This window comes from Sinohyriopsis cumingii, chromosome 17 (assembly GCF_028554795.1).
Source record: "Sinohyriopsis cumingii isolate HCF-2022 chromosome 17, ASM2855479v2, whole genome shotgun sequence".
Taxonomy (NCBI): domain Eukaryota; kingdom Metazoa; phylum Mollusca; class Bivalvia; order Unionida; family Unionidae; genus Sinohyriopsis; species Sinohyriopsis cumingii.
The window spans coordinates 122,077,856-122,130,161 of NC_142977.1; the positions used below are offsets into that span (position 1 = coordinate 122,077,856).

At 33.3% G+C, this 52,306-nt stretch overlaps 1 protein-coding gene across 1 annotated transcript; it reads right to left on the reverse strand.

The window, feature by feature from the left end:
* Positions 1-1,653: 1,653 nt before the first annotated feature.
* LOC149779787 (amyloid protein-binding protein 2-like) lies at positions 1,654-38,025 on the reverse strand. Its single transcript, XM_089938465.1, has 14 exons — positions 37,879-38,025; positions 29,758-29,846; positions 25,697-25,848; positions 24,890-25,013; positions 18,237-18,405; positions 17,722-17,778; positions 14,847-14,879; positions 14,221-14,288; positions 13,676-13,781; positions 12,566-12,690; positions 10,833-10,918; positions 9,471-9,661; positions 5,107-5,272; positions 1,654-2,296 (listed from the first exon to the last, which is right to left on the reverse strand). Exons 1-14 carry the CDS (start codon positions 38,023-38,025, stop codon positions 2,076-2,078), a joined length of 1,734 nt encoding a protein of 577 aa, XP_089794591.1. The 3' UTR covers positions 1,654-2,075.
* Between the last annotated feature and the right edge of the window lie 14,281 nt (positions 38,026-52,306).

Genomic DNA, 52,306 nt, shown 5'->3' on the forward strand with positions numbered 1-52,306 from the left:
TATTCACCTGAAACTTTTAACAACTCATTATATAATTAATATACATAATGACATATTGAGGCATCCAATAAAATTTGAAAATCATTTCACAATAATATTGCCACTCTGGTGGCCTAGTGGTTAGAGCATCTGTTTTTGATGCAGAAGGTTGTGGGTTTGATCCCTGGCTGAGTCATACCAAAGTCTTACAAAAATGGTACTAACAGCTGCCTCACTTGGTACTTGGCATTAAGAGGTTTGTGTTAGGACTGGTTGGCCTGGTGTCAGGATAATGTGACTGGGTGGGACATCATGCTACATGTCTGTGGCATGATGCCCCAGTGCTAGACATCACTATAAACTGTCACACAGCAGACATCGATATGGTATGACTGAAAAATTGTTAAAGCTACGTTAAAAATCCAAATCACACACACATACATGAGCACTCGAAATAATATTCCGTAGTTTTGTAAAATAAAATTAAGATTTTATATCGTGCTATAAATAATCTTAAATTTCTGCTCTATCCAAAAGAAGCAGTTTCAACCTTCTCCTCGCCCAGGATCACTAGAGATCAAAATTATTTGCTAAGGTTCAAAACATTTACCTGAGCCTCTACATCTTGTCTATTATCCTAGATTTTAGATGCCCAAGACAGAAACAGTATACATCAGGGTCCTCACAGCCCTTCAGAATTTTTCTAAGAGTTTTCAAAGACTTCCAAAAGTTTTCAGGGTGCATTTTGTCTTTCAGACCATAATGTTCTCCAGATGTTACTTTGTTAACTTACAGTGCTTTCTTTATGGCATTTGATCAACCAACTTTTATGAAATATCATTTATTCATTGGTTTGAGAAAATATGTGAATACTCAAAAATTTGTCATACAAAAAGTGGTATTTTGTCTGAATTGTATTCATTCAGATAAATTCAAGGAATTTTTAAACATTTAAAAAAAAACCAGATTTAAGACTAAAACCAACTGCCATGAAATCCAAGGGGTTTTCAAGGCAATGATGCCACAAATTCAGATTATTCATCAATATACAAAACATGTAAATGATCACAGCCATGTAAATGACCACAACCATGTAAATGATCACAGCAATGTACATAATCACAACCATGTAAATGATCACAGCAATGTAAATGACCACAGCCGTGTAAATGATCACAACCATGTAAATGATCACAACCATGTAAATGATTACAACCATGTAAATGATCACAAACATGTAAATAATCACAACAATGTAAATGACCACAACCATGTAAATGATTACAACCATGTATATGATCACAACCATATAAATGATTACAACCATGTATATGATCACAACCATAAACAAGATTACAACCATGTATATGATCACAACCAATTGTAAATGATCACAACCATGTAAATGATTACAACCATGTAAATGATCACAAACATGTAAATGATCACAACAATGTAAATGACCACAACCATGTAAATGATTACAACCATGTATATGATCGCAACCATATAAATGATTACAACAATGTATATGATTACAACCAAACCTATACACAATTTAACTACACATGCAGGATATTTTCTTGATAACCAAGTTGAGATACCCACATACAGGTAGATCCAACAATACAAAAGCTTTAGAATTCTTTTTTTATATAGCTCCAAAAGGGGGCATATTTTTGATGTTTTCAGGATCTGTCAGATGCCCATGAAAATAAAACAAACAGATGTTTTATAACAAATAACATATTTATGCTAATCTTGGGGAATAATTTATTATGTACAGCAGCATCCAGTTAAAAGGCAGCAAAAATGTTTGTTGACTACAGTCTGGGGCATACAATTTTATCATCACAGACTTAAACCTCTATGCAGTCCTATGCACAACAAGTACTACTACTAGACTAGCTAACTCCTTTGTTGTTGGTATCATTTGAGCATCGCTTCTGGACATTTCACTTTCCAAAGATAACATGAAACTCACATGTCATGAACATTCAAGCAGAATGCACTAGTATGACAGGGCACCAACATTAAGATGGGAAGTGTAAGCCTTGCTTGAGATCAGCTGTTCAACTTTAGGTGTCAAACGTGGGTCAGAAATACCGTTTGATTGTTTCTTCCAGTGAACACTCCAACACAAATTTCAGTGGGTTCACCTGCATGTCATTGTTTCTGTCTCTTATCTGGTTCCATTGCTGTAAAATTCTTGCATATTTGTTGGCCTTTTCTTGATTATTGACACGTTGATACAGGTTTAACAAACCATGATAATTAACTCCTAAAGCACTGAAGCCATCACCAAAGAGCTTCTTTCCTGTATAGAAAAAATATTACAGTAATCCACAACAAAACAAAAAGAAAAACCTGCAAAATTTATGTATAGACAGGAAAGTCTAAGCAAATGATAGACAGTCATGTTTGTTTATCTGTACAAGCTGCAGGTAGGTTAATCATATATTCCAGTAGTCTGTGAGATTAAACAAATATAGCAGTGACCAAGATTATTAATGCTCAGGATTTAGACAGTCATCTTCCATTATATATTGTTTCCTTATATTCAATTTTACACAAAGAGCTAAAATAAACTTTCAGGTTAAATTTTAAGCTGATCATATAATCAATTTGATCAAAATTAGACCTTAAGACTAGGCCATTCTATTGTGCAAAGATACAGACTATGCCATTCTATTCTGCAAAGATACAGACTATGCCATTATATTATGCAAAGATACAGACTATGCCATTCTATTATGTGAAGATACAGACTATGCCATTCTATTATGCGAAGATACAGACTACGCCATTCTATTCTGCAAAGATACAATACAGTTACATTGAAGTCATACATGTAATAATAGGAGAATAGGTAATAGGATGAGGCAATGCCAACCATCCTATGTGTACCATGATTGCCCTGGAAGGAATAAGGATTTTTCCCTGTAAGAAGGTAAACTGCACTCCTAATAAGAGAACTGAATCATTGGCAGTTGCTATTCAGTGACTCCATTACCCACATAAGAAAAAGGAAAACAATGACATTCTTATCCTGGAAATCCCTGGGCAAATCCAATGAAAGCAGACCTGCCATCTTGAGTGAAATGAAAACTGGGATGCCAAAGTTAAAAAAATCAGGAGAAAAACAAAAGGATCAGTGTTTATGACCAAATATTTTTAAAAATTTACAAAAGAATTGAAATCTCCATTGCCTTATGCTATTTACTTAGCGTGAAAAGTGTATGCTACAGCTATATGGTGACAATCTAATTTTTCCATTTTCACGTTTCAATTTTATGCGGATATTCACCGATAATTACGTATAAGTGTAAAAGATTAACATGGAAAATTATAGATGATTGTGGTGTATTTATTGTGGAATTTTTGCATTACTTTTGCTCTCTTTGAAGGAAACACAGCTATCATGAATCAAAATGTTTTTCCTGATCACTGAAAAAATCTGTGTGTGCGTGATTTCGATTTTTAACGTAACTTTAACAATTTTTCAGTCATATCGCTACGATGTCTACAGTGTGACAGTTTAAAGTGATGTCTAGCACTGGGTCATCATGCCACAGACATGTAGCATGAATCTAAATTTTGGGTAAAAATTTGGAAAATCAATTTTTGGATAATTGTAATATTTAGATATTTAAACAAATTTTCAGGATGATCCCAGGTAAATTGGGATAAGTGGCAAGTCTACGAAAGTGCTGTTCTATGCCTCACAAATGCATATCAATAATTTACTAAAGGCCTGTAATTTTAGCCACCTAGTTGTAATTCACTTGTCATTCTAACATGGACAGCTGGAGAAACCAACATAAACAGTTTCTACCACCTTACTATGAATGCATGCGACTACATTTACCCTAGTTGATTATCTTGCCCTTTCTATACCAACCATTAGCTAATGCAAGGTCAAAATTATTGGTACATATCATGTTATCCAGACTGATATTTAATGCATTATTTGTCAACAATTCATAACAAAGTCAAACTTGTTGGCTTAATCTCACACACAATTTTGTGCAATACAGCATTGTCAATCATTTCAGTTTAAGTGTTACAAAAACCTAATAAATGAACAGAATTTGGGCATGCCATACTGTTGCAGATAAAGTCTGAAAAATTGATACTTTAAACCATAATCTGTGTGTTTTTAAAACTGTTTTGAAAACAACAATAAAATCACACCCGTGAATAGCTATGATATACCATTTTGATCTGTCCAGTATCGAGACTTCTTCTCTAAGGCTAGAGATGGTAATCGGTCAGAATTTCATAATCGATAATCGGTTCCACTAAACCAACTGATAATCAATTCTAATTGGTTACTAAGAGTAAATTTTAATTTTTGTTTATTTTACGGTTATACCTTCGCTCAAGAGTTTAAAATGTTAAAAAAATGTGCAGGAATAATCTCTTTTAACAACATGTTTACTTGAACTTGATAAAAACATTACACATTTTTTCTATTGTGTCATGTTATTTTTTTTTCTACAACTTTGTTAAAAAAAGCAACATTTTATGGATGATCAGTCTTACATACTGTTTCAGACCCCCTTTATCCTTTTGTTCATATGTGATGTTTCTGTAATTTAAAGTATAGAAGGTCATGGTTTTCTTGTTTGTCATTGTTTACAAATACTACAAAGGTTTTTTACATTTAAACTGAAACAAACCACGAAAATGTGTTTAAATTTAACATTAACTTAATCATGTAATAAATTTGACTCTATGTTCCTAATTGTGAAAGTCTGAAAAAACGGAATATGGTATGGTTTATATTTGTAAGTTGTGAAGGGAATAAATAATTCAATTGATTGAAAGCCCTATTTATACAGGAGTTTTACTTACCTTTGTGTATTGCATGCACCTAAAAAGAAGTAGTCTCCCTTTACACACAATCAATTATGGAGTTTCACAATAGATTAGCTTATTGGTTTGCTCAACCAACTGATATTCAGTTATAATACAATAGGCAAAACTATTTGAATTTTCACGGATGAATTTCAGTTTCAACTCAAGTGGTCATTCAGGTATGACATTCCATGTCATATTAGATCTAAACAGTAGAGATCGAAAGTGATGGAATCAGATTTTAAACCAGTTCCTTATCTAACTTACCTACTGCAATAGACCTAAGGTACAATTTTTCTGCCTCCACAAACTTTTGCATGTCATAATTGTAAAGTGAAGCTAAGTGACCAACAGATAGTGCCACTTCATAATCGTCCAAGCCTAAAAGCCGTTCCTTGATTTCAATTGCTTTCAAGTGCATTTCTTCTGCTTCCTGTCAAACATAAATAAAAATATTTAAAAATAAATCATGCACTATTGAATGATAAAGGTAAAAAATACTGTTCATGCAGGAATAAAATGCAGTAAAATGGTAATACTGGACACATAAAATTCTGAAGCCAATTTTAAATAATCATATTGCACTGTTCATGTAACCCCACCCCACCCACGATGTTATTTCCATGAAAAGCCAAATAAGTAACCATCTCTACTTAGGAATCTCCTCTTAATGCTTCTAATCATACTCCTATGGCATGGAAGTCTATAACTGTATAATGTCCCTCCAGTAGCACTAGTTTATGAGTAGCAATAACAAACCTTAGTTTAAACATGCTAGATGCTGAAATTTGCAAAAACCAACCGTAGCTAACATGCCAGATGCTGAAATTAGCAATAACAAACTTTAGCTAACATGCCAGTTGCTGAAATTAGCAATAACAAACCTTAGCTAACATGCCAGATGCTGAAATTAGCAATAACAAACCTTAGCTAACTGAATGAAAGGCTGTAGCTTATGCACACCTTGTCCAATATGAATTTCTTTAGCTCCACTTGTCACAAACCAAAGGAGATAACAAAATATCTCAAAGGGTTAAAGAAACACAAAGTCTATAAAAAATTTGTATGACCAAATCCTTGATGTAAATCTCTGTACCTACTTAAAGTTTTATGCTAAATATCAAGAAAACCATCTTAGAGAGTACAAACATTTTGCAGCATCAGAGGTCCTACTTCATAAAGATTCATTCCTAGATGAAAATCTATTAACTCATTCAGCAGCATCAAGGTCATTTAAGATACACGACAGTGGGTGGTACTACAAAAAAGCAGACAGATATAGCTCTTACACTGATACCAAATAATCTGGACATAATCTGGACATTCTAGTTTTACTACGAAATACAGAGGGAAAAACCTAATTTTTTGGACCAGTTTTTTTTCTCACCCAAAATTTGCTCGTGGTTGGAATCTGATTTTGTCAGGATTTTAGACCTTTTGAACTCAGATCTAAGGCAGACTGGTCTGAACTGCACAGACAGGTGAACCTTTGCAAAAACTAGAACAAGGTGGGCATTTGGAATAAGAGTGGTCTCCATAAAAAAATGCTGGGTCCATTAAGCAAAAAAAAAAAAAAAACTACAAATTTTAGCCTTCTGCTCATGCACAAGCAAAATAACCAATGGAAAATGATGTTTCTAATACAACTAGGCATTATTCTCATGGATAATTTGTTGAAAGTCAATGTATTAGGATGTATTCAGAAATTATAAGCCCCCAAAACGTCTTTCCTACTCACATTTCAGGCAAAAACTACAAAAACCTCCAGGGCCAAATGAGTTAAGAGGTTAAATATGAGCAAACAAAAAAACTTTAAACAAAACCCTTAATGCAAACTTTTAAAGACCATATTCATAACCCTTATGCTAAAAAGTGGAAAGCAGGTAATTCGCAGAACAAACTATCTAAGCATGATAATGGCTAAGGCCCAGCATGATGAAGGGTTCAGAAATATGCAATGTAACATTTTAAAGACAACCTTAAAAAATTGGTGATACCAAAGTTACTGTCACAAAAAACAGTAACTTTTAAATTTTACTTTCCCAGTAATATGGGCATAGCAATCAAAAGCAACACTCAGTAATGGCTGCCATTTCTATGGCATGATATGACAAGTTCCTTTCAAACCAACAAAACAATGATTTAAGTTTCCACACATTAACTCTCACTTCTATCTATCACATGATCAATTTTTAATGCAGTGCATTAGCTCTCACTTCTATCTATCACATGATCAATTTTGAATGCAGTGCATTAGCTCTCACTTCTATCTATCACATGATCAATTTTTAATGCAGTGCATTAGCTCTCACTTCTATCTATCACATAATCAATTTTTTAATGTTGTGCATTAACTCTCACTTCTATGTATCATTGCAGGATCAAATTTTTCATGTTGTGCATTAACTTCCACTTCAATCTATCATCACAGGATCAAAGTTTCCAAGATATGCAGACCTACCAACCCTGACAAGGCAGTTGCATTTCTATCCATATGTTTGACCAGTTGCAGTAAAGTGTAACAAAAGATCATAAACTGCTATTGTAAAGCTGGAAAACATATTCAAAAGTTCTGTATTTGAAACATGCAGTGATGGTAAACATTATGATCAATAGAGAAGTTGGTAAAGTACACGTAGACCTTATTTACCACTAGTACAGTAACTTCAGTTACAACCTGGTGCAGCTCAACAGCTTGTTGCTGTCTCTCAACTTGTAATTCTTGGAATAATTTTCCATTTCACATGAAGATGGCAATCTTCCACAACGAGACATGCTCATTAACACAATATCCAATAAATCCAATTGTATCCCTTTCTGCCTTTTATTCGCATTAATCTGAATAGTCTTTTTTATTCTTCTGTGCTACATAATAACATTTTTAAGAACTTATTTTCATCTCGTCTTCAACATGCATCGCTTAATCGATGCCATTTAATAAAAATCTATACTCAACAGTTTGATCATGCAACATGAAAAAATGAGCAGTTTAAAGTGTCTGAGTTACTGCTCTAAAGTTAGTCTGATTCCCTGACAAATTCCACAAATTCTGATATGAAACCCAGATCCAAATCAAACACAGATAAACCAATTACACACTGTTTTGGCAATAATCATTTTTCCATGTTTTTGCTTTAATTCTTAAGTCCATATTTTAAGGGTCATTTTATATGACTTAAGGAAAAATCATAAGGGTTTGCAGGTCTGGCTATGCATTAACTCTCACTTCAATCTAGTATCAAAAGTTTCCATGCTATGCATTAACATCCACTTCAATCTAGTATCAAAAGTTCCCATGCTATGCATTAACTCTCACTTCAATCTAGTATCAAACGTTCCCATGCTATTTATTAACTCTCACTTCAGTCTAGTATCAAAAGTTCCCATGCTATGCATTAACTCTCACTTCAATCTAGTATCAAAAGTTCCCATGATATGCATTAACTTCCACTTCAATCTAGTATCAAAAGTTCCCATGCTATGCATTAACTCTCACTTCAATCTAGTATCAAAAGTTCCCATGCTATGCATTAACTCTCACTTCAATCTAGTATCAAAAGTTCCCATGCTATGCATTAACTCTCACTTCAATCTAGTATCAAACGTTCCCATGCTTCACATTAACTCTCACTTCAGTCTAGTATCAAAAGTTCCCATGCTTCACATTAACTCTCACTTCAATCTAGTATCAAAAGTTCCCATGCTTCACATTAACTCTCACTTCAATCTAGTATCAAAAGTTCCCATGCTTCACATTAACTCTCACTCCAGTCTAGTATCAAAAGTTCCCATGCTATGCATTAACTCTCACTTCAGTCTAGTATCAAAAGTTCCCATGCTTCACATTAACTCTCACTTCAATCTAGTATCAAAAGTTCCCATGCTATGCATTAACTCTCACTTCAGTCTAGTATCAAAAGTTCCCATGCTTCACATTAACTCTCACTTCAGTCTAGTATCAAATGTTCCCATGCTTCACATTAACTCTCACTTCAATCTAGTATCAAAAGTTCCCATGCTTCACATTAACTCTCACTTCAATCTAGTATCAAAAGTTCCCATGCTATGCATTAACTCTCACTTCAATCTAGTATCAAAAGTTCCCATGCTTCACATTAACTCTCACTTCAATCTAGTATCAAAAGTTCCCATGCTATGCATTAACTCTCACTTCAATCTAGTATCAAAAGTTCCCATGCTTCACATTAACTCTCACTTCAATCTAGTATCAAAAGTTCCCATGCTATGCATTAACTCTCACTTCAATCTAGTATCAAAAGTTCCCATGCTTCACATTAACTCTCACTTCAATCTAGTATCAAAAGTTCCCATGCTATGCATTAACTCTCACTTCAATCTAGTATCAAAAGTTCCCATGCTTCACATTAACTCTCACTTCAATCAAGTATCACAGGATCAAAATTTTCATGCCAAGCATTAACTTCCACTTTAATCTAGCAAATGTTCAAGATTACCGTATACTGCATTAAGTTACTCATGTACAATATAATGTAATTTAGCTGTGAATAAAAAGTATATAAAAACTAGATGTCCTTGCAACCAAGCTGAAGGAAAAATTAGCCTCATTTAAATAAGTAAACAAGAGGAAGAAAACAAACACTCATGAATACCTCAAACTGGTGCATGGACTGATACAGTCTGCCTAAGTTTCCATAATGTTTGGCTATCAGGACATTGTTTTCTCCAAGGACTCTTTTGGTCGATGCAAGGGACTGGAGATGAAGTTCTTTAGCTTCATTCAACATCAGATCCTCAAGCGGTTTCCTCAGAATATCAATGGCAATTTCTTCTATTACTAATGCTGTAAATGAGAAAGAAAGGATTATCAACTTTGCTACCTTTTCAAATCTTACTAATAAACCTTAATGATTTCAATCATTATTTTTCATGGTTTTGTCTCATGGACTCCATTTAGTTGTTTTGATCCATGCAAGACAGTTTGCTAAAGTATTACATACTTTAATAACATGAATTCCTTCTCTGAAATTACTTCAAAAAATGCCATGATGGAATCAAAAAATAATTTCTTCTCACCTCAAAGAGTTGAAAAAATAAAGCAATCTTATATTGGACCCCCTTGACTTGAATTTTCTTCTCCTGGTGTGGTAACCTCAACATATATTCTATAATGCCTTCCTCATTTGAATACACAATCAAAATACTGATGATGTTATTATGCTGATAATGTCGATGATTTTAATAATTTTAATTATCAAAAGACAAATTGTTCTTCTTTAGAAACAGAAATTCTTGTTTACAGAAAGGAAATTAACCTTTTATGCTCTAATCCAATTGTGTACTCATTCCTTCTATGGCAGGGTTCGGCAACCTATTTTACATAGCATGCCACTTTTTTCTGGAATAATTACAAAATGAACAAGCATGTGCCACCAGTAAGAGAATAACACTGTTAAAATCGAGATTTTGGGATGTCCTTTGCATGCCACACAAAACATCTTGATGTGCCACCTTGTGGCACACATGCTGTAGGTTGCAGACAAGTTTTATGGCTACATCCCTATTATCGATCAACCATCTTCTTTTCACGATTTTTTTTATATATATATTATCAATGGGAGAAAACTAAAGCTGGATGGTGTGGTATGGCCTGCAACACAATTTTAATGTTCCACAAAGAAATTTGAATGACCAACATAGAATCTTGTTGTTTAATACATACCATTAATCCTAACATCAACATTGACATAAAATGTGAATGTTTAACATGGAATCTAGCTAAATATTTGGGTAGATGACTGCTCTAAGGCACTAGATTTTACAGATCACTGATATTACACCTCCATGTGGATTTATGTCTCTGGCTTTGCCAACATGAATATGTTACAAAGCTTGCAAATAGCTTCCCAGGGTTCTCCCTCCACCAGATATAATAGCCATAATTGCCTATCATGTGCTGAAAATTGAAAATTGGCATTCAACCCACAACAACAATGCAGGCAAACACTACTGACCTTTTAACCTTTTGGATGAACATAAGAGAAGATGTTCATCATCTAAGATGTGTCCCAATATCTTTATTGCCTTTTCTGCAAGGTCTCTGGAATAAAAGAGCAGAAAGGAATTTTTCTTAAGAATTAAACTTCTTCAAAAATACACACCCAATCACATTAACATTAGGAAAATTAATATCTGCTACTTCATATCTGGCTCTCCTTGAATGACATAAAAACATTTATCCATCTATAAATAAAAATATACAGAAAGAGAAGTAAGTTACACATATTACCTCCCTGCTCCCAGTAGGTGGCCAGCCATATTCAATGTTGCCAGTTGCTAGCATTTGTAGTATTGATATTATTGTGATTAGTTAATGAAGAAACAATATAAAAAAATACATTAACCAGTTGCAATAAGTTTTGGAGAGAATGTAAGAAGGAAACTAATGCTTAAACATCCAACCTGTCCCCCAGTTGGACTCACAAAACCAAAACATATTTATATGCCATTCCAAACAACCACTTTCCCACTGACTTGGAACAAAAAAAATACAGTCTTGTAGTGTATGATGAAAAGTGTGTAATAAAAAATTATGCTTCAAACTGAGAACGATACTTATGTGATACCAATCAGCTACAAGAGTTTTAAAATCTTTACATTTCATCTTCTTTGATACATGTTAACATTTCATTGTTTTTTTTCCATTAAAGTTCTTTTGTAATTCTTCATCAACTTTTGTAGAATTTACCTTTTAATCTGAACCATAAAACACGCTAAAAATAAGTCACTAAACCAAGAGAACCCAGAATGGCACATTATATGCCCATGTTTAATAGTCATGTACATTAAGGCATGGTTGACTCTCAAAATTATCAACAAATAAACTGGACCATTGATTCAAGTGTATGAATTTGAACTCAGAATATTGTGCAGAACGCATGATTTTCTTATCAGACTTACTGACCCGTAGATCCTGGAATCTACTGCTTTCTTTATGAACCTGAGTAAAAGAAATCCATGTTTTGTGAAGGAACTTGCTTATAAATAAGTAGTTCTGCATAACCCATATCTTTTGGGACCAGATTCAACAACTTTGACCATTGCATCCCAAATTAAAATGCCTCCACCATACCAGAAGTGCAAGCCATCCACAAACTTTAGTCCAGCCAAGCAGTCTAGAACTGAAGTAATTACAGTGACCTCTGACCCTCACATTAGCTTCTGCTTAACCCATGTGCAAGCTATTCACAAAGTTTGGTCCAAGCCTGTCACGTAGTTACTGTAGAGAAACCATTTTTGTCACAGTAACCTTGATCATTGACCTTTTGACCTCCAAATCAATAGCTGTCTTATGTAATTCAATCAATGCTGTCCAAAGTTTGTTCCAGGTCAGAAGCCATACTTCTTCCTGTTCGTGACATTGACCTTTAACGTCTTGAGATCAGAGTCAAAGATATTGGTTCAGGTATGTGATGCAGAAATGGTACAATTACAAGGGGAATTGTTCTTCTTTCACTCAGTGACCTTGACCTTTAACCCAGAAACCAAGAGGCTTCTTTACCAAATGCATGCTTTCCCTGAAGTCTGGTGAACAAGAAAAGTTAAGACAGATTTACAGACGCACAGAGTCATAGCATAAGATCTTCCACCAAAAGATGGGTGTTTAAAAGGAGGAAAAAATGTAAAGAAAACAAGCAGAACATTCAGCCCAGATTATGGTAAGTAACAGACTAAAAAATGTACGTACCTTGCATCATAAAACCCCCAAGAACTGTGCTGCTGAACATAAGAGGCATATGCTAAACCCTCATAAGCAACTGCAACATGCAAGTTATAGCCACCAAATACTGACTTCCGAATGTCCAGGGCATTCTGTAACAAAGAAAAAAATTAAAGTTTTGATTGTTATTTTTACAGTGTAGCAACATATTACTGTTATACAATGCTGAGCCAAACAGTAATGTTTTTTATCCTTGGACACAACAGGACAACCAGCTTGGGCTGATGATAAGACTTGAACCCACATCCTTTTAATCCCTATGTGTTTGGCAGACTAACCACTAAGCCACCATAGCTGACAACAGAAAAGGAAGTCAGTAGTGCACACACACACAAACAGAATTTTAATTATTGACTCAGTCATAAAACAAACTTATTAGCTAAGAGAGGTCATAGAGAACATTGCAAATAAATGTGATCAAACTAAAGAGACAAGGTTATCTATATCACTTCCACTGCAAATATGTCAGTTACACTGAGGAGGTATATGTTGATGACTTCATAAAAATGACAGACATCACAAGTTTTGCTCTTGAAATGAAAGTCTGATTGACGGATGGAAAAATGAAGAGACAAATCAACAAAAGCATTAAAATAATGACACCAAAGAACTGTAATTAGCACATACTTTTTCACTAGTCTAACTGTAAACAGTAAAATCTACTTGCCTAATCTGTGTAAAAAATTAACTAATGTTGATGTTGGGTATAAACATTAAAAATATTCAATTGAAGAGTTAAGGCACATCTTGACCACATGTCTAATAAGTGTACCAAGTTTCTGAAACAACTTAATGGCTTTTGGAGTTTCCTGGAAACTAAAGTGGGACTGATGGATGGATGGATGAACAGAAAGGGATGAAAACATTAAATATTCCAACAGAATTTCAAGTAGCAAAAGGCACATCTACACTAACAGTCTTAATGATCATAGGACATCTCAGGCCAAAACTGACAAACCCTGAAGGAATGATCGCACCAGCTTCTCTGTACATTGAGAAACCAAAGTAGTTGCATGGTAACTTTGCATGTCAAATAGCAAGGATTAAAACTTGGGCAGGAAAATAATGTCTACTCACCTGATAAACTTGTATGGCTGCATTGACAGAGTCCACATTTACAAGGTAGAAGCCATAGTCTAACAGCGCATCTGCGTACTTGGGGTGCTTAGATCCAAAACAGTTCCTACATAAATGATGAAAACTGAATCACTGTCAGTAAATTATACAAATATAATAACCCATAATCCTGTCATTAAATGCATAACAATTCAATTGCACCTTAGTCATACAGACAAGTGATATTAATATTTATTTTGTGTTATGATGTGTATTGGCTCCACTAAATACCAGCCATTATCTCCTGGATGGTGGTCAAGTGAAGTATAAACTACAAGACTTTCAAAATATAAAATTATTCTACATTACAATTACATGACAATGAAGAAATAAAATTCAATTTCCTATTTAACAAAACTTGTATTTACTTAAGCTTTTATTCCCAATCTTGCTTTATTTTCTGAATTCATTAAGGACAAGATGGAAAACAAAACTGGTTATGAAAATCTGTTTAAATTTCATGATCAAAGACTGGATAAATAATGTGAAAAGCATGACAAACTAACCTGGCAAAAGAAACAGCCTGCTTGATAAGGACATCTGCTTTATGGAACTCTCTCTTCACAACACAAGCCTGAAATACAAAACTGTATACTGTACTTCATATTTGCTTACAATACATATTCTGAAATTAGTATGGGGAATGCAGTGTCAAAATCATAAAACCCTCAATTTCTTTTTTTAATATTATTAATATAACAGCGGCTCTGTGGAATTTAACAACCAGTACATATTCAGACAGACACAAATTTAGAATCTGCAAACAAAGCAAACTTGCAGCAAATATGTTTTCCTCCAAACATGATGATAACAGTACTGTATAATTAAATACATACAAATTACACAAAGAAAAATTACTTTCCTGCCAAAGGTTCTATCATTAAGATTTAAACTGACTATATTTGGACTTTTCTGAACAAATGGAAATGGTAATTATTATTTCCAGGAGAAAGAAAACTCCTGGACACAGTTCAATATAAACAGCATTTCTTTTAACCTTTGTACTTCACAATAGTTTATCTTCTAACCTTCTACTCAAATATTAACACGTACACAATTTAAAAATAAAACATTAGGAATTAACTTATTTTGCATTTTGCAAACTCCTGTCTAATTTTTTGATTTTACATACCTTTGAACACTGGCAAAGAACATCAACCAAGTCCTGTCAAAAGAAAAGAAATTAATGATATTTTTTAATTATAGGTTATTGTATTTGGGAGTAATGTGTGACCTTGGCATCATCATCACACACCAGGACCCCTCACATCTAAATACACCAATAGTTAAAACACACATATCAGGACTCCTCACATCTAAATACACCAATAGATAAACCACACATATCAGGACTCCTCACATCTAAATACACCAATAGATAAACCACACATATTGGGACTCCTCACATCTAAATACACCAATAGCTAAACCACAAACATCAGGACTCCTCATATCTAAATACACCAACAGCCAAACCAGACATATCAGGACTCCTCACATTGAAATACACTAATAGCTAAACCACACACACCAGAACTCCTCACATCTAAATACACCAATAGATAAACTACACACACCAGGACTCCTCACATCTAAATACACCAATAGCTAAACCACACATATCAGGACTCCTCACATCTAAATACCCCAATAGCTAAACCACACATATCAGGACTCCTCAAATCTAAATACACCAATAGGTAAACCACATACATCAGGACTCCTCACATCTAAATACACCAATAGCTAAACCACACATATCAGGACTCCTCACATCTAAATACCCCAATAGCTAAACCATACATATCAGGACTCCTCACATCTAAATACACCAATAGCTAAACCACACATATCAGGACTCCTCACATCTAAATACATCACTAACAGCATCAGTGAGACAGAAACTCACTTTGCAAAATCTAGAATTTATCACAGATACTGTGAAAATACAGAAAAAACACAAGAAAAAGGCACTAATATTCATTTTTGGTTCAAATTCAGTTTGAGATTAAATGAGAATATACACTGAGGTTGGTTTCAGGTAACTCGTGAGATGGTAGACAATCCTTAAGTTTTGCTTTGGTAATATACACTCAGTTCACAGATGAGAGAGCAAGTATTGCACATTTGTCATTCCACCAAAGTCATAACTCAATCTTTTATGCTCCTGTAAGGAAAGCTTTGAGTCAGAAGATTGTAGTTTATAGTAAGTACCTATAGTTCCTTCATGGGTAAGGCTGGTATTCTTTATACAGAAAGTGCTTTCCTTCTAAGGGAAGTGTTAATATCAAAAGTGATACTGAAAGTTATCATTTTTGCAGAATATTGCACATTTTGAATATTATGGAAAAAGGACTAATTAGGGAGTAAAATATATTTAATGATACACAATGCATAATAACAACAACAAAAAAAGTGATGAAAGCTAATAAAAAATGAGATTTACCTTTGAGTGATGAGCTAACTAATCACCACTAATTACCAGGCACCCCCACCCCATCTCTATTTTACTTGAAAATATTTTAACATAATAATTTAACTAAGAATCAAAACTTGGCCACTGCCAGAAGTTATGCCCAAATCTCACTATGTTTACACAGGTGGATAATTACATAATTAACTACATGTACATTTGATTTACTTTTCTTTGTAGAGATAAATAGGAAGTTTTAGGAATCAGTAAATCTGTTATATTGATGTAAAGCAAAGGCCAATTAGAACAATTTATTTTTGTTTGTGCGATTAGAAACTTTATAGGTTGGTAGGAATTCATATTCACTAAAATCAATATCAGTAATTTGGTCTTCTTTGCATCATTTAAATTAAACTTGTTTCTTTATGGAAAAAAGGCCATTCCAACTGTACAACATGAAAACAAGTCATCATTACATCAATTCAATGCAATATCATAGACTATTGCAAATCACAGGTTGTCATGTCCACCAATAAAAAACCATCCAGTGCATCCCTTAGGGATGCAAAACTGAGCAAACTATCACATTGGTGTCAGAACTAAGAAAGATAGAGTAAGAAACAAGCAGTAAAAACAGTGGGTCCAAATGAAATTCAGAGGTGTGGGTCTGTAATGCTCAAATAAGGGTGACGGGAAACGCTGAACATCTCTCTCAGAAATCATGTAATAAATTTTACAAAAATTGTGTTAAATTTTTTATATTCTTGATATTCAACTATTCACTTTTGTAATATTCAATGATGCCTCATTGATAACTATTTTTTTAATTTAGAATTTTATGTTATAAGCAGTGACAAAAGTTAATAAAAATAAAGATGATAAACACATTCTTTTTTACTGCTAGTATAAGATAAGAAAACAGCAACTGGAAACTTGATTGTTCAGCATGGTCTGAAAAAGCAAATTTTCTAAGTTGTTTCTCCAAAATACTTACCTGATCACATTAAAATTTGCCTTTACCTCTTTCCGAACCCAGCCCATCAAAAAGGACAAAAAAGTTTTTTCCCATCTATAACATATAGATAAAGGAAAATAACCCAAGTGTCACTAGTTTTAAGCTGAGCAAGTAGTATGCTTACATGGTAGAGATGTGATAAGTAAGTATTTTTTGAGAAACATAATTTACTTAGAAAATTTGTTTTATCCTTCTTATATGTTCCCTAATCATGTTAACGTCTGAAGAGAAATAGAAGTAGAGAATGCAGAGCATCTCACATATAACCTGCCCTTTGTCTTAATAATGGCTGTACAGGCCAATGGGAAATTGGAAAAAATAAATGGCAGACTGATGTGTAGTAGTTTGATATAACTGATGGATGGACAGAAAATGAGAAACTAGACAGAATGAATGGTGGATTGATGGGTAGTTGGACATAGTGATGGATGGACAGAAAATGGGAAACTGGACAGACTGAATAGTGGATTGATGGGTAGTTGGACATACTAATTGGCAGTACTAATTAGTAAATGGACAGACATCATCAATACATTACATACAGTTGCTCTGAGTGTAATAAATTCTCCAGGAACATACCTTCTGTGGTAACGATGTTGAAAGCTCCCTCATGGCAAGCCTACAGTATTTGAAAGCCTGAAAAAGAAGTCAATGGATGAATTACTAAATGCAAGGTAAAATGCATTTTTGAATTGTGAAACATCAGAATCAAATTCCAAACTATATCATCAGGAATGTTTACTCATTGTGGCATGTCACACAGTTCATTGATAATGAACCATATAAAGCAATAATTTTTAATAACAGTTTTACAAAGGTAAGTATCCCATATTCTGCCATGGCATTTAATCCATAAACGTTAATTATGGTGTGCAGTATTGTTCAGTTTACCCACAATGCCTTGCAGATAAGAACCCAAAATGACAGAGGGAAAATAGCTTTTTTATACAGGAATTTCCATGTGTGCTATTATCCGCTATCAGTTGTGACTATAACTCAAAATAACATTCCTGTACAAAGTATTTTTTTCTTCAGAAAAATGAAATGACATAACTATTGACTTTCTTCAAACAGACACCGACACTGTTATTTACCTCATCATACTGACTCTCAGCAAACAGCAGTGCACAGCACTCTGTAAATAACATTGCTTTGTTGACATTTACTCCACATTCACTAAGTTTCTCTAGGAGTTGAAAAGCTGCTTTACGTGTTACATCTGCATCCTTGTATTGACAGTTTGCATTCTGAACATGGAACAGCCTGAAATAACAATAATGTACAAAATTACACAAGTGTCAGATAAACAATTTGATGGTGAGAGGAATTTAAAAATCATTCAAATTTGTATCATGTCATATTCCAAGCAAAACTGGAACAACATAATCTCTGTTTCCAGAAAGATCCTCAGTATAACACAGTCCTTGATATACCACAGTGAAACTCATGCATGTATGTTATGTTTCAGAGTGGGAGGATCAATTACTCACATTACTTCCAATCAATGTTCAAAAACTCCATTTCAAAAAGGAATAAATGATACAAATGTCTTTGCTTGAAATTCATTCATGATGCATTTTAGTGAGCTGCGAATTCAAATCAAAGAGACACTTGCCATATACCTACATGTATATAGCATAATGATGAAATTCATTCATTGCACTTTATTGATCTGCTAATTCAAATCAAAGAGACACTTGCCATATACATACAAGTATATAGCTTAATGATGATGTGCCACCACCATCAGACCCACCAGATGCAGTACTATTTGGACTGGAGCAACACAATACAACACTTTCAAATTTTTGATATGACATAAAAATGATTTGTGTTTGTAGCATTGCAGCATATATTGTAATATTATAGATAATATATCATACCCACCTTACACAACACTCTAATATTATAGATAATATATCATACCCACCTTACACAACACTCTAATATTATAGATCATATATCATACCCACCTTACACAACACTCTAATATCATAGATAATATATCATACCCACCTTACACAACACACTTATATGATAGATCATATATCATACCCACCTTACACAACACATTTATATTATAGATAATATATCATACCCACCTTACACAACACTCTAATATTATAGATAATATATCATACCCACAACACTCTTATATTATAGATAATATATCATACCCACCTTACACAACACTCTAATATTACAGATAATATATCATACCCACCTTACACAACACTCTTATATTATAGATAATATATCATATCCACCTTACACAACACTCTAATATTATAGATAATATATCATACCCACCTTACACAACACTCTAATATTATAGATAATATATCATACCCACCTTACACAACACTCTAATATTATAGATAATATATCATATCCACCTTACACAACACTCTAATATTATAGATAATATATCATACCCACTTTACACAACACTCTAATATTATAGATAATATATCATACCCACCTTACACAACACTCTTATATTATAGATAATATATCATACCCACAACACTCTTATATTATAGATAATATATCATACCCACCTTACACAACACTCTAATATTATAGATAATATATCATACCCACCTTACACAACACTCTTATATTATAGATAATATATCATACCCACCTTACACAACACTCTTATATGATAGATCATATATCATACCCACCTTACACAACACTCTAATATCATAGATAATATATCATACCCACCTTACACAACACACTTATATGATAGATCATATATCATACCCACCTTACACAACACATTTATATTATAGATAATATATCATACCCACCTTACACAACACTCTAATATTATAGATAATATATCATACCCACAACACTCTTATATTATAGATAATATATCATACCCACCTTACACAACACTCTAATATTATAGATAATATATCATACCCACCTTACACAACACTCTTATATTATAGATAATATATCATATCCACCTTACACAACACTCTAATATTATAGATAATATATCATACCCACCTTACACAACACTCTTATATTATAGATAATATATCATACCCACCTTACACAACACTCTAATATTATAGATAATATATCATACCCACCTTACACAACACTCTAATATTATAGATAATATATCATACCCACCTTACACAACACTCTTATATTATAGATAATATATCATACCCACAACACTCTTATATTATAGATAATATATCATACCCACCTTACACAACACTCTAATATTATAGATAATATATCATACCCACCTTACACAACACTCTTATATTATAGATAATATATCATACCCACAACACTCTAATATTATAGATAATATATCATACCCACCTTACACAACACTCTTATATTATAGATAATATATCATACCCACCTTACACAACACTCTTATATGATAGATCATATATCATACCCACCTTACACAACACTCTAATATCATAGATAATATATCATACCCACCTTACACAACACATTTATATTATAGACGATATATCATACCCACCTTACACAACACTCTAATATTATAGACAATATATCATACCCACCTTACACAACACTCTAATATTATAGACGATATATCATACCCACCTTACACAACACTCTAATATTATAGATAATATATCATACCCACCTTACACAACACTCTAATATTATAGATAATATATCATACCCACCTTACACAACACATTTATATTATAGACGATATATCATACCCACCTTACACAACACATTTATATTATAGACGATATATCATACCCACCTTACACAACACTCTAATATTATAGACAATATATCATACCCACCTTACACAACACTAATATTATAGACAATATATCATACCCACCTTACACAACACTCTAATATCATAGATAATATATCATACCCACCTTACACAACACACTTATATGATAGATCATATATCATACCCACCTTACACATTACTCTAATATTATAGATAATATATCATACCCACCTTACACAACACTCTAATATCATAGATAATATATCATACCCACCTTACACAACACACTTATATGATAGATCATATATCATACCCACCTTACACAACACATTTATATTATAGACGATATATCATACCCACCTTACACAACACATTTATATTATAGACGATATATCATACCCACCTTACACAACACTCTAATATTATAGATAAGATATCATACCCACAACACTCTTATATTATAGATAATATATCATACCCACCTTACACAACACTCTAATATTATAGATAATATATCATACCCACCTTACACAACACTCTTATATTATAGATAATATATCATACCCACCTTACACAACACTCTAATATCATAGATAATATATCATACCCACCTTACACAACACTCTAATATTATAGATAATATATCATACCCACCTTACACAACACTCTTATATTATAGATAATATATCATACCCACCTTACACAACACTCTAATATTATAGATAATATATCATACCCACCTTACACAACACTCTTATATTATAGATAATATATCATACCCACAACACTCTTATATTATAGATAATATATCATACCCACCTTACACAACACTCTAATATTATAGATAATATATCATACCCACCTTACACAACACTCTTATATTATAGATAATATATCATACCCACAACACTCTTATATTATAGATAATATATCATACCCACCTTACACAACACTCTAATATTATAGATAATATACCATACCCACCTTACACAACACTCTAATATCATAGATAATATATCATACCCACCTTACACAACACACTTATATGATAGATCATATATCATACCCACCTTACACAACACATTTATATTATAGACGATATATCATACCCACCTTACACAACACATTTATATTATAGACGATATATCATACCCACCTTACACAACACTCTAATATTATAGACAATATATCATACCCACCTTACACAACACTCTAATATTATAGACGATATATCATACCCACCATACACAACACTCTAATATTATAGATAATATATCATACCCACCTTACACAACACTCTAATATTATAGATAATATATCATACCCACCTTACACAACACATTTATATTATAGACGATATATCATACCCACCTTACACAACACATTTATATTATAGATGATATATCATACCCACCTTACACAACACTCTAATATTATAGACAATATATCATACCCACCTTACACAACACTAATATTATAGACAATATATCATACCCACCTTACACAACACTCTAATATCATAGATAATATATCATACCCACCTTACACAACACTCTAATATCATAGATAATATATCATACCCACCTTACACAACACACTTATATGATAGATCATATATCATACCCACCTTACACATTACTCTAATATTATAGATAATATATCATACCCACCTTACACAACACTCTAATATCATAGATAATATATCATACCCACCTTACACAACACACTTATATGATAGATCATATATCATACCCACCTTACACAACACATTTATATTATAGACGATATATCATACCCACCTTACACAACACATTTATATTATAGACGATATATCATACCCACCTTACACAACACTCTAATATTATAGACGATATATCATACCACCTTACACAACACTCTAATATTATAGACGATATATCATTCCCACCTTACACAACACTCTAATATTATAGATAATATATCATACCCACCTTACACAACACTAATTTTATAGACAATATATCATACCCACCTTACACATTACTCTAATATTATAGATAATATATCATACCCACCTTACACAACACTCTAATATCATAGATAATATATCATACCCACCTTACACAACACACTTATATGATAGATCATATATCATACCCACCTTACACAACACATTTATATTACAGACGATATATCATACCCACCTTACACAACACATTTATATTATAGACGATATATCATACCCACCTTACACAACACTCTAATATTATAGACGATATATCATACCCACCTTACACAACACTCTAATATTATAGATAATATATCATACCCACCTTACACAACACTAATATTATAGACAATATATCATACCCACCTTACACATTACTCTAATATTATAGATAATATATCATACCCACCTTACACAACACTCTAATATCATAGATAATATATCATACCCACCTTACACAACACACTTATATGATAGATCATATATCATACCCACCTTACACAACACATTTATATTACAGACGATATATCATACCCACCTTACACAACACATTTATATTATAGACGATATATCATACCCACCTTACACAACACTCTAATATTATAGACGATATATCATACCCACCTTACACAACACTCTAATATTATAGATAATATATCATACCCACCTTACACAACACTAATATTATAGACAATATATCATACCCACCTTACACATTACTCTAATATTATAGATAATATATCATACCCACCTTACACAACACTCTAATATCATAGATAATATATCATACCCACCTTGCACAACACACTTATATGATAGATCATATATCATACCCACCTTACACAACACATTTATATTACAGACGATATATCATACCCACCTTACACAACACATTTATATTATAGACGATATATCATACCCACCTTACACAACACTCTAATATTATAGACGATATATCATACCCACCTTACACAACACTCTAATATTATAGATAATATATCATACCCACCTTACACAACACTAATATTATAGACAATATATCATACCCACCTTACACAACACTCTAATATTATAGATAATATATCATACCCACCTTACACATTACTCTAATATTATAGATAATATATCATACCCACCTTACACATTACTCTAACATTATAGACAATATATTTATCATACCCACCTTACACAACACTCTTATATTATAGATAATATATCATACTCACCTTACACAACACTCTTATATAATAGACAATATATCATACCCACCTTACACAACACTCTAACATTATAGACAATATATCATACCCACCTTCCACAACACTCTTATATTATAGATAATATATCATACTCACCTTACACAACACTCTAATATTACAGATAACATATCATACCCAACTTACACAACACTCTAATATTACAGATAATATATCATGCCCACCTTACACAACACTCTTATATTATAGATAATATATCATACCCACCTTACACAACACTCTAATATTATAGATAATATATCATACCCACCTTACACAACACTCTAATATTATAGATAATATATCATACCCACCTTACACAACACTCTAATATTATAGATAATATATCATACCCACTTTACACAACACTCTAATATTATAGATAATATATCATACCCACCTTACACAACACTAATATTATAGACAATATATCATACCCACAACACTCTTATATTATAGATAATATATCATATCCACCTTACACAACACTCTAATATTATAGATAATATATCATACCCACCTTACACAACACTCTAATATTATAGATAATATATCATACCCACCTTACACAACACTCTAATATTATAGATAATATATCATACCCACCTTACACAACACTCTAATATTATAGATAATATATCATACCCACCTTACACAACACTCTAATATTATAGATAATATATCATACCCACTTTACACAACACTCTTATATTATAGACATTATATCATACCCACCTTACACAACACTCTAGGGCTCTGTGGATACCAGCAGAACTGATGTCCAGTTCACATAATAGTAAACATGCTTTATACACCTTTCCACTGTCAAAAAACCAGCCCGCTTCACAAAGAAAGCCTCCTGAAATCAGGAAATAAGTTTTTGTTTAAATTACATTTTTAAATGCAACAAATATCACAAAAAGGCACAAATTTCAATTAGCATAAAACCTGTTGCTGCCATATTGGACACCAGGTCACCAACATTTTCAATTAGAACCAACAACACATCATTAGTAATCTCTTTGTGAAAACCCCATTCTGATATGACCATCCATTTAAGAGCAGTGGTAACAAGATTTTTCCGATGGCAATTGTGGCAATGCTAACATGTAGGGAAAAATATTTGGATGTCCCCATCATAGAGAGATTATACTTTAGTAACTGAATTACTATATTTCACATGATACAAAAACACTGCAAAAATGAGTTCTTATAGGCTGATGTTAAAAGCAATGTCAACATCATGTGCGACATAATGTACATTCCATTTTAACTAGAGAAGTAAGCATCCACTGCCTACAATGGGAAGTTCTCCACTCTGGAGGTGCATTCTCTCATATTTGGTGAATGGTCATGCAGATTAACATTGTGTGCTACACTACTGTTGCACATGATCTCATCTTTGTCTTAGAAAAGAGAATGAAAATTAAATCAATTAATGCTTATCTTAACCATCCTAATTATGCAAGGTTCTCAGCCTTTGATGAAATTACACTAAGTAAATGTTTGTACAAATGCTAGGACAGTAAGAAAAAAATTTACCCAGAGCAAATCCTACATTAATAGTACTTTCTCTGCAGATTGTATCCAAGCATGTGGATGGTTTATGTTGTTTTGAGAAGGCATCGGCCAAAGTCTTTGAGATACACACTCCATGGTCCATCAATGCCTGAAAACAGTGGTGCAGCAAATGCCTAAAAATGAAAGAATAATATTAATCACATCTCAACAAAAAGGCTAGGGCCTACATGTCAAGCCCAGACTAAAAAAACAACAACTTGAAACAAAACTTAAAAAAATAAAAACTCTGCTTCTGGCAGTCTCTGGTAGAAAAACAATTGAACTCCCACACCTCAAGTGAGTTAAACAAAATATTGGCACTTGTTTGCCCTGCTTTAACAACAATTTTCATTTTTTTTACTTATTAAAATTTGGTTAGATATCAGAGTTGATCTCCAACAAGAGGTAATATCATTGGTAAAGATCTTACCATGCCAAATTAAATGATCCAAATTGACCAATCACCAAGCATCATAGATTCGAAATGGACCAATCACCAAGAATCATAGATTCCAAATGGACCAATCACCAAGCATCATAGATTTAACATCATATATATGCTCTGATGGCAGATGGCAGCCTGTCCAATTTGCTTGAATTAAAAAAAAAACTAAATAGTATAGATCCTAATACCCAACCTTATTAACCCATGACAGATCTGAAAGTAAGCTGTTTATAAGTGGTGCCCATTATAAAGCAGGGTCCTTATTAGGATTTTTTAAGCTGCAGTCAAAGACCCCTTTGGAAAAAGTTGCAGTCCAAGCTCTAGAGCCACAGCTCCCAAAAATGATACTTCATTTTTTCCCCAGAACATTGTGTGTGTATTGCTGTATACCTAGAGTATTGCAACAGATTGCTAGTGGTCACTGATTGTGAAATATTGAGTACACTCCCACACACATTTTATCGACACAATGTCAGCAAAAAGCAATGTCCTGGTGCAGCAGTTTGTTATTGCTACCAAATATGTCAGCATCAAAATAAGAAGTAAATGCAGAAGTCGATAGAAGCCAGAGGATGCAACTTAAATTAGTAAATCCTGTTTCTAATCATTTATGTCAACAATCTGCATGTTCCAACCCATATCTTGTTCTACTATTATCAGATGTGGCTGCCATGTTGTCATTGCATTAATAAACAGCCATTATGTTTAGTCCTCCATTCTTGGCATTTTATAGCAACTTCAATAAAAATGCATCTACCCATCATAGCAAGCAGGCTACAGTCTTCAATAATTGAAATGGAATCTGATATATTCTTGCATTTTGAAAAGTGATCAGTGATTAGAATATATTAATTTTGCTATGAAAGTTTTGTTTCTACATTTGTCTTGTTTTATAGCTATTTCAAGAAAATTCATAAATTGCTGACTGATTTTCATTTCCAGTGAATAGCCTCATGTCTGACGTAACAGTAATACAAGTATGTGTGCTGTCATACCAAAATCTAGGCCAATTAGCATGTAAATAGCTATACAGGTACATGCTAATGGCTGCAATGAAAACAATTACACATGTTGGTTTTAATGGGATAACTAAGATCCAATGAGGACTACCATTTTTTATACATGTTTTCTAGCAGGATGTGACTGATGCATGAGTCTTCTAACATGAGACTATACTGTAATTCATGGATTTTTCAAATACGTGTAACACATGTTATTGATTTTATTACACAGACATTACAAATTTAAGTTGTCAAAATGCAAGTGTATGTCTTGCTTTGTCTTCATTTAATCCAAAAGTTCTATTGTTAAATTTCTCAAAGTGTAAATTCCACTCACAGATGACAGGTCACCCCATAACATTTGAATCATCAATACAAGAGAAAATGTGCTTTTTCCCTACCACCCACCCTCACGGTAAGTTTTCTCCACTCCCACACCTGGACTTGTTCTAGATAAGATTTTCCTTTCATGATTAAACTTCACTATTTCTTCTATGCTGAAGATGAAACCATCATGTCTTTCAAATTTATGCAATGACATAAATTTTATATTTTTAAAGCATTTATACAAAATAAAGGGTGTGGTTACCAAGACAAGTCCAGGTACCAGTCAAGATTTATACAAAATAAAGGGTGTGGTTACCAAGACAAGTCCAGGTACCAATCAAGATTTATACAAAATAAAGGGTGTGGTTACCAAGACAAGTCCAGGTACCAGTCAAGATTTATACAAAATAAAGGGTGTGGTTACCAAGACAAGTCCAGGTACCAGTCAAGATTTATACAAAATAAAGGGTGTGGTTACCAAGACAAGTCCAGGTACCAGTCAAGATTTATACAAAATAAAGGGTGTGGTTACCAAGACAAGTCCAGGTACCAGTCAAGATTTATACAAAATAAAGGGTGTGGTTACCAAGACAAGTCCAGGTACCAGTCAAGATTTATACAAAATAAAGGGTGTGGTTACCAAGACAAGTCCAGGTACCAGTCAAGATTTATACAAAATAAAGGGTGTGGTTACCAAGACAAGTCCAGGTACCAGTCAAGATTTATACAAAATAAAGGGTGTGGTTACCAAGACAAGTCCAGGTACCAGTCAAGAGGAACATGCTTAAATAGCCTAAAACGTTGAATAAAAATCACTGATTACGTGTCATCATGTCAAGAATGAAAATGACATATGTATAGATGCTAAATCTATCTGTAATCTACACACTAGAATTACAACCAAGATGTCAGCATGTTTGAACAATACAACACTACCACTGACAGACCTAAATATGAAAGAACCATGAAAAAGGTTATGTTTATCAATAATGTATCATATAAGCATTTCATCATATTGATATATGGCACAGATGTATCATTTCACCCCCTACCTGCCATCAAAGAAACTATGTAAAATTGCCATCGAAAAAGTATGCATATGATAAATTCACTTCAAAGAATAAGCTTACATGAAACCAAAAAACAGCAATTTTATGCCAATTTGATGATCAACACAAGATTTTTTATTCCTTTAAGAAACAAAACAAGTACATGTATCAAAACTTGTTTGTGTATGTGGGCGATTTTGAATTTTTAATGGAGCATGATGTTGCATCCAGTCACATTATCCTGATACCAGGCCAACCAGTCCTAACACTAACCTCTTAATGTTGAGCGCCTAGCATGGCAGCTGTTAGTACCATTTTTATAAGTCTTTGGTATGACTCGGTCTAGGTTTGAACCCATGACCTTGGAACTATTTTTTCTAAATACAATAAAATGAAAGCGTTTCAAACATTGTGTAAGATTTGGAAATGTGATAAATTGCAAATGATGAATAATGTTATATCCAAGAAAGTTATCAAATCACACACACATGTAATTATGATCATTAGGAACCAATAATCGATTCACATGTGTCTTACTCTCCTTGTCTGCCCAGATCTACCCTATGCCACTTCACTCAATCACATTTAAATCTCAAACTGTGATACCCACTTTGTTGAAATATAATAAAAAAAAGGATTTTATCAACAAAACCTTGTATACCAAGGACTCCGCTGTCTCAATTTTAATGCATTCAGAAATGATGTGTACTTTAACATGGGTTTTGGTATCCTGCAGAACCATGATATAATTTATGCCCTACCAACATCGTGGTCAGGCAAATAAATACAATTAAAGGTGTCCATGAAAAATATTACAAGAAACATTACTTCCTTTCTACATGGACAGGTTTCCTTGCTATGAAGATAGAAAATGCAGGGAAAGGGCACACAAATGCTGCCTTTCATGAGCAGGTGCCCTTTGCAAATGTCCACTAAAGGCAGATCTCAATGCATTTCTTTATCATGCAGAAACTCAACATTTTATTTCTATTTGATAATGAAATTTTCAACAAGAAAAGAAACAACGGCCCAAGTCATCAATGAAAATCACTCTTGAAAGAAAACCATGGACTACGGTGAATACTGAAAAGAACTGTTGTAGGAAACCAATTTTGGTAAAATTCCCAAAGTCACCAACTGATAGTCAACCATAGACAGTTATTTATGGTGTTCTTTCATTAGTGTTCTTCTCTCTTTGCAATTATGATTTAAGTCTCTTACCTTTTGTCTTTGACTCTGAGAACCTTGGAAAATATTTCCAACCTAGAAAATTCCATGCCCAGCTGAGACAACATTCCTGTATGATATAACTGCAAAAGAAAATGACAGTAATAATCAAATCTAATACATGTTAATAAAGGCACTGGCAATTTTTTCCCATAGTAGCTAAACAGTTCAGATATAGTATGTTTTCTTTAACATAATGAATACATCTCATCACATCATGCCAAATGTGATTAGCCATATGTTTCATTTCAGAAATTTAAACTTAAATTTGATTCAATTAGTTTAAGCTTAAACTGGCATTTCTCAGCTAGTGCTGCTCTTGAACCAACTGAAATTAACATGGTGGACACAGTTTCTGAAAATTGCAACAGCTGCATTACCCTGAATACATGTCAGCAAGGAAAAGGGCATCAGTGTGAGTACTGCATTACCCTGAATATGCGTCAGTAAGGAAAAGGGCATCATTGTGAGTATAGAATCTAAATCTGAAGGATAACATCTGTAATGAATAAAAGGCCAGCTTTAGGGGTAAATATCACTAGTTACTAGAAACACTGAATACACAAAAAAATAAAATACAAGTAATTACATATTTTGGGGATATATATTATTATATGTATCTGTGAGTGTGTGTATGTGATTTTACTACACTAGTCAGATATGATAAAATATGATTATGACTGTGAGATGTCATGATAAAAACAAGATTGTGAGATGTCAACATGTGTATCTAAACATGTTTGGTACAGAGATCATATACTTATGCGTTTTCAAGTAAATAAAGATGAAACTGACACAGAATGAGGTAAAAAAAAATGAAACATAGAAACATCTGGCAGAATGCAAATTCGATCCACTATCAGTAATTAAAAAAAGGCGAGAGATCTACTTGTTGGTCTAGATGCAGTTTTGTTGATGTGATCAGTTTCAAGAAAAACATTTTGCAGCTCTGCTATGGTATATGCTGTGTTAAAAACCTTGGTTTGGCTCTTTTCTCAGATTTGACCTTTTCATTACCAAATTTTAATTGACATATATAGTGCTTTGCACATTTCTGGCGTGTTAACAGTGTCTTCCTTGTGATAACCAGTGCTGCAAACAATCCATTAGTTTTGTCTGTAGCTGAGTGGTGGGCCCATGCATCTCTTGCCACAAGAGTCTGGCGTTTTATCAATAAAGCCAGATTCAATGAAATAAGAGAAAAGCCATAAGAACACGAATAACCTTATATGTACCCTATTTAAAGTACATATACGGTTATTTTGCATTTTCAGATTTCATCGTAAATATATTATAGTACAGGTAACGTTATTTTTGTTGTCAATGACTGTCGTATTTTATTGCTGAATCGTCAGACTTCCGTGTTCTTGTAAGATGCGATTTTATTTGCTCTTCTTTGCCATCGACTCGAGCCAAAGAAACTTCTGCAGCGAAAAATCTCTGATGTTTTCTTTTTCAACTGTACTCCATGATATAGTTCAGTTTAGTTTCAGCCCATTCTGTTTGACTTTTCATTCAACTTTTCACCATGCGGAAAAGGTTTATAAGAACACGATCTATCCAGATGATTCCAGCGAAAATTCATCATAGTCATACATAATGGTTGCAAGGCGTCAAGTGATTGGTTCAAAACAACAGATTTCTTTGGGAAGGGAAGCCAATGACATGCTTCTCTGCATTATATATTTTGGCGTGCTGACTCCATACATCATGGATAACAGCGCCGTCCCTGTGTGTGTTTGGATTTACGCTAGATGATTTGCAGTTTGACGTCACAATGTAGTGCTGTTCCCAGTCAGTCCTTACAGGTTACTGCATTTGTATGGGAAAATATGAACGAGTTTTTCGGATGTAAATACTGCACGACCTTGGGAGTGAAGTATATCCATCCGAAAAAACGAGTTCATATTTTCCCATACAAATGCAGTAACCTTTTTATTATATGCTCATTTTCTTATTCTACCTAATGCTTAATTATATTAACAAAATGCACTACAAGAAATAAAGTAACTGAATGTATGCCTTATTCCAAACTAAATACACAAGCGCAGATTCATCATTACACAACAACATTATTACTGCGCACATAATTCTGCCCAGATAAATTTGAACTTAGTCGCGCTCGACATAACTTTCGAAAGAAAATGGCGTGTCTAGTTAAAATTTAAATTTGGATTCATATTGTGAATGAATTGCAACAACCTTTCTTTGATCTGGAATGAATAGATTTTGGTATTTTTGTTTTCGATTCTACGAAATTTCGTGATTATGGACTGGATTTGTATGTGACAATTCCATATGAAATACATGGATTGAAGAAGCGAGGGAGAAGCGTGTTGACATCTGCAAATGTCTTTCTGTTTCTGTCATTGAATGTTTTAAATCATGATGTGGGGAAAATATGAAGTCTTTCAATTGCAATTGTCAAAAAGACGCTATGGAATTTAATGCTTATTTGATTTTGTGTGCAGTAAGGTTGATGTAATTGCACTTATATTCGAAATTACAGTACAATTTCGAAATGTGTAATCAAGACTGAGAACCTATGACATGTTTCATGTAATTCGGATTTGCAGAACTAAGAAAGTATATTTTGAGGAAATTCAGGATGTAAAACTGTAAGTGTATTTCTTTGCCATTTTTATTAACAGCTAAAGAAGACAGTTCGTGCCTTTTCACTTGTATGTTATTTGTAAGGACCCTTTCTTGTGTCTACTATATACCCTCAGTTAAAGACGACCACATGTACGGAATGAGGTTCACATGGAGAGGGTCTACTAAGAAAAAAGATTTTAGTTGTCAAAACCTATTACGCTAAAAGTTAAACTGATTATACAATGTTGGCAAATAATTTTATTCTTTCATACCTTACACTTTCATCCTGTGTATATATTACGATTCGCTTTCTATCACAGCTGTCTAAACAAGAATGACCGAGTGACTTCATGGCATGAATCGTGTTATAAATAGAACAAGTGTCAAAAATTCAATATAAAATTCCCTTGAATCAAATTGTATTTCACTTTCTTTCTCATTATCCAATTACCTTCAAGTCATATTGCATCCGTCTAACGTAATAAGTAGCATGGTAAAAATGTGTATTTCGGTTTTTGAACGTATTCCGATGTTTCCAGTTACCCGTATATCTCTTCAAATATCTGAGATAAAGAAATATTTTGAGTTCAGATTCAGTATGCCCAGTCGCAAATGTATAGTATTGTAAATTTTAGCCTCGTATCTTTATAATAATGTTACACGCACACGGGTATTTACTTGACCGAGCGGTTGTCAAACCCGGGCGCGATTCTCGCTAGAAGTCATAAGTTTACCCCGACTTTCCAAAGACTTCCATACAACCTCAGTTGTAAATCAGAAAGCCCGACGTGTCCATTCTATACCCAAATTTTCCTTTAATTAATGCAAGACCACAGATAAACCAAACTGCCAACTATCTATCAACCGTACATCTGCGTGTTTTGGCTTCATTATGTTTCCGTACCACCAACCGTTCACGCCTTAGAACATATATGAGTACTCCCTAACAATGGGAACTATTTTAACTCCGCCACCTTAGGCCAGTCGATGTATGCTTTCCAGGCACATTTCGCCGATATAACTGCACCATATTCGCCCACATGGCGACATAAACGGTGTCTGCCAAGTCCCTTTATATTTATTCCCTTGTGTAATTTACAGGTTTAATACCGTAAGTACTGTCCTTGCAGTCACACTACCAATGTATACCACTAGATTTTAATATGGACTATTTTACGACAGGGACATTCATTCGGTTTTGGTCGGAATTCACTACTAGTGAACCAGGACATCATGGAAACACACTAACACTACACTCCGTGACGTTTGCTCCTATTAATTAGCTCATTAGTTCGGGCCAGGAATATTTCCATGGCGCCGAATTCCAATAATCGAACAAGTAATCACACAAATCTAAGAATTGCTTTAAACGGGGCACTACAACCAAGTGCACATACTCTAAATTTACTACAGTAAAAGTTAGTAGCATTTAAAAACGGGCGGCACGTCTTTTGCCCATTAAATATATCTTTGTTAGTATATTTGTATACATAGACCAGTTTTTAACCGTTAATTAATGAATGTAAACACTTTAAGCTTCCGCTTTCTCTGTTATTGTCTGTTTACGTGATTTGCATCCACTCTATTAAAAATTTAGTATACGTAAGATACAATGTTTGTTCCACGAAGCTTTACTTCTTTTTTCCTTTTTTTGGAAGCATAAACACATTAGTTTATAAAAATTAATGAAATTCATAAAATCTTTAATTTAGTTGAACAATATTGACGTCTTACGCACATTTCGATTGAATTTTCTACTTTCTTTTGATCAAGTGATGTTATAACATTATTAAAATCATAGAAATAAAAACACAAAATAAAAAAAACCACTAAAACAATAAAAATACTAAATTAATAAAAACACTAAACAATAAAAATACTAAAACAATAAAAACACTAAAACAATAAAAATACTAAAATAATAAAAACAATAAAACAATAAAAACACTAAAACAAAAAAAAAACACTAATGAGGCATGTTCTTAGTTCTGAGTACATATCTAAAAAAATAAATTGACCTAATTATATTGAGGTCATCTGTTCATTATTCATTTAATAACATGCTTTATAGTTAATTGGAATAAGAGAAAGTTTTCTGAATAAATACCCGAACTTTCATATGATTGTCAAGAACAAAATTCGTTGAATGAATTAAAAACGTATTTCCAAAATAGAAATTATCCTACATATATAATTCTGCGCTGAACAAAGCCCGAAATCTTACTCAACGTGAGGCTTTAAACACAACACAGCAGAATGTAAAATAGAGAAAAATAGAATTCCTTTCACAATATAATATAATCCTTCATTACCAAATATAGGCTTTATAATTAATAAATATTGGAGTCTCCTAAATTTATTGAATAAAAACAGCGTAAAATCACTTTACAAAAATAAACCAATTCTTACTTATAGAAGACCCAAGAATTTGCAAGATTTTCTAATTAGAACCAAACAGACAGAAAATTAACAAAAGACAATATTCATCATCTAAATGTAACAGACGCCTGTGCTCCCAATGTGCAAACATAAGAGAAAGTACTTGTTTCAGTAGCGCTAATACAAACGAGTCATTTTCTCTACGTTATAACACTAACTTCTTATCAAATGATGTGATGTATTTGATAGCCTGTAAAGAATGTAACATGCAATATGTTGGATAAACACTTCAATAAGTTTCTAAGAGAAAAATATTATAGAGATCCTCAGTTTTCCTCTAATATTTCAGCACATTTTGATACCAATAATCTCTCTCTACTCTTTTTCTTTCATGCAATATAATCTGTGCATGGAGACATGAATAGACTCATAAAATAAATTTATTGGATTCATGAGTTAGATACGTTGTATCTGGCCTTAATACCAATGCACTATATAAATGTGTATACTTTTTTTTAAATTGATGAATTGTTGTTGTTGTTGTGGGGTTCAACGCCATTTTTCAGCACAAGATAGGCTATACATGGCGGCCAGTATTAATGGTGGAGGAGAAACCCGGGAAAACCCCAGAAAGAACCACCGACCCACGAGAAGCTACTGGCAAGCTTTCTCACATACCCACATTGGCTGAATCCGAGACTCGAACCGGTACAGACAGAAGTGAGATGGCAGTGATCCGTAACGGAGAGCGCTTTAGACCACTCGGCCACTCGGGGCCCATGTAATTGATAAATTGTATATCATTGATAACAATATAATTATATGTATGACTGTTTGTCTCTATTTTATTTTATTATTTTACTGATTCAGGTATCATTAGAGACTCGTGTATCTTTTCAATCCTGTCATATATCTATATATATATATATATATATATATATATATATATATATATATATATATATATATATATATATATATATATATATATATATATATATATTAATAATTATGCAGTATGCGCATTTGGTTATAGCGCACAGTTTTAAGGAATTATTAGATTTGTGTGATTACTTGTGTGATTATTGGAATTCGGCGCAATGGAAATATTCCTAGCCCGAAATAATTAGCCAATTATTTGGCGCAAACGTCACGGAGTGAAGTGTTAGTGAGTTTCCATGATGCCATGGTTCACTAGTAGTGAATTCAGGCCAAAACCGAATGAATGTCCCTGTCGTAAGATAGTCCATATTAAAATCTAGTGGTGTACATTGATGGTGGACTGCAGTGGCAGTATTTACGGCATGAAACCGGAAAAATACACAAGAGAATAAATAAGAAGGGACTTGGCAGATACCGTTTATGTCACCATGGGGGCAAATGTGGTGCAGTTATATTAGCGAAATGTGCCTGGAAGGATTACATTGACTGGCCTAAGATGTCGAAGTTAAAATAATTCCCAGTGTTAGGGGATACTCGTATATTTTCTAAGGCGTGAACGGTTGGCGGTACGGAAACATGATGAAGATAAAACATGCAGATGTGCGGTTGATAGATATTTGGCAGTTTGTTTTATCTGTGGTCTTACATTAATTAAAGTAAAATTTAGGTATAGAATGGACACGTCGGACTTTCTAATTTACAACTGGAGTTGTATGGAAGTCTTTGGAAAGTTGGGGTAAACTTATGTCTTCTAGCGAGAATCGAACCAGGGTCGGTCAAGTAAATACTCATGTGTAACAATATATATAATTGCTGTGATGATGCATATCATTTATGACGTTACGTAATGACCTAATTGTTATTCTCAAACATAAAGACGCCATCCGTTTCTTTCAAAACAGTTTATACCTGAATAATCATACATTAAATGCGAAACTAGTTGCACAGAATTATCGGCGTTTGTGATGTTTTTTTGTATCCCAATTCTGAACTTTAATAGAATATTTTTATAATGATTAGTAAAGTATTCTCAGTGAAATCTTAATTTCTACTTATGACTTTTTATTTTGAATGGTGGAAGTTGTAAAGTTTTTGTAATAATTATCAAGAAGCATTTTTAGTGAAAAACCGACACTGCTATTGGCCGAGTAGTCCCGGAATCTTTTACAACACCAAGTCTGGTTCCCTGCTTAGCATGCTCCCTGCGTTGCACTCCGCTATACAAATTATAGTATACATAAGAGCATACTATGCAGGGAACCAGACTATACAACACCTCATTGAGACAGGAGTTGATAAACATGCATACACACATATAACAACAAAATTTCAATGTCATTGTGTAATGAAATTAATACTGATAAACATAAAGAATATATTAAGTATTACCATACAGAAAAATAGAAAAAGTTACTAAATTGTGAAATCATTTAACACGGATTCAACTGCAGGTTTATACTATATTTCATTTAAGAATTACAACTATCGTCTCACGAGCAGTAAAACGCTGAAAGTTAGATTATTATTAATATATTTTAATAATATTTGACAAAATATAATCTATTTTTTTAAATGCACCAACAACACAATATAAATGCACCTTTCGTATTAGAAATGATGTGTCTGAGTGTATTTCAGTATATTTGAGTGTAAATACGCAACGGAAAAGGGGGGCCGTTTAGTGCATACAAAAAAGACTAGGCTAACCCACCCAGCTTCAATCAGTCATAACTTTATAAGTAATTGGAATTTATTCCTAAAGCTCTGAATAGATGTACACTTTAAACTCAATTAATGAAATCACAGCAGGGGTCACCGTGGATCTCTGGGTGCTTGCATGTAATGACCAATTGGGTGAAAATACGCGCCAGAACACTCCTGCATTTAAAATAGTAAAATTATGCAAGCAGCATTAAAAAGAAAAACAAAAAAACAAACAAAAAGAAATTCTGCATTAGTTTGATAAATCTCCTCTGAAAATAAATTTCTTTCGTTGCAAAAGCTGTTAGTTTATTAGTATTGTATTATATCTAGACCATCATGTAGATCGCATTTTTCAGACATTACTGGTAGCAATCATTTATGTCAGCACATAATAAATGATTTAATTTTTTTTATCTAGTCCTAAGTCCATCTAAATATAAAGCCGGCTACCTATATTTTGTATTCAAAACATTTAATCATGTAACATTTACATACCTCATAACATATGTCGAACAGAACATTTTCGGGAAGGTCTTTCACTGTCAGTTTTCCTCTGTGACTGGAGTAAAATGTCGCAAGTTTAAAAACTGCTATCTTGTACAACGAGTCTGGCACCAACACGTAATCACAGTCTAATTCCATATTGTACGTCTTCAATCGACGACGACTTTCACCAAAATGTTCAAACTGGATGAGCAATACCTATTAGCTATTGGTTTACCTGTTAAATGGATTGGTCCCTTGTCGTGTGTCTACACAAATGAGCGGTGCTTAGATAGGGGCCCGGAACCAGGCTAGATGAACTATAATCTCCAAAGTACGCAAAACACTTTTTCTTTCTTTCTTTCTTTTTCTTCTTCTTCTTCTTCTTCTTCTTATTATTATTATTATTATTATTATTTGCTAAATCAAAGTTAAAAAAAATGTGTATGTGTCTTTCAATAATTTGGCTACTGAGCATGTTAACTATATCATCCGCAAAGCATTTCATTTTTATCTTCTCTTTTTTTTCTTGCTTTTCGTGATGGGTATATAGCTTGCAAAAGTTCCAGGAACAATTTCCAAATAATTTTAAACGATCTTGGCGTTTCATTATTTTGAAAGGGAAAAAGAAGAAAACACGAAACGTTAAGTACGGCATGGTGGTAGTGAAAATTATTAAGCTAATAGCACCATACAGGAAGAGTATATCACATGACTTACTTTTTACCAGAATGTTAATTTGTTGTACCATGAAAGAAAACCCGAACTTTGTTTTTCAATGTATTTTTTTATATAAAAAAATCTGTTTCTATATTATATTGCTGCCTAAATCTAGACTCTTCAATACTCCTACCATGAAATATATTCTGTTATGAAATGAAAAGTTAAAGAAAAATAATAAAACAACTTCCAAGGGGAGCGTATTCACTGCCAACAGTATTGAAAGACCTGGAGTTAGGAAACAAAATATTATAGTATAGCGATTTAACAATTTAATGTAAAGGCAAATCCATATTTTATTTTAAGGTACAACAAATTCACATTTCAAAGAAAATGAAACGTTTTTTCATGCTGCAACAAATTACTGACTTTTGCTCTTGAATGGGATATGTTGCTACATGTCTGCGGCATGATGCCCAAGTGCAAGACATCACTGTAACCTGCCATACTGCAGACATCATAGCGATATGACTGAAAACTTGTTAAAGCTACGTTGAAAATCACACACACACACAAACACACACTTGAATAGCACATAGTTCAGCGAAGATTCAACTTTTATTCTTCCACTATCCAAGTGCTCGTGAAAAACTGACAATTAGTTTCCACATCGTTGCTTAAATCCAGATCGTGATTTTATATATACAAAAGGAAAAAAGGATAGATATTCATAGGTATGTGTGTGTGTGTGTGTGTGTGTGTGTGTGTGTAGATAAAAAATTAACCAAAAGGTTCCTCTTAAACAAAACCATGTTCGTGTACCACAATTACGTTTGCAGTACATTACAATCTAGACTGGTTCCCGGTCATATTTCTTTGTATTTACATAAGAGCGTTATCTTTAGAAGAGACTGTATAATTAACACCCCAATTTCAGAATTACCAATGTTAACGATTTTCCCGCATAATGAATTTTAAATTATAAATATTATCATGATCTTAATATTTATTGGCATATATCTCAAAAAAATGTCATTATTACATTAAGTAATGCGATTTTGATTGCTAGATCACGTCTCGTTAGAATCATGATACGGATGACAACCACACTTTGTAACAATCTGTTTTTTCTGTTGCTGACAACTCGGCAATCAAGATCGTGATTCTGTGATAATAATTAATAATATGTGTGAATAGAAGCCATGGAAACAGGAGATTACTAGTTTATGCCAAATACATTGTGCGTGACTGGTGAAAAAATAAACAAACATCCCTCTCCCGATGTAACTAATATCGGGCAAATCAACCAAGTGTTTAATGTTTAACAATGAGTTTATTGAGCATGCGGTTTTGCAGAATGTAATATAAATCACGAGGATGTACCCAGTGAATCGAAGTAAAATGCAAAAATATATTTAATATAATTATACATCACATTGCCGTCATCTGCGCTTTACTAATCTTTGTATGTACATATCAATCCATGTGCCAGTCCATTCAAAAAGAACGACTTGCATAGTATTCGCACATTCGTTTGTAACAAGCCCGACCCCTGTCGATTTTAAAAACAAAAAACATTAAGAATATTAAACAGGTAGACATGCTAAGTTCATTCACAATTTTATAATTCTAAAGTGAATTTCGCCAGGGTTATCGTATACTATCAATTAGTTGCTTTTTGAAACCGAACGAAAGACCTCGATTGAAACAAGATGAGAAAGTGCTTACTGTTCTTTTATGGTTTCTAGAACAGTTCATTTCAGTAAAAACTGTTTCATCTGCGTTCAATATTTGCAATGTCAAGTTTTTATATTTTAAGAAAAAATAAGAACTGGTAAAGGAGGAACTCTTGTCTAAATGTGTTCAATGAGATCTAACTCCAAAAATTAACATAAATATAGAGATAACAATATGTCCTCTTTTAATGTGAAATAAAATAATACCTTAACCCTCTAAGCACTGTGTTCATCTGTGTGGCATATTTCTTACAGTAGAGCTGATATATACAAGCCTGTAAAAGATACATTGTCATTTGGCATAGTTACACGGATTTTTCTTTAAATAAATTACCGATAGTTATTAAATTGTTTTTGTAAACACGAAATTGAATTGAATTTAGGCATATTACATTATGATAATAATGCGGGAAAATGAGATAATGCCACAGCCACACTGAACACATGTAATTGTAACGAGCAATGTAAAAACTAAGACATTATTTTAATGTTCGCTTCAATGTTTTATCATTGATTAAGACTGTACTAACAATTGCTCATCCTAACTAGCTTGAGCTAGCAGAAATTAATTAATTTAATTAAATTTCTAAAGCATTAAAAATAATTCGATATCCTTACGCCTGGGGTCTCTTGTATTTTAAGTGAAGTGCCCGCCAGGCTTGTTCCAAAAACATCAAACAAACAAAAAACAACAAAAAACTAATTTGCCTTAGAGAACTTGGATCACGCTGTCGAAATGCGGAATTTTATTTCCAAGTTGTTGAAAGATTAGTAACTAATTAATATTTATCTCCACCTAAGCTTTTTACCTTTAGAACGACCATCTACTTACCGTGCCTAAATTAACGGATTAATGATAATAGGTGTAATTACCTTATTGTTGAAATCTGGATAGTTACGTCAAAATGCCGACTATGTTTTTTGGTAGGTGTTATAACTAACAACAGGATCAAAGATGTCCATAATGGCATTTGAGTCTTTGAGTAATAATTGACCGTTTTTGATAGATGAGATAAGAACGACAGACCGACTCAGAAATAGTTTCGGCATACAACAAAAACAATTAGGTAATGCAACACTGGTTAAACATACTAAGAAGCATGAATAACATTAAAAGTGTCAGGAGAAACTGCACATACTTCGGATACTCGTGAACATGGTAGACACAGCTGATCCGGTAGTGCCAGCGGTGTCATGATGCCTGACTGAATAAACTGAGCGAGTAACGACGACGTTGACAGAGCAGTTGGAAACCGACTGACATCAAGACACGGAGAGAAACATTGCCTTATGTGAACTATTTTGATATCTAAATAAACAAACAAAAATCAATGTAATAGCATTTGCTTTCACTTTTTTTCTTCAAATTTAAACTGTAGCAATTAAAACGTTGTGCGACAAATAAAAGTAAAATAACACGGCACTTTTGCGTTCATATCATTGGTTTGTCGTTTTTTTTTTTAAATTCAAAGTTTGAACAGTATTCATACCCAAACAAATATTTTCAAGCATTATATGTAACATTATAATAATAGTAATAGTAATAATAATAATAATAATGAGGACTTTGTATAACGCCTAATTTTAGAAGCTCTAAGCACTTTACAACTTTAGACAACACCTATAAGATAAGAAACATAATAATATTATTACAAAAACAAACAACATGAAATCAGAAAAACATTAAAAAAAATAAAAAACATGCTGAGAATATTTCAGTTAGGAAACATTATTAGGTCTTTAAGTTTGTTCTTGCTGTCGAAATACGTGAGTTTTGAGAACCCTCTTGAATGTGATCACTGTGTCTTTGTGTCTAAGTTCAGTGGGCAATTCATTCCACGTTGCTGGGCCCTGGTATGCAAAAGAACGCTGTCCATATGACTTTGTATTCATACTTGGAATAATGAGTATACGATTGTCAGAAGAGGAGCGTAAGTATCTTGCTGATGTGTACACATGAGTGAGGTCAGATAAGTATGTTGGACTAGAGTCCAACAGTGAAATGTAGCACAGAGAAAAAATTTTGTGTTTGATTCTGGATCGAATGGATAGCCAGTGTAGGGTACAGAGCAGCGGGGAGGTGTGCTCTGATCGTGGTACTCTAAGTATGATCCGAGCAGCTGTGTTTTGAATTTATTTGAAGTTTCTGGAGTAGATACTGACATGAACCAGACAGAAATGAGTTACAATAGTCCAGTCTTGAGAGTACTAATGAACACACAAAATGGAGATTCAGTAGAATGCTTGAAACTTGTTTGAAAACTATCTCCCCTATTCTAGAGTAAATTTAACAATCAATAATTACTTACCGATTTAAAGTAGATAAATCATATATATATATATATATATATATATATATATATATATATATATATATATATATATATATATATATATATATATATTACAAAATACTTGAACATTATGAAATTAGTTACTTATTTTTTTTATCGGCAATATGTTTCAGAGTTGAATAGTGGAGGGCAGATATTATTTTTGATAAAGTGTCGTTCGGCAGAAAGGATGTCAAATAGTATTGGATGATTGGGTGTAGTAGATATCATTGTTGACAACAAGAGTCTGAATTATATCTTGCAAGTAACTTGGAGGAAAACCATTGTACACTTTAAACAACTGAATTCATGCTTATAGCGTCGATCATTCAAACTATTCCACCCAGTTTCCTCATATAATAATACTCGATCCACACTCTTGGTAGCCCCGTTACTATTTTCATTGCCTCCAAATTTACTTTTTCAAGTGATTCGTTTCTTGCATAGTACAAGTATATCAGATACAATCAGCAAAGTCAAACATGGGAAGTAAATAAGATTTTTACATCCTTTACAGGGACAGGCAATCTAATGTATATTTCAAATTGTTAAAAATATTTACTTTTCTCCTGGGCCTTTTCAGAAATATGCTTGACACGAGCTTGCCATGCGGCATCATACGACAATATAGTCCCTAAGTAGAAAACGAACTTAAATTTGGACACGGTCAAGTCCAACATACACTTTTCCATAGCATGTAATAAAATAAAAAATGTAACTAACAAACATTGCAAACTAAATATACATAACATTAAATTTAAACTTGTATTCAGTAATTCAACAAACGTTAGTTTAAAAATCATAATATCTGCTCTGCTCAAGCAAGTGAGAGACAACTGAATCTCAGATAATTGCAAAATAAAAGGTGTACTCTCTTCAAAACTTTAGATACATTAATTTTAGCATATAACAACAGTTGGCTTTAGACTGAAGTGCATTTATAGTAATGTAATCAACACAGCAGCATGAAAACATCGAGTCACAGATTACAAGCATACTCCTAATAGCTTACGTGTATTTTAATGATTTCACAGATTACGTGCATATTCCTAACACCGTGCGCGTATTTTAATGATACCTTAAACACATACTTGTGAAAGTATTAGAAGCTCCACCCCCTTCTCTCTCCCGCGCGGGAAATCGACCCATTCCGATGAGAACGGAAATAGATTATTTTCAAGTCCAGTTAAGCAGAGAGCAAATAATACGAGTTTCTTTTTCCTTATTTTTTAAAAAGACATTCTCTTCTGTTTGCACTTGTATGTTTTATTTACTTTAGCTGCTTAGTCACCCAAAAAATTATGTGTGCAATTCCGGTACGTCTTGTTTACGTACACTTAGTAAACTGATTGTGTTTTTCATATACACGCGTAGTACGTGCAATCCTAGAATACAGGTAGGCAGATTAAAAGTAAATTACTTATGATCAGTACAAACGGATAATTGATATGTTCCACGGAGTTTTATGTGCTCACGTACAAGACTGTTCTGAAGTAGTACGAGCACTGCTCATGCAGTTTTATATTGGAAATTATAAACCGTCTCTGTCTGTTGCTAATGATTAATTTAACAATTCTCATGGGAGATCACCACTTCCTTTTCTCTAAAAAGATATATAATCATATCTGCCTAATTCAGTTTCACGTGTTAAATTCCTTCTTGCTTCGACCTTTAGTTGAAATTTTGCCATTAGCAATAATTAAATCTTATGTCATTCTTATGTACTGGTTATATTTCCCTCTGCTTATGGCAGACACAGAACTTAATCCTGACATACATCTACAATCTCAGTATACTGCATATTAATATTCAGAGTCTGAGATATATGTGTGTGTGTGTGTGCTTTTTAACGTAGCTTTAACAATTCCTATCGCTACGATGTCTGTGGCAGTTTATAGTGATGTCTAGCACTGGGACATCATACCATATACGTGTGGCATGGTGTCCCACTTAGTAACATTATCCATTCCTAACACTAACCTCTAAATGCTGAGCGCCTAGCAAGGCAGCTGTTAGTACCATTTTTATGTCTTTGGTATGACTCAGCCTGGGTTCGAACCCACGATCTCCCGCATCCGAGGCTGACGCTCTAACCATTATGCCATAATATTAACTTGATTCATGCAAATACAATGCAATTTGATATACTGTGTTTTACTGAAATTTGGCTTAACGAACGGATCGTATTGAATTAAGCATTGAGAGAGCCGAGAACACTAAATTAGACTGCCCAGATTTGAATAAAACAGTGTTTTGTTCCTGACAATAATTCCTGTATGTCACTCTTGTAACTTACATAACATTATACAATAAACGACACATTGTACAGAGTATTCTGAGACTTGGATAGATGTAATAAAGGTGTCGGATCCCGAAATTGTGTCTAGTACCGGTATCCTTGATCCATTTTACACTAGCGGAGTAATATACCATTGCCCAGTATATGCCACTTTAACATTTACTATCCCAAAATTAGAGTGATATAAGAGAATGATATTGGTTATATGGCAAAGTAGATTATACTTTGTTAAATTCACTTCTGCAGAATGTTCTTTGAAATAAAATATTTTGCGAAAAAATACGATATTATTAATATCATTGCTAAATTCACAAGTCTACTTAGGGATGCTGTAAGTAAAAACGTACCCACAAAATAAGATTTAAAAAAAAACGAATTGCTGTTTGTGCTAAAGACCCATATTGGATGCACAATGAAATTAGAAAGCTGGGGCAAACGGCTTTACGATAGAAAAAAAAAACACACACAAAAAAACGCGAAACCCACAACACTGATTGTTATATCGTCAAACAAAAACTACAGTTATTTGTGAAATACGTGAATCTAAGTATTTCAACAATCAATTGTTTGCTGACAAAATGTTAAATTATTCCGGCAATTCTAAGGATTGGTAGAAAAGTCCTAACGACATCAAAGGAAATTCTAAGATCAAATTTTTTAATTCATTATATAAAATAAAATGATAATATGGCATAATGTCAACTTGCCGAACTAGACGAACATCAATTTCCGTACCCCACTATATTTTGCATCAACATTATTGAAGACGAAGTATTCATCGTTATTATTGCTTTAAATCAATCCAAGATATCTGGTCCAGAAATTTTTCATCCCAAAGTTACTTAAAAGAACTGTAACTTGAATTGGGTATCCACTGTGTCGGATCTTTAACACAATATTTACAGATTATTGAAAATGAGCAAATGTGATCACAGTATATTAAGCTAGATGTAGAACAAATGTGTCAAACTATAGGTAAATATCATCCCTTTGTATTTTGTCAAAGGTGTGAGAAAAACTTATCTACCAATATTTGCATATATTATAGTGTTCAAAAATTGCACCTAATCAATAATGATTTACACCCGGTGGTTCTCAAAATAAACTGGTTCCTAAATACTTAAAATTCTTTAGCTTTACATCATGTGAAAGGAAGTTAGAAATGTTTTCTTTAATATAAGTGAAGCGTTTTATCGTGCTTGGCATTTCGGATTACTAATTAAACTGAAGAAGATCAATGTAATTTACTGTTGTGATTGAAACATTGTCATGAAGAAAACAAAGAATTCTCCTGAATATATATATATATATATATATATATATATATATATATATATATATATATATATATATATATATATATATAGTATGTTGGAAAAACTAAGAAGCCCCACTAAAGGATCAACCTTCATAGATCTGATTGGATGACAAAGAAACTGTACAGAAGCCCGGTCGCTGAACACTTCTCACCTGGCCACACGTTCAGTGATATAACACTTATTGCGATTGCTCACAACCCCAACTGTAGTCCCCAAACCAGAAAAGTAAAGGAATCTTACTGGATACGCCGCCTTAGAACATTGAAACCACCAGCTAGATATTAGTTTCGCACTGCATTTATCTGAATCATATCAATCCCCGACACACGTGATTCCTTTCTGGATCCAGTGCAATAAATAAATAAATAATATATATATATATATATATATATATATATATATATATATATATATATATATATATATATATATATATATATATATATATATATATATATATATATATATATATATATATATATATGTGTGTGTGTGTGTGTGTGTGTGTGTGTGTGTGTTCTCTATACTGTTATGATCGTATTTTTTCTATTTAACATTAATTCTGCCTCCTATTATTAAGCATTCTTCTATAGAATCCATGGATAGCACTTTCGTGCTGTCTGGTGTATATTTATAATTCTCTAGAATTTTCTATATATCTTGATTTCTTTCATTGGAATCAGGAATGACTGTGTAGAGAGATGAGAATTAATTACTGATCGTCATGCGAGAGTGTCTGCTACACACGAGTGCACATAACACCGATTTAGTAGCATCATTTATTGATGATGTGTGCTTAGTCTTGAGGGGATATGGGCTCGTGTATGCAGGCAAGGCAATGGGTGCCGTTGTAACAAGATAACCGGGTTGGATTCTGGATTTACAACATAACACTTTTGATGGCGATACAAATACTTTGTTTAATGATGAATGACTTGAATGAGAAAAGAATTATGATTAATACGTACGTGTACAAGATCCAAATATTGGAAAAATTAACATAATCCACACGAACCTAATAATGCAACAAATGGAAATACAAAATAAATGACCTTACACAGAAAAAGGCGAATGATTCACACGACGAAAAGAATGGTGTGTTTTACCCAAATAGTAAAAAATGAATTCACTCAAGTTGTGAAAAATTATGTATTTTACTAAAATAGTAAAATGATGAAAACAAAGGGACAGATATCATACAACATATCTTTACAATCCCAAAACACTGGGTATTACAAACCCCAAACTTAGCCCATGGCTAAAAGATCACATGTATGGAGTTACACACTCCGTCACCAGCACACTTGGCTACCAGTCACACTGGTCAATCAAGCAATCAGTATTCTAGATCGTCACCGACCATCATTCAATTCCTTGGTCAATCCAGCAATCAGCGCTTTCCAATCGGTCAGCAAAACCCTATCACCTGCTACTCGACCAGCAATACTGTTCACTCAGCTCTACGGCTGCTATGGTTTAGCTTTACAGCTGCTATAGTCAACGTCTACAGTTAGCTCTACAGCTGGTACCACTTCGACTCCGATCAGCTACACAGCTACACAGCAAGTCTTTAAATAGACCGCTCACCGACAAGACGTTCTGTAATGTGAAGATTTTAGTCTTAAAGTGAGGCATTTATACACAGACGATGTAGCCATACATCATCTGTGCGCGTGAAGTATTTGGTTTTTCCCATCTAATGAACTTCGCACGTGCGGCATAGGGTGAACCGAACTTACTGATTCGAAATATTGTACAGTATAAATGAATTACCCTCGGGTATCGTTGTACACAAAGAACGAATACAACTCTGAGACAATGCATGTGTATGCATATTAAGGGACTGCTATTTTTCTGATCTTCTGTTACATTAACTAATTTTTTTCTCTCTTTTTATATTATATTATATTATATTATATCATATTATATTATATTATATTACATTACATTATATTATATAATATTACATTACATTACATTACATTATATTATATTATATTATATTATAATATATTATATTATATTATATTATATTATATTTTATTATATTATATTATATTATATTATATTATATTATATTATATTATATTATATTATATTATATTATATTATATTATATTAATTACTAGGTAATCATTCGAGTGTGTCTGGTACACACAAGTGCATATAATACTGACTCAATTGCATCTTTTCTCGGTGATGTGTGCTTATTCGTGTTGGAATATGGACTGGTGTGTGCAGGCAATGCGATGGGTATCGTTTATCCGCGGACCTGGGTTCGAATCTCCGTAGAGTATGAAAAGCTTTCACATATATAATCTAGGGACGGTACTTTCCATTCTGTTTGGTGATTGTTCACAATTCTCTCTCTCTCTCTCTCTCTCTCTCTCTCTCTCTCTCTCTCAGCTATACCTGGATTAGCAATAACATTCAAAATGGATGGATAACAGACATCATGCCATTTAAAAATGTTTTACAGGAACTGTAAATTTGGAAGAAATCTAATTATAATATGCTTAAAATTTGAACATTGTATTACCATGAGGGCATAAAACCTGTTTTTCTTTAAGGCTGCATGAACTATACATACATACATACATACATACATATACAAACACACGCACACACATTAAAACTGTGCATAAAATGTTTCATTTAAACAAGTATTGCTTGGTAAACTTGGGAATATGCACTGTGATGAAAAAAGTACATTGTAGAATATATTAGATTTTATTTACGTATAGACACAATGCATTTACAATAGGAAGGCATTTGGATGGTCCAACGAATGAATATACAAAGGTGAAATCAATATTCTCACACTACTTTATAGTGTGTGAAATAGAAAGATCATTGTGGAACTCAAAATAACTTGCTTTATGTAAATATATTACTATGGAATTTTTTAGGGATTTTTATAAAGTGCAATTTTTGGGATTGTAATTGAAATTTGTAAAGTTTTAATAACGATGATGATTGTTAGTATTTCTTGTATTGTGTAGTTCTAAATTGTAATAAAGTATATTATTGTTAAATTTGTATTATTGTAACACAAATCTTCAGTAGAGATTACTATTGTTCTTATGTACTACTGCATTCTTGTATTGTGTAGTTCTAAATTGTATGCCTTTAATAAAGTATATTATTGTTAAAAGTGTATTATTGTAACACAACTCTTCAGTAGAGATTACTATTGTTCTTATGTACTACTGCATTCTTGTATTGTGTAGTTCTAAATTGTATGCCTTTAATAAAGTATATTATTGTTAAAAGTGTATTATTGTAACACAAATCTTCAGTAGAGATTACTATTGTTCTTATGTACTACTGCATTCTTGTATTGTGTAGTTCTAAATTGTATGCCTTTAATAAAGTATATTATTGTTAAAAGTGTATTATTGTAACACAAATCTTCAGTAGAGATTACTATTGTTCTTATGTACTATTGCATTCTTGTATATTCTAAGAAGAAAGCGGTACCAAATACACTACATACATTCTCAGCCGCTGACGTAAAGAAAGGAATAATGACAGAAAGTAATACAGGCAGAGCCTTAGTTTTGCACTGAAGGCAAGTTTTGACAAATTATTCTTGGAAGCGGAATGTAAAATGGAGGGCTCTTCGTTGTTTTCGGAAGCATGCGTAGCCTTCGCGCTCCGAGAACAGTTGAGTTGAAGCCGAAGGTTTATAAGCTACGACCTATTACGGACAGAGCAAATGTACGTCATTATAGGAACACACACACACACACACACACACACACACACACACACACGCAAGCGCGCGCGCGTTGCTGACTTCAGATTCTGACATTCTTTTCCCAGGTATGAGACATGTAATTAGTCTTAATTAGAGAGTTGTTTCCTACGTGCCTTAATACATTGACATTGAAAAGAAACGTACTTCGAAAATATTTCACTTATTTTAAAGTAATCTGTTATTATTATATACCATTAATTTTTAAATATAGTGTGTCAAGGATTGTTTAAATTTATTTAGAACTTGTGTTAATTTATAATTTAAGGATTGATTTTTGTAGAAATAGTTGCTAACAACTTTATGTTACAAAATAATTAATGAAGTAACAAAATAGCTTTTAAGTTACGGAAAGTAATATTTGTAGAACTGCTTCGAGACTGCCATGTTCACTGTACCGTTAAGTAAACTCGGCACTTGTCGGATTCCATTCTAAAAATCTCGGGTGCCACAGATACCACGAAGTTCAAGCTTTTGTATCTGTAATTTCCGGCGTGCGTTGAAAAACAGGTTAAGTTGTGAGATTCGTCAACTAGAATTAGTTGACGAAATCTCTTGTACAAACCAACCTTTGAAAACATCTTCAACTCATTCAGTTTTAGGATGATGTGATCAACTGTAGGGGTCAAACGGCGCTTCAGTTTAATAGCTTTGTTGACTTTTCGCATATCCAGGTACATTCAGATTTCGTTTGGTGCTTTTGGTGTGAGTTCAACAACTATTGGCGATAACCATGGATTAGGTCCCTCGGCCTAATCGATTAGATATGTTGTTCAATTCTCTCTAGTTTCTTTCGGACCTTCTGATGAATGTGCAGTTGGGCAGTTGGAATCATATTTTCATAAACATGAATTTTAATTGTTTTCTCACATTCCTGACCCATTTAATACATTAGGATACTTGTTACAAATTTCGGAATACGTTTCCGCTTTCACGGAAATTATAGTTGGTATTATTCCAATTTGCACGGCTGTATTTTAACTCGTGACTGAGTTAGCGTTTCCAATTATCACGTATAAGTCAGCTGTTTTATAATTTGCCACAGTTTCTATGCATCCAGTGAATGTACCCCTGATGGGAAGTCGTTTTTCCTGTCCAGATGCATAAGCTTGTGGTTTGCATTTGTGCACACGGAAATCAGTCATGCCCAGAGGGGGCGTTAGGAGTACGCCGACTAAGACCGCGCAGGGCCAGAGTATCGGTATATCGATTGGTATGCTACTGAAAACACTGATTATGTCTAGACTAGATCAACTTTCGCGATTATAGCTTGACAAACGCATAAGTAAGACCTTAGGACTGAAGCGCGGGGCCCTCTCAAGAGCGAGGCCTGGGGCAGTCACTCCACTTGCCACCCCCAAACGCCGTTCATGGTCATGTTTATAGCTGGACACTCTCCTTTGTGTGGCAAATCACGATCACAATCGTTGCATTTGAACTTTGTTTCGGGTACGATTCTGCCGTTCCTTTGCTTCCATGCAGTACCATTCAACTAATTCAAATTAGTCACAGATCACTTCATCAGATATTTCCATTTCTGAGGCTGTTGATCTGAAATTTCGACAGTCCTGGCTAGTTTAAAAAGCTATTATTGTGACGTCTCTTCTCTTAGTGCTTTCCCCCCTTTGATGTCTAGAAGAGCATCCCGTAATTAATTGTGACTTAATTTCTTGCTCTGTATTATCAAACTCGCAAAACGTTGCCTTTGACTTCAACTGTGTAACAAACTGATCCTGTGTTTCCAGTGAATTTTGTTTCAAAGTCTGGAATCAAAACGTTTCAAACTCTATATTCGTTTTGGGATTGAAATACTCATTATGGTCCGTTTTCGCTGCGTCGTAGACCTCACTTCCATCGGTTGATAAATAATTGAAAAGCTGAAACACCTCATCTCACGTACATTGGAGCAAGAGCGATTATTTGTCTCTTGTTTTCAACGTTCGTAGCGACAAAACAAATTATCTAGCTTCATGATATAATGTTTCCATTTAACCCCAAGGTTGTTTTCTCCTTTAATTCGGAATGTCGTGATATCCGGAAAACTTACTGCCAATGCCAAAATAACGTTAAAAAAAAAAAAAAAAAACAATCTGATGATCGCCAGATTTAAATTACCAGTACATAGAACGTCCATTAACTGTTAATGTAGATTTTGTTTAATCAGATCCCTCTTCGACATTGTAGGGTTCTGTGATTGTTGCGAACCTTAAAGGGATGGTTAAGAAGTGAAACTCGAATGCATATCTACGTCTCATTTATTCAGAAACCACACTACAACTAACTTTAACAAACTGTATATCCTGCATGCAACGCCAGATGAAGTCTGGGATAAGTAG

Excerpts from the sequence above, each read along its gene's own strand:
- LOC149779787 (XM_089938465.1), bottom strand. The coding sequence starts at position 38,025 with ATGGAATTAGACTGTGATTACGTGTTGGTGCCAGACTCGTTGTACAAG. Across the intron at positions 14,289-14,846 it reads TTCTTTGCCAGTGTTCAAAG|GCTTGTGTTGTGAAGAGAGA; the intron begins GTATGTAAAATC and ends TTTGTATTTCAG. Across the intron at positions 9,662-10,832 it reads TTCATCCAAAAGGTTAAAAG|CATTAGTAATAGAAGAAATT; the intron begins GTCAGTAGTGTT and ends TCTCATTTACAG.